The sequence below is a fragment of the Porites lutea genome, chromosome 3 (genome assembly GCF_958299795.1).
Source record: "Porites lutea chromosome 3, jaPorLute2.1, whole genome shotgun sequence".
Taxonomy (NCBI): domain Eukaryota; kingdom Metazoa; phylum Cnidaria; class Anthozoa; order Scleractinia; family Poritidae; genus Porites; species Porites lutea.
In genome coordinates this window covers 39,563,936-39,633,984 of record NC_133203.1, presented here as the reverse complement: position 1 = coordinate 39,633,984, position 70,049 = coordinate 39,563,936, and the positions used below count along the sequence as shown (strand labels likewise).

Below are 70,049 nucleotides of genomic sequence, written 5' to 3'. Positions count from 1 at the left end.
TTAGTCAAGAACACGACAAAATTGGCAAGTTATAGCCTTGTCACGTTCGTCACGCACAAGCGATTTGCCGTCCTCTTCTTTCTGCCGTCCTGTTGCGTAAACTCACTAATATTAAATTTGGGCCGCAGTTGTTTCAAAGGTGGATACTATCGCTGGATAGATCTCCATCCACTGGGTAGCGCAATTGGTTTCCTTAATACTTATCCACTGGATAGTGATTTATCCGGTGGATAACGCTATCCATCGTTTGAACAACTGGAGGCAGGACTTAAATAACGTCTACGGTCGTTTTTGCTGAAGCTAAAACTTTCACAATATTTTCTATTTTATTAGAACGCTTGCAATAATCCTGAAACCTGGAAACAGCTACAAAGAGTTAGAAATACAACTACATAATCGCAAACTACAAAACGTGTTGGTGATTTAATTACGAAAAACCTAAAACCAATTTTTTTAATCATCAACAGTTCTGTCTGCAAAAGGATAGCCTGTGTAGCAAGCGTTTCCAATCGAGTTATTGCGCAAAAGTTAGAGCGAGGTTCGTCATTCCTTTTTTTTTTGCTCTTGTCCCAGCTTTCTAGACAAACCTCGCGAGGAAACGCTTGCCACGCAGGCTAACAAAAGGATTCTTCTGTCCATCTACAAAAACGCACTAATTGACTCAATATGAGTAACTAATTCCTGTAATAGAAGCGCTACCCGAATTTTTCAATCGACTACCATAAATGACGTATTGAACGCCCTCTTCCAAATAAATGCCTCCTATCTTTGAAACGCCTCATCTAGGCTGTTGCCCCTCTCCAATTAACGCCTCCTGCAAAATTCTACCAATTTTTATCTTGTTCAATGTTAATTACTAAGTAAGGATAGACTAACAATGGCAACACAATATCCTCGAACTAGGCTTCTCAGGGGCGGATCTAGCGGGAGGGTACAGGGGGTGCGCACCCCCCCCCCCTAAGATGACCTGCGGTTTACTAATACAACTGGTATTCTGCCAAAAAAAAACCATGTGGTTTATTGGTGTTGAAGTAGAGCAAGAGACGAGTGCACCCCCTCCTGAAAAAAATCCTGGATCCGCCCCTGGCTTCTGACTTCCATCTTAAGATTTGACAGAGCAATATGGATCTCTAGACGGCCTAGACGATGAAGTGGATATTCGGCTTTTCTCAAACTCCATTAATATTTTTGCCTAAAGCATATTGAATTTGTTGAACTTGTTACAGTAATGAAAACAAACGCTTCTCACCTCCACTTCATCCCCCGGCCCCTCAAATTGAAAAGACGCCCAAAGCGTTTATACTGTCATTTGCGGTTCACCAGTAACAAAACGTACTGAAAATTAAGGTTCACAGAACCTTCCTTAGAGCTTTATCAAATACAGTAAGAACCGACGACTAAGAACCTGCGTTTTCCCAAGCTGGCCTAAACAGGTTCTTACTTAACTGATAATTAGCATAAGTGTAGGTTATTTAGGTTCTTAAACAGGTTCTTTTTTTCTGAAGGAAAAAACATTCATTTGTAGCAAAGAGTATTTGGTGGTATTCAGCTCCTTCCTAAGATAAAATCGGCATAATGAGATAATAATGCAACTGGAGTAATAAAACGCCTGACTTCAAAGAAGGATCCTGAATATTGACTTAACTTATTTGCCCAAGTGTACAGAATTTTTTTATAGAATTTAGAAAATAAAAACCTGTTTCAAATTTAAGGCTGAAGAAGGAGCCCAACTGGCAAATTTTAGTCCAACAGATTCTCTAAAACTAGGATCTTACTCACTGGTTTTGACTGTACGTCAAGGCGGTGATGGGGAGAGACGGAATGTGTTTCGTTGTCTTCCAGGCCTGTTGCGGTCTTACAGACACCTGTGTAAACACTGCTGTTTCCTGGTCTGTCAGGCCTGTTCTGGTTTTACAAGCACCCGTGTAAACATTGCTTTTACTTTGAAACTTACAACTTAGTGTTCAAAGGTTAATGAATTTAACAGAAAGGACCCAAATGTTCGAAAACTTACGAGTCATCTTCAGAAATATATCTCATATGGTTTTCATAGTGTTGAAGAAGAAGTGCCTCGCTAGTCATCTCCTCTTGACAAATCCAACAGCTATGTTCCTCAAAGATTGCTGATTGTAAGGCTTCCCTACTATCTTTTCCACTCACTTTCTGTACTAATGCTTTGTTTGCAGATTGTGTGACCTTTTCAACAATCCTACCCAAAGAATAAGTCAATCTTCCCTTTTTTTGGGAATATTTACCCGACCGTTTTGGAGTATGAGATCTTCCATGTTTTTTTAGCTTTCCACATTTGGTAAAACACTTGCCACACTGTTTACATTCATAAGGTTTTTGCTTAGTGTGAACCCTTTCATGAGTCCTTATGGTATGCAAATGTCTAAAACACTTGCCACACTGTTTACATTCATAAGGCTTTTCCCCAGTGTGAACTCTTTTATGAATCCTTAAGTTTCCTGCTACACTAAAACACTTGTCACACTGTTTACATTCATAAGGCTTTTCCCCAGTGTGAACTCTTTCATGAATCCTTAAGTTTCCTGCTTCAGTAAAACACTTACCACACTGTTTACATTCAAAAGGCTTTTCCCCAGTGTGAACTCTTTCATGACTCCTTAAGTTTCGTGCTTCACTAAAACACTTACCACACTGTTTACATTCAAAAGGCTTTTCCCCAGTGTGAACTCTTTCATGACTCCTTAGGGTTCTTACCACGCTAAAACACTTGCCACACTGTTTACATTCATAAGAACTTTCCCCAGTGTGAACTCTTTCATGTCTCCTTAAGTTTCCTGCTTCACTAAAACACTTACCACACTGTTTACATTTAAAAGGCTTTTCCCCAGTGTGAACTCTTTCATGACTCCTTAGGGTTCTTACCACACTAAAACACTTGCCACACTGTTTACATTCATAAGGCCTTTCCCCAGTGTGAACTCTTTCATGTCTCCTTAGGGTTCCTGCTTGGCTAAAACACTTGCCACACTGTTTACATTCATAAGGCTTTTCCCCAGTGTGAACTGTTACATGCCTCTTTAGGTTTGCTGCTTGGCTAAAACACTTGCCACACTGTTTACATTCATAAGGGCTTTCCCCAGTGTGAACTGTTACATGACTCTTTAGGTTTGCTGCTTGGCTAAAACACTTGCCACACTGTTTACATTCATAGGGCTTTTTCCCAGTGTGAACTGTTACATGACTCTTTAGGTTTCCTGCTAGGCTAAAACACTTGCCACACTGTTTACATTCATAAGGCTTTTCCCCAGTGTGAACTCTTTCATGAATCCTTAAGTTTCCTGCTAGACTAAAACACTTTCCACACTGTTTACAGTCATAAGGCTTTTCCCCAGTGTGAACTCTTTCATGAATCCTTAAGTTTCCTGCTTTACTAAAACACTTACCACACTGTTTACATTGGAAAGGCTTTTCCCCAGTGTGAACTCTTTCATGACTCCTTAGGGTTCTTACCATGCTAAAACACTTGCCACACTGTTTACATTCATAAGGCTTTTCCCCAGTGTGAACTCTTTCATGTCTCCTTAGGTCTTCTGATCGGCTAAAAGACTTGCCACACTGTTTACATTCATAACACTTTTCCTCAGTGTGAACACTTTTACAATTAAAGGACATTGATCAAGTGCTTCTAGTATCGTCTTTTGGTTATAGTTCCTATTGACACAAAAATGAATCGATATTACTTAAAAACACAATTACTGCATGTACCTTACTTTGTGGCCACCAATAACATTAGTTTGAGCAGCTGATGCAAGATCAAGCAAGCTCTTTGACAGCTAGGAAAAACTCATTAGAGGAAATAAAGTTACTAGATGTCACTTCAGCAGAAAATATCCCAACTCTTTAACACCCTTCTGCAAACAGACCAAGCATCAATGAAGGAACACTGATCATTTATTGTTTTTGTACTTGGACCTAAGAATTAAAAGTGCTAAATGGCATAAATCTACCTTAGATCAAGACAGCAATATTGTCTGCCTATAAACCAGACAATATTAATAAATGACACATCAAATACATAAATGACAACAGCTGGGAAGTAATCAATAGGTGATTGATGGGTACTTAAGTTGATTAGTCCTTGATTACTGATGATGATCAATGAGTACCCAATATGATGAAGTTCCTCATGTACTTCATGAACAATGAGTAATCAAAGACTAATCAAATATATGCACCAAACTTTAAGTCACTGGATAACCTCACAGCTACAAAAGTATGCCAGTTTAAATTAAAACATAACAAAAGTAAATTGCGCGCTCTGATTGGTCAGTTAGCCACTACCACTTGCCCATGAGTGCACGCCAAGAAACTGAGCTAGCGCAGTAAATTTAGGCAAATTCAACAAATCTCCTCTCCTGACGGTAAAATACACCGATGAAATGCACAGATGAAAAGTGGAAGTTGAAGAAAATACTAAGCTGTCGTTTTGAAGGAAAAAAGACAAAAGATCAAGCGACAAATTTGCCCTGGATGAATTTATCATTTTCCTCGCGGCTAGAATCAGCTGAAGAAAAATCGAGCGAGCAAAGATTCAAGGTACATTTTGTGTGCTTTTTATAGAAGAGAAAGTCTGTTTGAAATGTAAATGTATTAATTAGCAAATTGTGTTATTGACTTTTTGGTCAAGCTGATGCTAAATTCAAGCAAATATTTTAGGAAACACATTCAAATTAGAGGCAGCTTTGTTGTGAAGTTTTCATCGCATCGATTAAAAATTTTAGGTGAGTTTAAACGGGCACATTATGCTGGAATAAGCGAATTTCATTTGAGTATAGAAACATTTGGGTTTTCAAAAAAATTTAAAAAAAAAACTTCTGTGTGTATTATTTTGTTCCTCAGTGTTCATTCATAACAGTCATTCAGAGAATGGCCAAAAAACAACAGCTTCAGCATCGGCTGTGTGTCGGCCAATTTCAGTTGCAACTTTGACTTTCATAGCTGGATTTCCCCAGACAGATTTCGATACAAAGCTAGTTAATTTCTTTTTAAAATTAGTGTTACCTGTTATTCGAAAGGAATTACAGTCAAATTTTCTCATTTCTACTTTACGTTTATTTCAAAAATTGTCACATAAATAAGCTTGATAATTATTTCATTTATTAGTTTTAGCTTATTTTTTAGTGTCTTTTTAGTTGGTGTTTATAGTTGGAGCTATAGTTTTCCCTCAAAGTTTTTACCCTAATATTAAGACCAAGTAGACAGATGCCATTCAGAATAGCAGGAAAAAACATTTTGCAATTTACCCGAAGAAGGAGAACGGTTGATTCAGCGAAAGAAAAACTCAAAGGGGCGGGCGGATGGCAGCATACATGAACTCGGACCGATGACTCAACCGAAGGCAAATGGAAAATAATGTTTTTCTCTTTTGATTACGTTATAAAAGAAGTGGTAAACGTTGCAGCTGTGCAACCGCAGAGTTATGGATGCACTTGGGAGGTTTGCTAAGCACTCAAGAAGCTAGAGTCGCACTGGGCGACTCTTACGCTTCTTTCATTTTGTAATGACGTAAATCTACCAAGATAACAATACTGTCTGCCTATAAACCAGACATAGTATTAATAAATGACACATCAAAAACATAAATGACAATAGCTAGGAAGTAATCAATAGGTGATTGATGGGTACTTGAGTTGATTAGTCATTGATTATTGATGATGATCAATTAGTACCCAATATGATGAATTTCCTCATGCACTTCATGAACAATGAGTAATACGACTAATCAAATATATGCACCAAATTTTAAGTCACTGGATAATCTCACAGCTACAAATGTATGTCAGTTAAAAATACACAAACCAATATTTTCAAGGTACATGTGATATCACATACCAAATGCAAACTGATCCAGGCAATCAGATAGTAGGCTCCCTACCACCCTCCCCAGTCTCCCTCTATTACTTCTAGTTTTTGGTACTTTGCACTGTGCCCTATTATCTGAATACTTGGAACAGGTTATACCATCATTTATCCCATGCCACAGAGAATAAAACAAATAGAATAGAAACCTAAGGTAGTGTTCTGTGAAAATTTGCTTGCAGCCTCCATATTTTTTCACCAGAAATAGAGCAGAAGCCAAATCACTTAACTCAGAGTTATTCGGCATTATGCAATTGGTGCGCTGCAAAATACCCCTGCCAGGTTTCACTTCATCAGGTTGTTTGTGTGCGAGTTATTTTGCCACAAGTCGATTTGCCTACAGTGAGGTCCATTCACCTACGTGATCTATTAAGGTTTTTTGCTGACAGTGAAGTTCAAACATAAACACAAATGTAGGAGTAAGGCTTATCAGTGACGCTAGCAATGATTTTAAACTTTATAATATTAACCCGTTGATGACTGCAAAACTTCTGGAAGTTCTTCTTTCAAAAAATGATAATTCATTGACCCTGTGTGTAGTAACTTAGAGAGCAAGTAGGCCTTATTCTCTTAATTTAAATCTAGAACAATGAGTAAAACACAAGAAACAGGGATGTTATTTCTTGAAATATTTCATTCAAAGACCCAAAATTTAATCCTTAAAAGCAATTTGTGTAACACTATAAACTTAACAAGATGCCCTTACAGCATTCAATCAACCTTGCTTGGAGATTAGATCAGAAATCAGGAGACGATAAATTCTTAAGTAGCCTGTGTGTGGGCATGGAAGTCATTTGGGAAAGGAGGAAAGAAAGGCACCAGCTAACCAGGTTACAGTATATATATAAAAAAACATTTCTCAAACTAACAAGAAAAGAATTACATTAATTTAATTTGTAAACAAGTAGGAAATAAAGTGCTGCAAGTAGAGGGCATTATGGTCAAGTACAAAGCTTAACACATCCGTAACACATATACGTGACAAGTAGTTGAAAAAATTAATAATTGATATCTCACGTATATAAAAAATGGTTTTGGAAGAGGTTTCACAAGATCCATGAATTGACCAGTAAAGTGAGCATGAATCGGGAAAGTCATGAAATATAGAGAAGTGACTTGTGAGAAATATATTTACTGTGATGCATGATCCACTAACATTTCAGTCCCTGTATTAAGATTTCTACTGCTAAAAAACAGATGTAAGTGTCATAACGAGGGTTCGAACTTAAACCATGTAAAAGTGAAGAATTGTAGAGCTTCATTTTTATGGCAATAAAATATTCTTTGCCAGACAACTTTGTAGTCATCAAAAAACATGCGGCAAATCGCCAGTTTGATCAACATACTTTTTGTTTCCTTCCCATCATGGGGTTGTTAAGACTAACTCTTGCCTATGGTAGTCCAGCAACCTCTAAGAATCATTCATGGGCTTGATTAGTTCATTCATCACCTCTTCACATCATTCATGAAATGACTGCAGAAAGGTCACATGATTCATAAATGTACGGAAATTTAACCCGTGGTATGAGATCCAGACACCTCCTTCAAGACCCCGTATAAAGTGTAATACTATTTCAGATTTTTCCCCTAAAACTCTTCACAACTGCAAAAATTTTATGAATTCAAGACGTACAATTCCAAGAATTATTCAAATATTCGGAAAAACATGATGCCTCAATTCACTTGCTTTCAAATTTTTCACCTTTGCAACATCATGGCTTTCTACATGAAACAGGATTTCCTTGCTATAAGTTTTCATCTCCTATTTTATTGATGATTGAGTATTCTGCAGGGTATTTATTTACTTTTTATATCATGTTCAATCATTTGTTTCTGAATCAACGTATATATAAATACACAAAAATCAAGGGACTCCATTCAAGAGAAGTTACATCATTGCCAAAGAGCCAAAATTATGTGACAAAAATGGTGCATCATTTCAATCATCGCCGAACATAAACTGCACGCTCACCACAAGACTTTTTTCAATTGTGGACAGATCTGTTCTGGAAAAGCTGGACATCTTTCGCATTTAAAAATCTTTTCAATGCTTTCCTCACAAAAGATGTATGGTAGGCCTAGATACAAATATCCAGAAATTTTTAAGATATTTAGAGGATTTTGAGATATTTCGACAATAGCGTGATATTTAGGAAAAAATTGTGATATTTAGAATTTTGTTACGAAAAAAGTACTCAAATCATGTTTTTTCTAGGAAGCTACTTCAATGCTAATAGGCCATTTGCACTAAGAGGTCATGTGACGTAGTTTTCATGAAAATGAAAGCTATATGATTTTGCCTTTGAAAAATGATTAGTGGGTCATATCTCAAACGGAATAATAGTGATTTGGTTTTTCAAACCTGCACCATTTTCTTAAAATGAGTAAGTTCCTCCCTGGTCACGTGACCAAAATGTGATTTTTAAAATTATGAATTACTTGTTTCTGAACACAAGCTTTGCACTTAAACTTCAAGGAGGATGTTGAAAAAATGATGTGGTAACCTTTTCAGCACATCTGAGCGTAACTATCAAACATTTAACAAGATATAAGCAAAAAGTAGTTTTGGATGCCATATTGGAGGGCAAGAGTATGCCCTCCAACATGGCGGCCAATACAAATCATACTACTTTGTTGAAAAATCAAAGTGCCATAAAATATCTCCCTTAAATGCGTTTCCTCTCAAATTTTCGGTGTAAGCTAATTTTTATGTGCTCTGCCAATTTTTGGCATCAGCAATATTCCAACTCATTGTTTAACGGAAGCATTGGTCACGTGACCTCTTAGTGCAAGTGGCCTATTTGTGGCATTAGCATTTCAGTGACAGAAATTCAAACAATTCTCCACATATGGGCCTGTTGTAATCAGATTCAGCAATATTTACCATTTATAATATTATGTAATGTGGCTAACATTCAACAATATGGCTGATGACATACCCTCTGAGCCATGCACAAACCAAACAGTAGTGTCCCTTTTACACCACTTTAGACCTCCAGCACCTAATGGTCTTTCACGAACTCTGCCTATATTAAAGTGCAGTACCCCAGTCTTCTTGGAGGTTGAAGGAAACTGTAAATAAGGCTAACTTTACGTGGAATTGTTTAGAGTTTTGCTGTATGCTGTACAAGAATATAATTTCCTGAAATTTGTGTTGCCATTATAGATGACAGGCTTTTTTGTGTTTTTACTGTAATATTTATTTAATGAAGCCAGATGTTTTTGAGATATTTAGAACTTTTTCAAAATATTTAGAAATATATTTCGAGATATTTAAAAAAAAAATCAGGAATTTCCAGAAACAAATTTAGGTAATTTTTCGTGATATTTGTATCTTAGCCTAACGCATGGCATTTATACAGTAAAAACTCGCAACTAAGAACCTAAAAATTAAGAACCTGTTAGCCTAAAATTGGTCATTTATACCCCCTATAAACAAGAACCTATTTAGCCTAAGAAATTTAAAACAGGTTCTTATTTTCTAAAATCATACTAGTACATTACAGCTGCATTGCAAGAATCATATTTGAAGCAAAAAACGCACATTGCCATTGTTGTAAAAATGTTTTTTAACCCATTCGCTCCTGGAGATTTTGCCGAAAAACGCATTTTGAAGCTAGTCGAGTGGTTTTCTGGTCACTGTCGTGCTATAAAGAGCTAAAACTTACCACAAACTGCTTTACAGGTCGAACACTTCGCGGCCTTGTGATCCAGATGCAAAATATCAGCCTGCGAAGTTTGGGCATGTGCAGAAAGCAAAATTTCGAGATAGTTTTTGGGTTTAAAAGTGACACAGCAGTCTTGACTTTTACTTTTCACTTTCTCTCCTCCCTTCTTTTTTCGCTTTTCTTGCCTCATTTTTTTTTTCTTTCTGGGCATTTAGTGGGCTTCATTTTGGTGGGAAGAGTTTTTAGGAAAGCTTTTAGGATCTTAGGATTAGGTGAAAGGAAAGGTAGGTGGGTAATGGAACAAGATTTTCATGGAGATTTTCAGGTCAATGTCACGTGGTTTTTGGCTTGTTTCTCCGGTGTCCTTGACTGAATTGTGCTCATTCTGGTATGGTTTGAAAGATCTCTTCACTCTGCACAAGTTAGCAAAGAAAGTTGTCCTTGACCGTTAAAACTGATGACGTCACAATGGGTAGAAAGGACCTGGATCCGCACGGGCGGTTACGGGCGGTTCAGGGGCGAATGGGTTAAAGAAAAATGAGTGCGAGGTGTGTTATTGGGGGGGGGGGGGGGTGGAGGGTGGGGTGGGGCTGAAGAAAATAAAAGTATTTATAAGCTAATGACCAACTTGTTTGCAGCTGTGTTTTAATTGTTTTTTCTCCAGGATTAAGAACCCATTTTAAGAACCTAAATAGCCTAAAATTCTGTTAACTACGATTTATACAAGAACCTGTTTAGGCTAACTCCTAAAAATGTAGGTTCTTAGTTGCGGGTTTTTACTGTATGTCGTAGGTAAAATCGAGATCCTATCCCCAGATTCCATGGTCTCCACTGGGAATGCCTAGGACCATGACCCCGTTTGGTGGACTAAATACAAAGGAAAAAAAGGCTTCTCCCTTCAATGGGGCCCATTTTTACAGCGAGGGGACAGGTCATTTCATGTCATCCGGTGAACCGACTTTGGAGTCGATTTGACACAAACACAAAATCATTGCGCTGAGTTATTGGTCTTGAAAATTCTCAGGAATGTTAGGAAAAATTAATGCGAAAGAATTGTTCAGGAATTACCGTCAATTATTTTCGGGAATTCTCGAAAAATCCCAGGACTTCCGTGAGAAATTTCGCACGTACGGGTTTGGGATTGATCGTAGATCCGCAAGTAAAATCGGCTGAGCACTTAACACAATCCATCTCAAATTGGGCCGCATTTTGTAGTTTTTCTTAAGCGCAGAGTACAACATGTATAAAACGTCTATAAAGCAGATTAATAGATCATGGCGTATCCGCTATCGACTTCAGTGTAGGCGAGAAGACTTGTAGGCGAAGCGACCGACATTTTCCTCAGAAGGCTAGCTGACCTCTACAACTAAATTTTAAAAACTGGACGTAACAATAACATATTCAAAGCTTTCATAACTTACCTGACAAGATATTGCCTTGTAAATAATGTTGATTAACTCACACGGGTAAGAGAAGATGAAGGTTTACTGCTTACAATGGCCGTCATCTTGATTTTACACCGATTGAGGACTGGTGAGAGTGCAATAAAAATATACTGTCGGGGACCCAGTGGGTCCGTGGTTTCGTCTCTCCTCTATGGCCTCCATTGTACCAAACGTTTCCGTTGTCAGGGGCACCCAACGAGAATATAGTTCAAAACCTCTTAGACATAGCATTGTTAAACGTATTTTAGTGTTTTAAAAACGGTAGATATAGACATATTTTCATCCCCTAAAAATTTTTCATCTGTTCGGATTTCCTAGCTGAAAGTCTAGTGATCCGAAAATTATAGGGATCAAAACTTATCTTTTCGAAACTTTCAGCCAGAAGAAAGGCTCCCGAAAATTCTAGGTGACCTTTTAAGGGTAAAAATCGGTTAAAAATTGGCAATTATACCATTTTTTAGATGTTCGAAAATCCTAGGAGAGGCAGGCAAGCAAGAAATTTTACAACAAATGTTCCGAAAATTCTAGATCTCAAATCGTCTTCCGAACAGATATTTTCCGAATATTGTCGTTGAGTGCCCCTAAGTTGTTTCCGTGCGGTTCTGAAGCAAACCAAAACGGGGAACGAGACTCAAAGACCGCGCAAAAGATAGGAACCTTACGATCCGACGACCGCGACGGCAGCGTAAACGTCAAAAAAGCAATACCGTAAAGTTCCCATAATAGCGACGCCCCGAAAGTAACGTCAAAAGTTTGTCGTCTAATAAATCCCGAAAGAGCGAGCCCCGAAAAGTATCGAGACTAGATTTTTCTGATTACGTTATAAACATACCGAATGCCTTTATTATTTTTTAATTGCAATCCATGGTCAAATTTTTAATGTACAATACTAATATCCTCGTGCATTTTCAAATTTATCACGATAAGGCACTTTACAACAAGGGAAATACGCTTTTCTCGCGTGGGGTGATTTTCACGCGCGCTCTCGTCTCGCTCACTCTACAATGGAGACTACTTGTAGCCTAAGTCGGCGAGCATCGGCATTATTTCGTAACATTCGAAATATAAGGATTTGTATGGGAAAAAACCCTCTCGTTACTGTAACCGACGAAAACGAAAGGATTTTAATAAGAAACAGCTTACCTTACTCAGGGCCTGTTTACATAAAAGTGGGGGACCCCAGGGAGGTGAGGTAACATGTGGCGGGTTACCCCACCTAACATGTAAACGTGATCTCATTAAAAGGAGAGATTGTATGGACAGGCAGGTTACCCTACCTAAGCGGGTTACCTTACCTACCTGGAGTCCCCCACCTCCATGTAAACAGGCCCTTAAAATGTGTGTTACGTCTCTCCTGTGTAGTCCACGGGCCGATTTATGGCCGTTTTATGGGTTTTTGTGTAAATATGAGCTCGCCCATGCTCATATCACATACTATGACAAATTTTCCCTTCCCTATTTGAACATGGATAAAGCCCTTAAGAATTCAACTCCATATTGTAGTTTTTAACAAGTGAAGAGCCACCAGGTCAATACACTGTTAATAATCAGGAGCCGATTATTTATTATTGTTATTATCATCATTACCTCCAGGAAAAGACGCCTACATTGGACGAATTGAGCGGTTCCAAATAAACGCAAAAAAGTTTCAAAGGGAACAAATCCCCTTTTTTGGTGATATTTTCGCTGCCGTCGTCGTTCATTAGACCTGCACCGTTCTAAACCTCCAATTTTTATGACGTCACACTTTAGCACTCGAGTGCAGAACGCCGTACGCCGAACGACAGAGTCTAATTGTTAGGGTCAGGAAACTGAGTGAATCAGAAACTGGGAAAAAGGACCTGAAACTTGATTCACTCAGTTTTCTATGAACCCCATAAAAACGCTAAACTTAAGAGTCATTCGGCGTTCTGCGAAATACCCTGGCCTGCCAATGAAAACGTTCAATAGGGAAGGGAAGGGGGATCTCGGGCGCGCAAGAAGTGCGAGTAGAACAGCTTCATGACCTCTTAAAACTGACTCCATGCACTGCATAAAACCTACGCGCTAGAAGGAAATGAAAAAAACCTCTGTCGTTTAAACAAAATCTAAGGTTACGTTTCCACTATCACTAACCAATGAGCGATGTCTGGTACATACATAAATACATACATACATTTATTTGATGGTGACGTTAATAAAGTAGGCAATTATAAAGCTGATGTGGACCTGCTAACTTACTAAGACAATTCATAATACAACAATTAAATAAGAAATAAAGATAGTAGAAACAAATGTATGTATAATAAAATAGATTAAAAATGCCTAATTAAAACGATATTATCTGCAAATTACACTGTAGGACTGACATTTAAAAATACTTAAAATTTAGGTCTTTATATATATTTTACATAACAGAGCACTCTTTACCAAAATTGATGTCCCCTATTAGACTTTTAATCGATTCAATTTTCCTTTTAAAGGGTTCCAGGTTGTCATGTTGTTTGATGACATCAGGTAGTGTGTTCCAAGCAACTGCTGCTCTATGTGTAGATGATATACGCCCCAGTTCGGTCCTTGTATGATAGAAACATCAAGAGATTTCCCAAGACTATAATTGGAAGGGGTCTTAACAACTAATCAAGTACTAATCTATTTATTTCATTCACATCCAGATTATAAAAAGCTTAATGAGCGTTCGTTAGAATACGGAAACAATAAAAATACTTTAACGGCATCCATTGAGCATTTAAGAGTACACTCAGTTTCATCTTCCATGTCTTTTGGCAGCTTATATATAAAGCTCTTTAATGGAGCCGAAACCAATTGTGGAATTGCACACATTTTAGACATCCTACTAATGAACAGTTACGACACGTAGATATACTTTTTAGCAACTACTATAATTTGCAGTCTGTCCACTTTGAATATGCATCTGGTTTAGGTTTTTCAATAAATGATCCGAGCATATAGCACACTTGGAATAACTGTTTTATAATAAATTGTTTCTAGTGAGGCTCTAGAAAGAAAGCTTGCACGTCTTAACATTTTAACTTTAGAGAACTAAAAGATGTGGAGACAGACTGCATATGCTTGGCCAAAGACAGCTTATCATCGATGGTGACATCAAGGTATAAAGAGGAAGAACTATAGTAATTTTATCTCCCCATAATAGGGGCTTCATAGGACTTATAAAAGTAAGTGTATCTAAAATTAAATCATCTGATTTTCCCTCATGTAAATTTAGCTTATTCTTTAGACACCAAGACTGACTGTATAGGTGGTCCCCACTGAGGGGTACTCTGCATTTCAAGTGACAGGGATAATCGAATGGGGACAAAAAACCCCTTAAAACCCCCCCAAAATCCCTAAGGCTTCAAACAAAACCCCAAAAAGTCCCTGGACCAAAATTTAACCCCCCAAAAATCCTATGCCAAATTTGCGAGCCGTTAAAATTTCCAACAAGCATTAAATGATATAACACGAAAAATACCCCCAAAAATCCCTACTTAAATCAAACTAGGAACATTTTGGCAAGTATTTTTTCGGGTACCCCCCAAAAATCCCGAAATCGAAAAATTTCAAACCCAAAAAAACCCTTCGATCATCCCTGTCAGTTGAAATCCAGAGTACCCCCGTGGGAGCTGGTCCAAAATTTCCTGAAGGGATATGACAACCTCATCGGTTGAGCTGCCAACTCAGCTGGTCCGTCAACACTTTTTCAAAATTAAATACGATTTCAGTTTTCCTGCCTAAAAATTATAAGACTGTGGTGGCTGACTCGTTCCCAGTGGCCTCTTACAGGAGCCCATCCTACCTCTTATCATTTGTAAGGGTCGCGGGGACGATGGGAGGGATAGCGAGAAATACGAAGAGACCCTTTTTCCCTCCTTCCCATCTCCCCCCGCGCGCATTTTCCACGCAGCAAATCTGTACCACAAAGAAGGACCTGGAACGCTTACCATTTGCGCGGAAATTTCGGTGAAAAATTTCCGTCAAATGGTACTGGTATTTTTTGGCACCGAAAACAGGAACGGGATTGAGTTGTATCATTAACAAAATACCGGTAAAATTTTCGCTTTCTGTCGACTTGAAGCCTGGCACTAGTAATCCACACAAATGGTACAGGAAATTTTGGTCGTTTCGAGAAAATCGGGAAAAAGGTAATGTTTTTTTTCCGGAAAATTTCCATCGGGATGAAACATTCCATTTGAATTATCCCCGGAATTTCCGGGTTTTCCATACAAATGGTAACTGTTCCTGGTCTACCGACAGGAATGTTTGCTCGTGAACTTGAACACGTCCTAGGAAAATGGAATGCTTCTGTAGGGTGCTGTCCTCCGCCAAGAATCCCACGAAGTCTCCAACGCTGATCTCTAGTTCGCTGGTGGTGGGTCGGTGGCTGGTCCCGGCCGCCTCGAGGTCTGCTGGTTCCTCTTCGGCCTTTCTCTTGGCCAACTCTAGTGCCATGGTCTTCCTTTCGTTTGCCGTGCGTCGTTCGTCGGTCATCTGGGCTTGTTGTCGGTCGAAAAGAGGGAAAGAAAAGGGGGTTTTGGGCTTGAGAGAAACGCGAGGGGGGCGCAAGGAGGGAGGCTTATTTGCAGAAATTAGGGATGACGACAAAACATTTAAAACCTAACGTTATCACTCTAAAGAGTTTATTACATTTAGAGAAAAAAGTTTATGCATTAGGTCCCTGTTGTTCTAAAGGTGGATAATACTATCATTGGATAAATCTCTATCCAGTGGATAGCACAATTGGTTTCCCTAATACTTATCCACTGGATAGTGATTTATCCGGTGGATAGGACTTTTAAAATTGTATTTAAGGTTGTTTTTGTAGAAGCTAAAACTTGCATAATATTTTCTTTTTTATTAGGAACGCTTGCAATAATCCTGAAACCTGGAAACAGCTACAAAGAGTTAAAAATACAACTACATAATCGCAAGCTACAAAACGTGTTGGTGATTTAATTGCAAAAAACCGAAAACCAATTTTTTTAATCATCAACAGTTCTGTCTACAAAAGTATTCTTCTGCCCATCTAGAAAAACGCACTAATATAATTGACTCAATATGAGTTACTAGTTCCCGTAATAGAAGCGCTATCCGAATTTTTCAATCGACTACCATAAATGACGTAATAAACACCCTCTTCCAAATAAATGCCTCCTATCTTTGAAACGCCTCATCTAGGCTGTTGCCCCTCTCCAATTAACGCCTCCTCCAAAATTCTACCAATTTTCATCTTGTTCAACGTTAATTGCAAAGTAAGGATAGACTAACAATGGCTACACAATATCCTTGAGCGAGGCTTCTGACTTCTATCTTGGGATTTGACGAGCAATATGGATCTCTAGACGGCCTAGACGATGAAGTGGATATTCGGCTTTTCTCAAACTCCATTGATATTTTTGCCTAAAGCATATTAGTTTTGTTGAACTTGTTACAGTAATGAAAACAAACGCTTCTCACCTCCGCTTGACCCCACGGACCCTCAAATTGAAGAGACGCCAAAAGTGTTTATACTGTCATTTACAGTTCACCAGTGACGAAACTTACTGAAAATTACGCTTCACAGAACCTTCCTTAGAGCTTTATCAAATACAGTAAAAACCGACGACTAAGAACCTGCATTTTCCCAAGCTAGCCTAAACAGGCTCTTACTTAACTGGTAATTGACATAAGTGTTGGTTATTTAGGTTCTTAAATAGCTTCCTCGTTTCTGAAGGAAAAACATCGTAGCTAAGAGTATTTGGTGGTATTCAGCTTCTTCGTAAGATAAAATCGGCATAATGACCTAATATTGCAATTGGAGTGATAAAACGCCTGTCTTCAAAGAGGATCCTGAATATTGACTTAACTTATTTGCCCAAGCGTACAGAATTTTTTTATAGAATTTAGAAAATAAAAACTTGTTTCAAATTTAAGGCTAAACAAGTTCTTCTGTAGAGGGAGCTTAATTGGCAAATTTCAGCCTAACAGATTCTACTAAAACTAGGTTCTTACTCCCTGGTTTTTACTGTACATCAAGGCGGTGATGGGGGGAGTGGGAATGTGTTTCATTGTCCTCCAGGCCTGTTGTAGTTTTACAGACACCCGTGTAAACATTGCTGTTTCGTTGTCTTTCAGGCCTGTTCTGGTTTTACAAACACCCGTGTAAACACTGCTTTTACTTTGAAACTGACAACTTAGATTTCGAAGCTTTATGAATTTAACAGAAAGGACCCAAATGTTTGAAAACTTACAAGTCATCTTCAGGAATGTATCTCATATGGTTTTCATAGTGTTGAAGAAGAAGTGCCTCACTAGTCATCTCCTCTTGACAAATCCAACAGCTGTGTTTCTCAAAGATTGCTGATTGTAAGCCTTCCATACTATTGTTTCCACTCTCTTTCTGTATTAGCGCCTTGTTTTCAGATTGTGTGACCTTTTCAACTATCGTAGCCAAAGAATAAGTCAATCTTTCCTTTCTTTGGGAATATTTACCCGACCTTTTTGGAGTACAAGATCTTCCATGTGTTTTTAGCTTTCCACTTTTGGTAAAACACTTGCCACATTGTTTACATTCATAAGGCTTTTCTCCAGTATGGACTCCTTTATGAATCCTTAAGGTCTTTGAATTTCCAAAACACTTGTCACACCGCTTACATTTATATGGCATTTCCCCAGTGTGAACTCTTTCATGGCTCCTTAGATTTCCTACTTGACTAAAACACTTGCCACACTGTTTACATTCGAATGGCTTTTCCCCAGTGTGAATTCTTTTATGACTTCTTAGGTTTCCTACTAGACTGAAACACTTACCACACTGTTTACATTTAAATGGCTTTTCCCCAGTGTGAACTCTTTCATGACGTGTTAGGTCTCCTTTTTGGCTAAAGCACTTTCCACAAATTTTACATTCATACGGCTTTTTTACAGAGTGAACTCTTATATGTTTCCTTAGGTTTTCTGTGTGGATGAAACACTTGCCACACTGTTTACATTCATAAGGCTTTTCCTCAGTATGAACTCTTTCATGTCTCCTTAGGTCTTCTGGTCGGCTAAAAGACTTACCACACTGTTTACATTCATAACACTTTTCCTTAGTGTGAACCCTTTCATGAATCCTTATGGCATTCAAATGTGTAAAACACTTGCCACACTGTTTACATTTGTAATGTACTTTCTCAGTGTGAACTATTTCATGGACCCTTAGGGCATTTAGATGTCTAAAACACTTGCCACACTGTTGACATTCATAAGGTTTTTCCCCAGTGTGAACTCTTTCATGAATCCTTAGGTTTCCTCTTTGACCAAAACACTTGCCACACTGTTTACATTCATAAGGCTTTTCCCCAGTGTGAACTCTTACATGACTGTTTAGGTTTCCTGCTCGGCTAAAACACTTGCCACACTGTTTACATTCATAAGGCTTTTCCCCAGTGTGAACTCTTTCATGTCTCCTTAGGGTTCCTGCTACACTAAAACACTTGCCACACTGTTTACATTCATAAGGCTTTAGCCCAGTGTGAACTCTTTCATGTCTCCTTAGGTCCTCTGATCGGCTAAAAAACTTGCCACACTGTTTACATTCATAACACTTTTCCTCAGTGTAAACACTTTCACACTTAAAGGACATTGATCAAGTGCATCTGGTATCGTCTTTTGGTTATATTCCTATTGGCACAAAAATGAATCAATAGTAGTTAACAACACCCTAAGGCACACAAAAAGAGACAATTCCAAACCCCTAAGCTCCTGATCAACCTCAAATACATTTAGCCGGATCAAGAGCAAAACACGCCAACACACACAAACTCACACATACATAAACTGCAGTCAAAGAGGACAATAGCTAGATAAGATGTTGTATGCAATTATTAACTCTGACAGTGGATTTGCATTTCTTTGTTGACATATAATCCACTGAAGTTTTCATTTAAATTTCTTCTAAGGTTGCCATAAGTGCTGATGTCTACACAGGAAAAAATGTTTTGCCAATAATGGCAGAGCTATGAAAGACATGTCATGCACCCATGACTGATGCCGTAAACTCACGCAAAATGGCCAAAAAAATTTGGCCATATTAACAGGTGACCGTATTAACGAGGGGTTTTTTACAAGAAAATGTATGGCCGTTTTGCCAGGTGGCCAAAGAGAAGTGACCGCATTACCGAGGTGCCCGTAAGGCAGGGTTTCACTGTATATATATTTTTATATGAAATCCTTGTATGGGTTTTTATATACAGTCTTTAAAAGTTGTGTTATTATTACCCTAGGCTGAAAAAAAAAACCCATTCGAGTAAGCATCTGTTTACGAACATTCATTTGAAATTTTAAGACATGACTTCAATGAAAGTCTATAATTTCACAGGTTATTCCTCTCCAATCACTCTTCGACAAACTCCTGCATTTGCCCTTGAAAACACATAGTCTTTAGGTCTGTAGCTATCATACAAACCACATAAGAAATGACACATAGTAGTGTGCAAAATCAAAGAGAAGTTATTTTGTTATTTGCCTCACCCCCTACCCCTGCAGACACGACCGTTTCAAACAAAAAACTGATCTGTTTGTAAATGACCAGAAAACATTAATTTTAAGTGCAGATTACAACAAAATGTGAAAGTAATGGCCCTGTCACGTTTGTCACATTTGCTGTCTTCTTTTTCCTGCCGTACTGTTGTGTAAAATCACTAATTCCTCACCCCTGGGAGCAAAGGACTGGACTTGTCGAAGGGGTTGCTGAGCTGGGAGGAATGGTAACAGGTCAAATTGAACAGCCGACGTTTCACGATGCCACCACTGGTTCCTCTGCAAAATGACGTCTGAGAAATGAGCGCAGAAACTCGATACTGATAATGCGTCAATACCCTGAGCTAGGTAGTGATACATCATCAGTATGGAATTTCTGCGCTCATTTCTCAGATGCCATTTGTCAGGGGAACCAGTGGTGGTGTCCTGAAATGTCAGCTGTTTTTTCAGGCTATAACAAGACGGTGCACGATGTTGAATCTTTCTGTACATCGCATCAACGTCCTTCTCTCTGTCCATAGTCACTGATTGTGTGTGATGCTCGACGTTATTGTTATTTTGTCCCATGCCAAAAGTATTAAGTGAAGAACATTGGGACTTGTTCCTTTGCAAAGACGAACGTTTAACACTACGTTCTACAATCCTAGTCACAAATCTTGAAACACTTGTGTGATTTTCCCCTTCCCAATGTTGATTTGGGTTTGCAGTCATTTCAGTGCTCCAAAATACGCTCGGATCAACAATGGGGAAGGAGAGGGGCACATTTGAGTGAGAACAAAGATGTGAAGAGTGAATGTAAGAAGTTTGGAAAAAATTCAAGACAAATGGCTCCTGTTTCAACGATTTGCAACGAGTATTGTAGCTTGATAAGATTTTATGTATGCAAGACTAGTTTTCATCATCTGGATAACAGGTTTCCGTTTTCTAGGTGGTCGTTTCTTAGACACCACTATTAAGCAGCACAAGCCACTGGAAGGTTCTTGTCTTTTAAATTATGCCTAAATGTGTTCAAATTAGATTCTGAGCGGCTGAAAACTCCTACACCATGCACGTGACACACTTCATCGCTGAGATAAACTTATCAGCAACAGGTATGAACAAAATATTTTAAAAAAACTTACCTTCCTTAAGTAAGAAGACGTTAACGTGTTGATTGTATCACAAGCGTAAGAAAAGATAAAACAACAAGTGAGGTTTCACGCAGAAATGGACGAAGGCCGACATCTTGATTTTGCCGAGAGTGCAAACAAACTGTCCGGGCTCCCGTGGGGACAGAAGTTGGTGTAGGGAGATGTGGGGCAGGTCCCATGTATGTTTTGTTTTCGCACATGCTGTTCTCCAGGGAATTTGCCTTTTGTCTTTTCATTAATTATGCATTCATATGCAGGTGGATGCACGTGCATAAGACGATAAATGAAAGAAACAGTTCTCTGGGGTACCATCACTTGGTCTGAAATGGGAATACAAGCTAAAAAGGTCTATTCCTTTCTTTTCCTTTTTTTTGTGGAACTAACCCCAAAATCACAATTGAATCCATTCAAAACCAACAAGTGGTCATAGGTGTTCGCTTCTGAGAGGTGGTCGCGAATGAAAGTTTGAATGTCCAGGGGGGAGGGGGTACTCCGAATTCCAAGTGACGGGGATTAACAAATGGGAAGGAAAATCAAAACCCAACCATCCCTAGTAGGGCTTTCAACAAGACCCAAAAATCCCTCGACCAAAAATGAACCCCCAAAAATCCCGTGCCGAAATTCCCGAACCTTGGAAATTTTCCAAAAGCATTTTAAACTTTCCGTGTTGTATGATTTGACTAACAACAGGAACCGTTGGTTAGGAAGTGCAGGTGCTGATCGTAATCCGTAACCGGATTAGCACTGCATTTACATTTATAACCGGAAGGTCTTCATGGAGTAATATAATTTAGGTAATTTTTTTTTCAAGAAACAAATAAGAATTTTCTTCCCTTTTCTGCAGCTATAACGGTTACTTTCAATACTTTGCAGTTAAAAGAGATCTGAAAAAAAAACTATATTTATTTGAAAAAGTTATTAACTTTTGTCAATTTCGGCCTCTAATAGCAAGGAGCCCAAAAGTGTGACCGTTTTTTATTTATTCACTAGCTTGTGAACGACGGACGTTTCTCCTCGCTCATCGCCGCTGAGGGACGTTTCGCGAGGCTATTAATTTATTCACATTCTTTCGCGCAGATTTAGGGCCTGTTTACATAGAGGTGGGGTACCCCAGGTGGGTGAGGTAACCCGCTTCGGTGGGGTAACCCGCCTGTACATATAATCTCTCATTTTAATTTGATCTCGTTTACATGATAGGTGGGGTGACTCGCCAAATATTACCTCAGCTACCTGGGGTCCCCCAACTCCATGTAAACAGGCCCTTAATCCGGTCAGAAGGCAGCTGGAAACTGTCCTCGACTTCTGATTGGTTAATTTCTACATGAAAGAATGTGAATCGAGGTGAAGGAAGGTCACACTTTTAAGCTCCTTGCTGTAAACCCTCTTCAAGATGGAAGAAAGGTTGTAAGGGAGCCTTCTGCCATGGGACAAATCACGTGAAGGCCCAACAAGCTTCTCTGTATGACCAGTTACACTAGAAAATTTTTAGCGCTTTATGACCAATGTTAGAAATTCCTGTCTTTAAACATATGGACTGCGAGAATGTCGTTGTTTACAATCGCGCTGGCTGGGATGAGAACCAATCACGTTTGCAAGGGTCCTCCCTGTCTTCTACTTCCGCTCCTGGGGACGAGTAGGAGAGGACCCTGGGGACAGGGTTAGGAATGAGAACAAGACAGTCTATTAAACATTCAAGTGTATAACACATACTTGTTGTTTTAAAATTAAAATACAGTTTTGTATGTTTAAACCAGTAACTTTGTCTTGCTATATCATCACTAATATTACCCTATGATAATCATTAAAATCCTCAATAGAACGAGAGTGTGTGTTAGGGGCGAGCGGCAAGCTTTCGTTCAAAACGTTAAAATTGTACACATGCCGTGGTTAATTAGCTATAAATTGTATTTTATCACAGGAGTGAAACGTTTTCAACACAAGTCATAAATAGATCAATCACTGAAATGTAACCATCACTAAACAAAACCCGGATCTAGTTCCGATGATGGGATGAATCCCACCCTGTATTTCACTTAATAACAAAATATTAGGGATACAATGAGCGCTTACCATTTGTACGGAAAATTTCGGGAAGAATTCAAATGGAACGGTACATTCCGGTGGAAATTTTCCGAAAAAAGTGATACCTTTCGAGGTATTACCTTTTTCCGGTTTTTACCAAAACAGTGGAAATTATTTGTACCACTTGCCTGGTTAACGAGTGGTATGCTTCCTCTTGAGGCAGGAGGTGATTTCTTTTAAACCAGACCCACTTGTTATCTGGTGTTTTTGCAAATGGTACAAATCTAACCCATTCCTCTTTTCGGAAAGGTTTCCAAGTCCAGTGCCATTTGTCAGAATATTTGCCGAAATTTGCTTACAAATGTTAAGTGCTCAGTTTTTTGCCCAGTATCCGCCCACTTAAATTTTAAATTGGTTTAACTTCAATTTCTTAATCGAAAGAGTTTAAAAACTTGGCACAGCGACATTCTATTTAGTCCTTAATATGACAAACAACAGTTTATTTTTTTGCCTTTGACCAAATTTAAATGCTGTTCAATTACTTTATGTTTCCTTCATCAATTTTTAATTCCACAGTAAGTCGCACCAGACCTGCAAGCAAAAATGTCCCTAAATATTGCCAGCTAATATTGCCTCAGCTAAGCGTTAGTAAGATGTAAAGCCATCTTTACAAATTTGTTAAGAGAAGGGCCCTCCAAAAGTCATTTAAATCTGAACAAATCCTATCATGGAACACAAAATAAAATTGGATCAATCTAGGTTTCTGGGAAACTGCCCAACTACCCCTCCCCTAAGCCATCATTTTGCCCTAAGTGAGAAGTAAGTGTTAATGTTAGCTTAGGGAAGAAGTAGGTGGGCAGTTTCGCTGAAACCTAAATTGATCCAGAAAATCAATAAGGAAAAAGGCAACAGAACCGAAACGTTTCTTACAGTGTAACTTAAGAAATATCTTCACATACGAATTTCATATGGTTTTCATAATGTTGAAGAAGAGAAGCCTTACTACTCATCTCCTCTTGACATATCCAACAGCTGTAATTCTCCATGATAGCTGATCGCAGGCCTTTTACTTTACTATTTCTAAACTTTCCTTTTGCTCGCTGGTTGTTTGTAACTCTTGTGGCCCTAACATCAACCTTTTTACCTCCTGCTCTCTTTATCTTACATCGCAAATAAAAAGACGCACTGTCCTTTTCGGTAGAATTTTTACACGACCTACTTGGAATGTGTTTTTTTTCGTGTGCTCTTAAGTTTCCTGGTTGACTAAAACACTTGCCACACTGTCTACATTCATAAGGCTTTTCCCCAGTGTGAACTCTTTCATGAGTCCTGAGGGATCCTACTTCACTAAAACATTTGCCACACTGTTTACATTCATAAGGCTTTTCCCCAGTGTGAACTCTTTCATGACGTGTTAGGTATCCTACTCGGCTAAAAAACTTGCCACACTGTTTACATTCATAATGCTTTTCACCAGTGTGACCTCTTTTGTGACGTGTTAGGTCTCCTGCTTGCCTGAAACACTTGCCACATTGTTTACATTCATGAGGCTTTTCCCCAGTGTGAATTAGTTTGTGATCCTTCAGGTTTCCTGATATTGTAAAACACTTTCCACATTGTGTACATTCATAAGGCTTTTCCCCAGTATGAACTCTTTTATGAGTCCTTAAGGCAGATGCGCAGTTGAAAGACTTCCCACACTGTTTACATTCATAAGGCTTTTCCCCAGTGTGAATTCTTTCATGTATCCTTAAAGAGCTCGTAAGACTAAAACACTTGCCACAGTGTACACATTCATAAGGCTTTTCCCCAGTGTGGGCTCTTTCATGAGCCCTTAGGTTTCCTGCAACTCTAAAACACTTGCCACACTGTTTACATTCATAATGCTTTTCTCCAGTGTGAATTCTTCCATGAATCCTTAGATGTCCAACCTGTCTAAAACACTTGCCACACTGTTTACATTCAAAAGGCTTTTCCCCAGTGTGACATAGTTTGTGATCCTTCAGTCTTGTTGATACTGTAAAACACTTTCCACATTGTGTACATTCATAAGGCTTTTCCCCAGTGTGAACTCTTTCATGACTCCTTAAGACAGATGCGCATTTGAAAGACTTCCCACACTGTTTACATTCATAAGGCTTTTCCCCAGTGTGAATTCTTTCATGTATCCTTAAAGAGCTTGTACGACTGAAACACTTGCCACAGTGTTCACATTCATAAGGCTTTTCCCCAGTGTGAATTCTTTCATGAAACCTTAGCTGTCCTGCAATACTAAAACACTTGCCACACTGTTTACATTCATAAGGCTTTTCTCCAGTGTGAATTCTTCCATGAATCCTTAGATTTCCCACCTGACTAAAACACTTGCCACACTGTTTACATTGATAAGGCTTTTCCCCAGTGTGAATTCTTTCATGAATCTTTAGTTGTGCTTTTCGACTAAAACACTTGTCACATTGTTTACATTCAAATGGCCTTTCACTAGTGTGAACTCTTTCATGAGTCCTTAGGTTTCTTGCTATGCTAAAACACTTGCCACACTCTTTACATTCATGAGGTTTTTCCCCAGTGTGGACTCTGCCATGAATCCTTAAGTTTACTGCACTGCTGAAAATCTTATGAGACTGCTTGTATTGAAAGGACATTGATCTAGTACTCCTGGAAACGTGCTGTGCTGGGGTTCCTTGTATCAGTCCTTTACAACACAAATTATATAAAGCATTAGTTAAAGACCTGGTTTTGTGTTAAATCATTCTGAATTTAAAAAACTTGACTAGCTAGCGTGACAGATAGAAAAATAATAGTTTATGCAAAAAATAAGCCATTGTAATTAAACAAATAAAACACACCAATAACCAGAAGTTTAGCTGTAGCCATATGCAATTCACGTGTTCAACCACTACCCAATAAGCTTAATCATTGTTTCCTCTATTCGATAAATTATGCCTTGAAGGGTTCTCAATTTTGACTGAGGGAACATTGAGCGGTCGTGAAGGTGGCCTGTTACATGGAAACTGATTTTTTTGTGGTTTTTGACCGCTGATGTAGTTTAGCATTTTCTTTGACTTTTCTTTTTTTATGGCTAAACTAGGGTATCTAAAAGATAGTAATGCTGCGGCACATTCTGTTGATACTGGCATTAGTTAGGCAGTGGGACTTAAAAGAATTGAAAATGACATTGAATGTCCTATTTACATTTTGGAAAGTACTAGAAAAATAATTACTATCAGTCTATATAAAGAACTCGTGGGAACGTCGTTTAAAAAATGATCAAGTGGTTATCAACTCTAGTTTTCCCACTTGAAATGGTAGGAAAGGATAGAAATTCAGATTGTTTATCCATATATTTAATATAGGGTGTACTATCTTTTCTCTGGAAACATGATACTTTTCTTGCTGTTTATTGCACTTTATTAAGTAACAGTTATTTAGCTATATATTTATAGAAAACAACAACACAAAAAACAGAAAAAAAAGAAAGGAAAAAAAGAGTTCGGCAGGATTTGAACCTGGCACCATCGGTTTGATGCGACTACACCTCACCACTACACCACAGAGACTGATTACGTAATTTTGGGAAAAGTCTTTAATTTAATTCCTTTTCCGTGAAACTTCCGCCGGCAAGATGATTGCCAGCCGCATTAATCGAGCTATTAACAGTAAAAAACAATGTAAACGCATAGTCCATGGCAATGAATGAATGAATGAAAGAACATAATTATGTTTTTCAAAATGCCGATACACATCCTTGTCTGCAATGTAGGACACAAAACATATGTTTTGTTATCTCGATTTCCGCTGTTATTTTGAAGCGAATGGTCAAAATCACATCCATTTTCGGCTCATACAGGTTCTTAAGAATAGCATGGCATGACATTTTCTCACTTTCAAATCACCTTCTAGCAAGCTGGAATTTGTATATCCCCCGTGTTGCGGAGTCAAAGAGCAAATACTCATCTTCTTCAGGTTTAACACCTGGACGAGTCAAAGGCTCTTGAATTGAAATCCAATCCCCAAGTTAACCATCGTATTCATCTGAAAGACTCCTGCGTGTCTTAAATTTGGTAAGACCTCTAACCGTGCTGTAGAAAAAACTCTGAGTCTGGGCAGCGAACGATGCGAACTTCCCCGTGTTTTTATTTGACTTGTTCGTGGCACAGTGCACTCTGGTTAAATGCAATGCATTGTGGTAAAAAGTGTGGTTAAATGCAACGCATTGTGGTAAAAAGTGATGAATTCGAGAATTCGCCGCCCCTTATATATTTCCCTTAAATCCTGATTATGTTGCTGCTCGCTCCCTATGGTCGCTCCCCAGCAATAACATTATAACAAAGGTTTAAGGCACTTTAATTTTCTTCAAAATGCCTTTTTGTCCTTGAATTGGTGATTTCCTGAACTATACATTTCGTCACACTGGGCCAAGATCTCTTGTGTTATTTGCATTTAAATCAATGAAATGTAAAATGTAAAAATAAAAATGTTCTACAAGTTTTAAAATCCTCGAAATATATTTTGCTCTCCGAGCCTCGTCAGTCAACGAGGCTTGAGGCTCAAAGAGCAAAATATATTTCGAAAATTTTAAAACTTGTAGAACATTTTTATTTTTAAGCTAAGGTATTAGAAGTGCTATAAAGTCAAAAATGATAAAGCTTACAAAATCGCTTATTGGAAATGTACTCTTAACCTAAACTCAAATACCAAAAATGAAGCATTTTCGTTAAATATAAGCCGAGAAAGTGAAGGCCAAAGTGGGAAACTAAGAGCGCTTTTTTGGAAATATTTATAATCACAGGGCTGAAATCTGACATGATACTTTCCATTGTTGACAGAAATGTTGCAATTTTAACAACCCGACACGCAATAACGTGTTATGAGTTTTGTAATAAAACAATTTAGTAAAATCCAACTAGTGGTCTATTATCAATGGTGCATTCTGATTGGCTGAGCTACTACTAGGCTATAGTTATAGCCCCACTAGTAGTGAAAAGCACCGGATTTTGGGCGGCAAAAAAAGGATTAAAGTCTAGCTTTAACTAGCTAACGTTGTTTTGTCTCCATATTTTTGACCAACTTGTTGGATTTTACTAAAACGATAATTCCGCTCGCACTCATGGCATATAATTATTTGACTCTGAGTCCATTCGGGCTCAAGGAATATTGTTAAAGAGTAAAAAATAAACAAACAATTCTATATCTATCGAGTTCACAAAAGCATAGTTTCTTATCGCTCTGGCTATATCTTCGGGTCACCTTCGCGATCGCATTCATAGCATTGCTTTAATACGTTGATCGCATGGCGTCTCTGTTGAATGCGTAAATATTTGCTAAACATTACACTGTTCTTCGACAAAAGAAACAATTTGAACTATGGGTTCCCCTTTTCTCTACGATAATAACCCGAGTAATTATAGTAAAACAATTATTCGCCTCAGGCTCAGTTAATACTGTTGAATTCTTGATAATCTCCTCGACTTCGTCCAGGGGATCTGACATCACACTGCTGAGCATTAGTTGCGAATAATTACAGATTGTTAAATAATCGCTATTATTCGATTTCTACAACTGACTTTACCAGAACGTTTTGCATTAAGAAGCTTTTCTTACCTATAATAACGAAGTCTTCTTGCTTTGTTAACCCACTGCCGCACAAAACGATGAAAACCAGGCGGATAAAGGTTGGGCGGTGAAACGAGCGCGTCCGAGCAAAAAGGTGTGATGCAGTGGACTGGGACTCTGCTTAGGAATGTCGCTTGTTTTCGCCTCCGGTCAGGGCTTGCGATATGATGTGATTTGTACATTAGACACTGCCGCTGTCACTGAATTATATATGGCGGCTTGACTTGTTTTCTTGCACTTCTTCCTCGTTCCTTTGTGCTGGTATGCGGTCTCCGAGAGGCAAATGTTGCTATTTTTGCGGGAGTTTTAGTTGGAGTAGACAAACATCTCTTTCAAAGGGTTTCTTTTATTACTTCCATGACTCTACCACTGAATTATATTTTCGTTCTGCTACTCGCCAATGTCGATGTTATTCCAAAACAAAATCAACTAAGTACTGTCTAAAACACGAAGGAAAATCTCATCCATGTCATCCATGGCAAACTAAAAGGCAGCAGATCGTGTTTCACAACTAGATGACGACGTGTATTTTATAAATGCGTGCAGCTCGTGCAAGGTGAAATTATGCTAATTTCAATCACCATCATCCTTTTTAATTTTGAAAAAAACATCTCAGATGTATTTCTGTTTCTTCGAAACTTCAAACTTAGTTTCCCCTCAGTTTTTTCTGTTTACCTTGTTTTGTTTCAGAGAGAAAAACGGAGAAAAAACCTTACAACTAACCTCAATAAATTTTGTTTACATGCGGTTGCCGGATTTGCAACGCATTGCGCGAATCGCCATGGCGCGTTTGACCCGAGAAGCAAAGTTTGAAGAAGTACAACGCCACTATATCAATATATATCAATCTAATTTTTTGTTATGTTATATAAAATTTATCCTCTTTTAACATATGTAAAAATTGAGGTTAAGAAGTGTTAAGCTTTTGCAAACGAAACGGCGAAAGACGATTAGGTGATACTTAGTGGAAGGAGGAGGTATTCAACACTTTCAAATTAAACTCAAATTTTGGCATTATACGACCAACAAGTTTGACTTATAGACGTACAGACACAAACATATGAAACTGTTTATTGATATTGTTATGAAACGAATTTATCTATTTAACATAGTAGCCTGAAATTACAGAAAGAAAATAGGATTTCCGGTTTGCAAAAAGGAAAATTTCGCCGGCCTTGAAGCGCACCGGAAGCGCGGAAAGAGCGCTCGTGCCAGTCCTACTCCGCATCACACATTAAATGAAGAGCGGAGCGCTCGTTTCACCGCCCAACCTTTATCCGCCCTGATGAAAACCATCAACAAACACCGCCTGCGGAGCCGACTTCAGGGCGCAAAAACGTTCTGCGCAAGCTTCTGCGCATCCCTTATCGCAGGCTCACGGCGGGCTTTTCTGTGTTGACCGGCTGTGTCGACTGTGGACTCGACTGTGTTTGTTTGTGAAATGCACAAGGTAGACGTTTACCAATGCACTTGTGCGAAACGTTTGCTCCTTGTAGAGGTCTGTAAAGCCTTTTTATTCGTTTTTTTGTTGTTGTTCTTGTTGTTTTTTCGTCACTTGAAAATTACTTTGGATTCAGAACAACCAATGTTAAAGAAAAAACGGATCATTCCGTCAGTCTGAGGTCGAATAAACGTTTTGAACATTTTCAAAGAGGCGAGTATTTTTCTGATAATTGTGCCTTCGAGTTGTGAGTTGATTTTGTGTCCAGTGCTTTGCCTTCCATCTTGGGGTTTTCAAAACACTAAATGACCGGCAGTCCGGTATTTTTGAAATTTAGGAAGATTTTACTAGATAAAGATTGACCTTTTTTCTGCCCACATATCAACGCAATAACTTCTACTTTGAGGATTTTGTTTATATTTAATTTTTAGTGATCCGCGAAGCTACGAGTGTCCGACTGGCCAGAGTGGGTTTTAAAATATCAGCTCGAGTGCGGCGAAGTGCAGTGACTTCAAACACATGGTGGTCATTGTGGGCAAGCGTTAATTTTTTGGGGCAAATCATAGTCCAAAGATATGTTGTTTTTGAAGAGCCGGGCGGCACACCCCCACCAAGAATTCCCAGGAGTACCCCCCGGATTTTTTTCTTTTTTGCCTCTGATCACCTGTGTCAGGTGTTTAACAAATTGACCACAATTTCCCATGGTCTACACTCTTAGACTATAGAAATGACGTCATAAACACAGGAAAAAATAACGGATTCCCATTTTTGGATATTTTTGGGTATTTAAAGAATACCCATAAAAATCCCAAATTTGGCAAAGTGAGACAAGTCCCAACCAGGGAATTCCCAAACAAGTTCCCAGATTGGGACTCGTCTCACTCTTCCAAATTTGGGATTTTTGTGGGTATTCTTTAAATATCCAAAAATATCCAAAAATGGGAATCCGTTATTTTTTCCTGTGAAAATGTTCAAAACTTAAGTGGAACCACGAACCGCGAGCGTGTGGTTTCACTGCAAAGTTAAGAGTGTACTACCATGGAAAATTGTGGTCGATTTGTTTTTTTTACAATATTTATTTTTTTAAGAAAAACCAAAAACAAAACAACCGGCACTGCGTGACATGTTACGTCATTTCCATGGTCTATACTCTCATAGACCATAGCTTTCGACCAATCAGCGCGCGCAAGGATTCAATTAGCCTGTGTACAGACGTCCCTCCTCCCTCAGAAACTGGGATTCAATCAGTTATTGTAAAATCGGTTATCGTTCGTTTACTTACCGTAAATCCTCTATTAAGCCCCCTGGGGGGCTTATTTTTTTTATAAGCCCATTTGAGGAGAGGCTTAATAGAGACGATAGGCTTATTGAATTTAGAAACAACGATGGTATCAGTTCTTCATAAAGAACTAGAATGCAAAGTGGAAAAGCTCAAGTACAAGAAGTTTTAGGTCATGCAGCCGAGGATCAGAACCAAATCCGATTTTCAAGTTGGTAAGTAACCCATCCCGGATCAGTCTTCAGCTGCTGTAGCATGCACGCGCAGTCTTTTAAATAAGAATAACTATCTTGGTCAGGAGGTTTTCTTGTGTTTCTCACAACCATAAATTCGCCTGTTAGCCCTTTAAAGTCTCATCACTGACCACGATGACACTACCCCTTTACAGACTTCAGCTAGTAAAACCCTAGCCACGCAGTAAAACTCCTACACTTTCATATTCCAGAACGTATAAAAAAGTACCCCTTTCGGGAGGAGCCCCGTATGGGCTATTATGGGGAGTACCCCCGGAGTTTAAGATCCCCGCTGCTTTCTGTTTTTTAATTACTCTATTTGTTGCAGCGAAGCGACGGTCATGTTCTTTACTATCAAATCAAACGTGTCGCTAACTGATCGCAGGGGCGGATCCAGGATTTTTCTTAGGAGGGGGTGCACTCGTCTCTTGCTCTACTTCAACACCAATAAACCACATAGTTTTTTTTTTTTGCAGAATATCAGTTGTATTAGAAAACCGCAGGTCATCTCAGGGGGGGGGGGGGTGCGCACCACCTGCACCCTCCCCCTAGATCCGCCCCTGGATCGGGGATATTTAAATACGGAGAACAAAAACTTGCAGGCGATGAAATGATGTAATGTAATCAACTTGATTTATTTCTTGCCAGCGATCAATGATTCTCGTAAACTAAAAAACAAATACAACTAAATGAACTAACTTATAGGGGAAATCAAAATATAAAAGAGTAGCGATCGAAACAAAAGACCAAAAAACATAACTGTGTACGAAAGGCTTAATGACAAAGTACAAGCTTGTGCATTTTGGGGGCGGAACCCCGCGCATGAAGAATCTTATTGTTACATGGAAAACACTTAACAACTAAACAACACTTAACCTAAATAAAACGCTTTATATATTGACTTTCGATGACGATAAAATTAGTAGAAAGGTAACTGAAATATCCATACTGTAGTTAATTACGAAATATGCGAAATTGTTACGAAATGTACACATGTATGCCCACGAGGGGACAAATAAAGTACTAAATCAATAACCTGAAGACTAAATCAACAAAAATATCTACGAAAGGAAACGAAAATGATTACTTACATATCTGGCCCACACAGTAAACGTCCAAATAACGAAACGAAACTAAATGACACAAAACTTATTCTTCTACTGTATTATGCGAGAAACGTGCAATCGACTGAAATAAGAGCTATCCAGGGGGAGTATTAGAAACAAAGCAATGACGTAAATGAAACACTGGAAATGAAATGAAACTAAAAATGATGAAAACTAAATGAGAAACTTAACACTATTATCGCAAAATCTGTGAAGAAACAAAATCGAAAACTCGAAAAGCGGGCCAAATCGTTCATGTTTCATAACAAAAATGAATCAATTTTATTACACTTACGACAAGTACAATACAAAAAAAAGGCCAAAAAGCCTCACATCAGAAATAGAAAGAAAGAAAGGTTAAAAAAATTAGCTTCGCCAAATGAAAATGGTAAGGATTATTTAACAATTATTCCTCGAGCTTCGGGCTCTAAGTCTAGGCCATGAGGCCGAAGGCCAAATGGGCTATTGACTCAGAGGCTATAAGTAAAATCCAACTAGTTGGTCAATTATATCAAGACAAAACAACTTTAGCTAACAATACGCGATTCAGCCGTCATTGTTTTGGTTTTCAAAGCAGGCGCTTTTCGCTACTAGTGGGCTATAACATATAGCTTAGTAGTAGCTCAACCAATCAGAACGCAGCATTAATAATAGACCACTAATTGGATTTTACTAATAATCATAACTTTAACAAAATTGTCAAATCTGATTGGCTATCAACTGCCCTGATTTCAGCCTTAATTGGACAGTTTAATAGGACAGTACGCGTCATGCCTAAGTAATTGGACAGTACGCGCCATCACGTGCGCGCTTAAATGGCTTTTTTTTTCACTGCTAGCAAAACAAAGTTTCGAATGTCTTGTGTTTTGATTTAAAAAATACCCTATTATATCACAAATTTTGTTAAAGTTATGATTAATTGGTAACAGAGCTTCGTGTCGTCCAATGCGGTCGGTAATCATACTCGTGATTAAACAAATCGGACTCCCGCTACGCGGTCGTCCGATTTTGTTAATCACTCGTATGATTACAGACCGAATTGGACTCCACTCAGTCCTGTTACCATTATATATCATTGGACAATATTTTGGGTCTTTGTTGTTTTGACCGCATCCTGCCAACTGAGTCTCTCTTTCGCTTGCTCGATTTTGGCTTACTCGAGACCTCTGCAAAAATCGAGTAACTTCTTTGTTGAGCATGCGCTGTGTGTTGCTAGGATACGATTTCGAACCCAGGCCAAATAGCCGTGCGCTTGATACAGCGGACTCAGTTAAGACATTGGTTTATCAATAAACGGATGCTTACACAAGAAAAACGAGTTTGCTGGTCCAGAAGTTCGGGCTGCGGTCATTTCAAAGACTTCAGGCAGCAGAGCCTTCTTTTCTCCTTATCGACCATGAACCGCCTCGTTCCTAGGTGTCTCAAGTGTGGAAAACAGAAAACGCGACTGCATGAGCCATCAAGGAGTATCGCGTAATGGACTATGGGAACGTTTAGCGTGGGTGTAATTGACGCTGGGAAGGGTGAACGAGAAAATGAGCGTTTTTCTCTTCGCATTTCCCATGATACCTAGCGCGGAGCCAAAATCTTAGTCGCTCTCGAACTCCGCCAGAACGCGCCTGGGTACGAGGCAGGATGATTAGAAGACAAAGGCAGGCTCCACTCGCAGAGTGTATTTATCGTATCGTCAAATGCCCATCCAAGAACGTTCAATTTTGCTTTTACTTTTGTTTTAAAATACATTATTACTGTACCCGCAAATAATATTCGCCTGTCTTTAGCAGATGGAAGAAAACACGGGCAAGTTTTTTTTTTTAAGTAGAACGGTTTAAAAATTAGCAGAAAAGGAGCATTTTGCGTTATCCCTTTGAGAAAAACACGAAATAAATTTTCTTTAGACTTCCGAGGATACAACTCGCCATAGAGCTCCATGACATGGTCATGTTTAAGTCAGAAATGTTTTCTCCACTATGTCCTTCACAATGTTTTCATTCATAAGGCTTTTCCGGTGTGATTTCCTAACTGTGTCATTTGTGTCCCGAATAACTGAAGCTTCTTGCTACACTGTTTTCCGGTGCTATTACTTCGTTACTACTACATTAACAAGGCATCTTCTTGAAAGAAGCCACAGAAAAGAACACAAAATGTAAAAATATAATGGCTAACTTTAAATATACTACAAACACACAAAATAATGTCAAGCTCTTTTGGGGGCTCTGGAGTAGGCGGGGGGGGGGGGGGGGGACAGGGTTTTCTCTTGCCCGGGCCCCTAAAGGCTTCCCCGCAGAGAGCGTATTCGCATGCTATGCTGCGTCACGCGATCGTTGTTCAAGTCCGATTGGATTCTAGTCAAATGGCGCCGACACTGACTGCTTGGGTAGAAACTATTGCCAACCGAAGTTCTGGGAGGGCGAAGAATTTCCGAACTAGAAACAAAGCGCTATAAACCGATCTCGGCATCTGCCCAGCTCTCAATTCTGCCTTACGGGTGCGGTATATGATATATATTGAGTAACAAACTATAACTCGAGGACACGTTGACAATGTTTTTCATCCTGTTTTACACTGTGCGTGTTGGTACGACAAATTGGCCTCCTCTGAACCCTCGGTTACCGAAGTGATTACATCTTTCGTGCTATACAATTATACCAGAAGCAGTTAGTCTAACGTCCAAACGTACCTGATTCGATCACATGACACGTAAGAAACAGTCGTTTCGGTACAAGTCGTTTTGATACAATCTCAAACCTGCACAAAAATTTTGATCACTTCAAGTATAGTTTGCGCGTGAACAAGAAAACCAATTGGGACGAATATCGTTCGTTATTTACGCCACGTACCTGAAATTACTTACAACTCGACTGAAAGACTGGTATCGAAAGGACCGATAACCCTGGCATTTAATTCTGAATCAAACGGTTGCTATTCCATACTAATGCAACATAAATATAAGCGAAGGAAAGAAAAAAGTTAAGATGTCTCAACAGAGAAATAACTATTTTTAAACGATAAAGAAACGAAGAAACGTTCTCCAAATGTTCATATTTACACAAGTCTTTCATACGGCTTTCATAATGTTAAAGAAGTGCCTCGCTACCCATCTTCTCTTGACAAATCCAACAGCTGTGTTTCTGAACGATGACTGGTTGTAGGCCTTTTGGAACATTATCTCCAGCTCTCGTTTTCGAAACAAATGACGTGTTTAGAATTCTTGTGGTCCTGACACCAACATCTCTTTAGCTCCTATCCAGCGTTTTAATCTCAAACGTTAAGACTGACATTCGTTTCTATGCCAATATTAACGCAATTCAAAAATTGCGCACTGTCATGTGTCCCTAGCTGTCCGGCCACAGCCGTACATAAAGGTTTAAATTCTTGCCCCACTGCTTCCATTAAGAAAGGCTTCTCTTTACCAAAGACTACATGTATTTCACGATGTCCTAGCCTTTCCGCTTCACTTAAACATTCCCCAGACAGTTCATGTTCATAAGGCGTTTCCCTACTGTGAACTCTTGCATGTGTCTTTAAGTTTCCTGCTTGGCTAAAACACTTGCCACAATGTTTGCATTTATAAGGTTTTTCCCCCGTGTGAACTCGTTTATGAGTCGATAGGTTTGCTGCTTTGCTAAACCACCTACCGCACTGTTTACATTCAAACGGCTTTTCCCCAGTGTGAACTCGGATATGAGACGTAAGGTTTTCTGCCTTGCTAAAACACTTTCCACAGTGTTTACAGTTGTAAGGTTTTTCACCAGTGTGGATTCTTTCATGAGCTTTTAAGTGTCCTGAACGCTTAAAACCTTTGCCACAATGTTTACATTCAAAAGGCTTTTCACCAGTGTGAACTCTTTCGTGCTTCTTAAGGCTTCCTGTTTCGGTGAAACGCTTTCCACAGTGTTTACATTCGTAAGGTTTTTCACCAGTGTGAACTCTTTCATGAGTCGTTAGGTTCCCTGGTTGGCTAAAACACTTGCCACACTCTTTACATTTGTAAGGTTTTTCTCCAGTATGAACTCTTTTATGTTTTTTCAGCCTCTCTCCGTCAGTGAATGACTTGCCACACTGTTCGCATTCATAAGGCTTTCGTCCAGTGTGAACTCTTTCATGTACTCTTAGGTGCCCCCTTTGCCTAAAACTCATGTCACAGTGCTTACATTTAAATGGCTTCACCCCGCTGTGGACTCGCTCATGAGCCTTTAGAATTTCTGGTCGGCTAAAACACTTCCCACACTGTTTGCATTCAAACGGCTTTTCTCCAGTATGCGTTCGCTCATGAGCCTTCAGGTTTTCTGGTCGGGTTACACACTTGCCACACTTCTCACACTTATACGGCTTTTCCCCAGAGTGAACTCCTTCATGTGTTTTTAGGTGTCCTGCTCGGCTGAAACGCTTGCCACACACTTTGCATTCAAAGGGTTTTTCTCCAGTGTGAATTCTGAAGTGCTTCGTTAGGTTTCCTGCTAAGCTAAAACACTTGCCACACTGAGTACACTGATAAGGTTTCTCTCCGGTGTGGACTCTCTCATGTTTTTTAAGGTTTCTCTTATCTCCAAAGCACTTGCCACATTCATTGCACTTAAAGGGCATGGGTTGCATTTCTCTTTCATCAGTCCTTTTAAACATCAAATGAAAACACTATTAGTTAAAGGCTTATTAGGTTAAATGATAAAATCAAGCATTTCTGAATTGGATGCGTCAATATTTAATAATAATAGTACATAATCCTAGAGTTTGAAAGGTGATGAGCACTAACGTTTACTGAATACCATGCTAGTTCATCTTGGTTCAAACGAGTACTTGTCCATCACACTTACCCCAGTTCCTTTATCCTATTCGGACTTACTCGCTCCACCCCGTGCATGTATAAACAAAATATTCATGTAACTGTAAGGACTTAATGTGCCGGAGAAGAGAAGAGCAATATTTTTCTTACAAAAACATTTAAGGCGAAAAAAAAGAATCAATGAAATAGGGAAATCTCTACACAGGGTGCCTTAAAAAGGTGTCTTCAAAACAAAATCTAAAAATTAAAAGAATTTCTTTATGAGGCTAGCCAAGGAAAAGTAATAACAAATGAGTATCTCGATAAAATGATCAGTAAAACACAAAATCTCAAAAAGTAAAAATTGCTAATGAACAGACCCTCACAAGTTCTTGGGGAAGGTAAAACATTCATGTAAATGTATGGGTGGAATTTGAAACCTACAGCCTACAGTTATTTACCAGGCCAGGTTCAGTAGCATTTGGTAGCCCTATTAATAGTCAATTTTAGAGCTTCTCCTTTGAGCAAGCGGTAGCTAGCATGTACTGGTTCAAGGGTAATTTTAACTAACCCGACGAGCAGAATATATGGCACTCCCCTAAAAAATTTCACTTGCCTGTCGGGCAAGTTGCAGGTGTAGGAAGAGAATTCAGTAGCCTACACCGTACATGTAATAGCAATTCCTTTAACCCAGGGCTATTGGACATAACTTTCTCTATGCAAAACTGTTTCTCTTAGGTAGGGCATCAAAGTCCTACTCTATCACAGAGCACATTATGTCTATGAACCTGCAGCTAACTGCATAAAATCTCTAAACATTGGATGTATGTACATACATGTGCTAACATCTGGCATTAAAATAAAGAGTTTGACAGGGCTTTATGTCATACATAATTTCAGTGCTACATTCAGTTTCAATATTTTTTTAGCTTGCCTTAAAAAACACTGATCAGGCCATCTCTAGAATACATTTTGAATGAAAGTTAATACAGAATTCCCAAGGATCAGTTGTTCAAAAGCCTGTTGGCACCAACCCCTGGTTAAATTTTAATGCGGGTTTCTTTTTCTTTTTAGCAAAAGCACTTTCTTGGATAATTTTCTCTATTCTTTTTAGACTAACCAATCACCAAATTGTAGGCAAAGAGAATTAAACTGAATTTGCTTTTGAAGTTCTCATATCTGAGTTCAAATGTCGCACAAACCCTGGGTTACGTTAACCCAGCTTCAAACAACCCAGCCCTGGAGGTCACATTATGCAACACAAAGCCTTGGTGATCAGAGTACATGAAGTAACACAAGCAAGCAAACATGCACTTGGATTTTAAATATTGATTCATGAATGCTTTCAACTCGTTTTAACACTCATTTTGCAGTCGTCAGTTTTAATATAGTTTCTGTTTGGAAATTGCCATTCACAAAGCTGACACTTTCAGACAGACTCACGGGACTGCTGAGGCTAATTTCAATAGTCCACTTAACTACCAAACATCTATTTTCACTGGCCCAAGATTAAAATTTACTTGCCAGGGGCAATGGAACCTGGGTTTTTTCCTGCCTCAAAAAGTCTACCTGATCTACTAATTACATTTACTGAGAAAATACATGTATTACTAAACAATGTTTAGAAAGCAAAAGAACCATTAATTACTGCACCATTTTTTGAGGGTATTGATTTTGATTCTGCATTTTGATGTGATAATAGGCCAGTTTACAGTTGTGTGCTTAGTGTCCTAGCCTTTGAGTGAGCGTGAGGCTGAGGTTGACCTTGTTTTGATAAAAACCTAGATCCTTTTCTAATGTAAATTTTGCTTAAAAAATACTAGTTAGCATAAGAAAGACATGATTTACATAATAAAGCAGGAAGGGCTGTATCAAAACAAGGTCAACTCCAGACTCGTTTTCACCTGCAACTGTAAAATGGGCTATTGGTGAGATCAGTATATTACAAAATCATGCCATTGTAAAATACTATCAGTTCTAAGCCTTCTCTAAAAAGAGTGATTGAAGGGCTACAATTGTATGTGCAAGAACATCCGTGTAATTCAGGTATATGATAATTTTCCAATGGGCACGAAATTTAAGGAAATTTTGCCTGTGACTTTTTTTGGTAAGGAAACAAAGGAACTTGAAATGAATTCTACTAAAAAAGCCCTCCACTTTCAAGTGGTTTCTTTTGCGAGACACAAAATGGGTTTCAAAACAAAATATTTTTTTTTCATTTCACCAAACAATGAAACCTTTAAACCAACAATAGAGTGATTTTCATATGACCTTGAAATGAAAACACACAAACAAAACAAAAACTACAAACAAATGGAAATAGAGCGATTTGATTGGTTTATTAAATGGATTCTATTGTGCATGGCTTTTGATTGGTTATTAAAGAGAACATTGGATCAAAAAACTTCATGCCCGAGAAATTTCTTGAAATCAGCTGATACTATTTTGACGCCATACTGCAACACGGATGGCCAATCGAACAAGGCCTTCTCCTCATTAAGGGTTTTTTTGGCTGGAAAAAAAAGAGTCCATGTTTTGATCTTTTCATCCGTTGGCTGATCAAACAAATAACAAACACTTGCTGAAACCATTTTCCAAGGTCATTCAAAAATCCCTCCATCCGGCAATACAGTCGAACCTCCTGTAAGCGACCACCCAAAATGAAAGGCTTGGAGATTGCTCATGGAAGGCATTTGCTTACAATAGCCCGACCACAAGGGCAAAATTTTGAAGTCAACCTAGAATGGAGTGGTATATTTATTATAAAAAAATAATGAAAGTTTACTTTCCCCTGCCAAATACTGGTAGTTCTATTGACAAAATCATTAGCTATTCTACGTGACAGTTCTTTTACAGAAGTGCACTTAAGGATGCGGATTGTGGTTAAAAAATTTTACTTGTGTATGTGACTTCTTGCACAGAAATGTCCCTAAAACGTCTGATGAACAAAAACTTAACTTCTTACACTGAAACCAGGAAATCTCAGTCTTTTTTCTCAAGGGCAATGGTTAATATCGTAGTTATAGATCGAACTAATTATACAGGGTAACAGCTGTGTAGACAATAATGACAGCCATATAATAAATTCCTTTTTTGTCCACTTTTACTATGTACTTCACTGTTTAGTAAGACCATGCGCCAAGTGGTCAAATATTGGAGGTGAAAACAATAGAAAATTCTAAAACTGTCAGCCGAAAAAGTGGTCACAGACGCTTACTGGAGGTTCCAGTATAAGGCTTTGACTGAGAACATTTTTGGTGTTTTGGAAAGGTGGTTGCCAACACGAGGTGGTCACAGCTGGAGGTTCAACCGTATCTGTGGCTAGCATGCAGTTCAGTCCTTGACAATGGCCTCAAAATTGCTTCATTTCTATTCTCAACTGAAACGCATTCTTTTCCCAGCTTTGTATATGTATGTGGTAGGTTTAATTTACTCAGACTTTGTGCTTGCTTATTTTGCACATAATCATAACAATAACAAAATTCTCAAATTGGATTGCCTATCAACTATCCTGATTTCAGCATTTATATGACAGAGTAATAGGACATTATGCACCCCATGCGCCATTGCACGCCCGTTCTTAAATGACTGTTTCCACTTCTACCAAGACTTTCTAACAGGAAATTCTTGTGTTTTAAATTTCAAAAAAAGCTTCAAGTATCACAATTACTTTTGTTATACAACTTTACATGTAAGTGTAGTTATGATTAATTAACATTTGTAACAGAACTCTGTGTCATCCAATTCACTCTATAATCATACTCGTGATTGAACATCGGACTACTCCTACTCGGTCATCTGACTTTGTTAATCACACATATGATTAAAGAACAAATTGGACTCCACTCACTCCTATTACCATGATTATTTATGTTACCTAATACCTCATTCAAAGCAAGGTTACTGGCTTCCAGATCACCACTTCATTATTATTATTATTATTATCCCTTTTTTACAATATTCTGGTTCATGGATAGTCACAGTCCCCCTCCCCTCCCCCTCATATAATGTTGTAAAATATACAAATGTACATGTAATTATGAAGCTTTACAGTGAAGCTTTACTCAAGCTCAAGACCTTGTTCAATTAGGCACATCATGCCAGATTATACAGTAGAACCCTGGTAACTCGAACTCGGAAGGGAACTGAAAAACGTTGAGTTAGCATGGAATTCGAGTTTTTAGAGTAGAAAATGTAAATTTCAGTGGAACTTTCATCAAGGAAAAAGAACTTTAGTTGAAGTTAGCAGAGAATTCAAGTTATCCGAGTTCAAGTTATCAAGGTTCTACTGTATTTCCAAAATCAACAAAGAACAAGATTGTCCAGGTGGCAAGAGAGGCTGTTTTTTCCGTTGGGGAGGGTGGGTTTCAGTGTTACTAATTGTAAAATGGTTGGGTTTTTGCCTACATCATTTCTGGGAAATGACACACAAACCCAGGTGGGAATGTTTACAAAGTTTTTTCTGTAGTAAAGGAGAAATAAAATTGCAGGATTGTGTGACGTTAAAGCATTTTCCAAAATTACCAGATTTTCATAAGGATGTTCTTGAATGGAGGCCTTTGACTAAAGTATGTATATAAATCTCCACATCAGTGCTCTTTAAAGAGTATTGCCCTATTCTGTGCCAAAACCATCTGAGTTCTACAATGACTACCATTTTCCAAATTTCCACACCAGTAAACTACGCAAAGAACATGGAATCTTAACCCCTTGCCTACCAAGGATGCGTATATACATCCTGTGTGAGGTCACTCAGACAAATGAAATCCCCAAGAACCCGGTCATTCAAGTTGTCTTAAATAAATAAACTCCAGTCATTCAGAAACCGCTGCCGGTTACTTGGTGTATTTGACTCTGGTAGTCAAGCGCTTAAGAAGGAGAAATCTCTAAAGTTGAGAAACTTACAGTTTACTAGAGCTCTCAAAGAGGCATGTTTTGTCTTCTATGTCTTGACTTCCAGCCATTGGCCTTGACTTTCTATTGGAGATATGCCTGTTTTCAATAAAAGGAGAAGTTCAAATTTGAGTGTTTATTCTTGGCAATTTAAATTGGTACAAGAAATTATGGGTAACTAAGCTACTAAAAATCGTTGACTACCAGCCCTACTGAAACCCACAAATCTAGCATGGAACAAATTGTAAAAAAGCATTATAAACTAGTAAGAAAACTTGACAAAGATTATTCAGTTTATTGCCAGGGCTTAAACGGATAAAAAAACCACCGCCAATAGAAAAGCTAGTGCACTGTTACGGCTTCATTGCATTTCATTTTGGTTATGACTTCGGCCAAAACGGACGTGAATACCTGTAATTCCACAGAGAAAGACAGATACGATGTACAATTCAAGGCAGGCTAAAATATTGTTGTCACTTGTTATAAAGACACTGTTGGTGATAGCCTGTATATTCACATCTTGTGCCTTTTGACAAACATACAAAATCATGGAGCGAGAAACAAAGAAATGAGGAGGTGGAAATTATTGTGCCTATCAATAAAGAGTTCTCCTAAAGGGGTTCGCAATAGAACAAGTTTTAATTTGGTTTAGTTTGAGGGATTTCTGCAGTTACAAAAATAATCAACATAATTTTTCAACTTGATACTGAGTACATTACAGTGAAACCTGTATTAAGCGGAAACCCTCTATTACGCAGACAGTAGCCGAAGTTCCCAAATTTATTTCCGTTATTTACTTTAAATGAAACCTTTATTAAGCAGACGTGGACACCTAAAAAGTACCTGAAATGGCCGTTTCTATTGTTGCCAACCTGTATTAAACGGACACTTGTAACTAAATTCCACCACCCAACACGCCAGACACCGGAAATACGAAAGATTGCCTTGAATTGCCACCCACAAATTTTTCGATTTTTACATCAAAAAACGTGACTTGACAAACTTATTTGATTAGTTCCATAGTACAGGATTGTTTTCTATTTCATTTTGTTTGTATAGCGCTTGTTTCACTCATCTGATTTCTTCAAATTTGAGTTGCAATCCATGTTTATGGTACTATGATCAATGGGTTCACTTTGATAAAGAAATTAATGCAAAGTCTATCGTCATAGTCTCTGGGAGTATTATAAACGCTTCCACTGTTCATTTGAATGGCATTTTACACCTCATATGACATTATATATCGAAACCTGTATTAGGCGGACATCCTGTATTAAGCGGACACTACAGCATTCCCCCAGGCTGTCCGCTTAATACAGGTTTCACTGTAGTTTGTATTCAATAGATCAATAAAATTTGGTGTTAAAAGTATTTTGTCTACATTGTAATTTAATTACAGCATTAGTGATTGTGTAAAGGTTTATCAGATCTTAGTTAAAAGGGGGCCTGTCATTTCTCCTCTTCAAAGTATAATTAGCGATCAAACCATGGACACCAGTGAAGGTTCATTTATTGCGAATAACTGCATGTAGATCTCAATGAATATCAGACTGTTTGTTTGTTTGTTGGAAAAGACTGTCTGCTGGAAATATCAATGTAAAATACAAGAGAACATAATTATGTATTTAACAGGAAGCCAGGGACAAGCAATTTGTCAACTCTTTAAAATAAAAAGATTTTTTGTTCATTGCAAATTTAGCAGCATGTATCGTAGAGAATTTTAAACACAGGCCAAATAGCAGCCAGTTCTGCAAACCTAATAGAAGGACAATGACATGCTGTACAACAAGAAATTCTGCAGCAATCGCTCAGGGTTTCAGCCTTCTTGTATCATTAAGCTACTTTATCATAGTTTTCTGCAATCATGTGGCCAGTGGGGCATTTTAACAAGTGAATTAGCGGTCAATTCTACAAATGTGGTATTCTGTTCTGTAGGTTATTCACACCTCTGGGGCAAGAGCAAAGGGATAAAAATTCATAAATTATTAACAAAAGATCATAGAACCTTGTTCCATTTGCCATTTATGATAACAAGTAACTGCAAGACCCATTACACACTGTAAAAATCAGTCTTTTATAGTCTTTACTCTTCCCCAACTCCCCAACCACTCTGAAGGCCAATGCATAGTTTAAACAGAACTTAGGCACATGTTAATTAGACAAAGCTTTGTAACAAATTTATCAAATGCATACAGGTGAGTAAGGACAGAGGGCTAAACCTGAGAAAAAAAAAACTTTAACCTTTTCACACCCAAAAGTGGCCAAAGTTGATATTCAACAAAAATTTATAAATTTCAGTCTGTTAAATGCTGATAAACAAATATGCATGTAACCACCATGTGAAAGTACAGCCTGAGAGGATTTGGATGTATTTGAATGAACATAGTAATTGCTTTGTCTTGAGTTCTGTCCAAGTCAACTTCTATTATATATAATTACAGCATTATTATTATTTTTTCTGTCAGCTTATTCGCAATGCTCAGGAATGTTTCAAAGTTGCATTCAGATGTCCCAAAGTTGCTTCGGAATTAGTTTGAGATATCTTCGAGTTCCTTGATTTATTCTTATTCTGATTTATTATACTGGCTAGAAATATTGACTGCAAAAGCATTTTACAGAAAACATTGAAGCAATTTGGGCTAGTAGCTTCAAAATGCGAGCAAAATTGAGATACAAGAGCAATTTTCAGTGCACCTCACTTCCCAGATGAGTTTGCTGGTCCTGTTATGTCACGCAAAAAAGTCTCTAAAGTGCGTTTCAGTTAGGCTTTTTACCGTCAAAACCTTGTCTTTTCCCCCTCAAATCTAGCTAAGAAATCGTTTGATACCGTGGAAAACCAAATTTATTAGTTTGCCGGTCAAATTCCCTGCCGATAAATCAAAATTTCAGTTTTGTGCCATGGCTAGCCTGCGTGGAAGGCATTTGAAAGGGAAGGGAAAGGGAGTTGTTTAGGCACCAGAGAAACGCGAGGTGGGTGCGAGGAGGGAGGGAAGGAAATGCCTGCCAGAAGACCATTGTATTTCTCGTTTTTAACATCCACCAGGCAAATGTTAAAATCCTGATTGGTCAGTCTTCAAAACATGTTAATCAGAGTCTCAATACCTGAGTAACTTAACTGATGTAATTTCAGTAATCATTTAAATAATATGTTGTTAGTGAAGCATGATGAGATTTCTGAATGGAATTCATGGTTAGAATTAAAAAATGGAGGCATCAATTTCAGCTTTAAAGGAGAATAGAAGAACACAGTTAAAAAAACGCATGAAGAAAAGACCTGTCAGCTAGATGAGGTTTACTGACTGGTTTTGAGAAGTCTCAGCTCCCAACGGCTTGTTTTACTCACTAGAAGAAAGAAAGGAAATATCATACTGCCTGTGTACTTGATATCTGCTGTTTGACCTAAAACGCATACCATGCAGGCTACGCTTTAACAACGTCACACATTGTTGCAACTTTCTTCTTTTAATGGACGACTGCATTTGAACTTTTTTTTTATAGTACGTACTTTCCACAGATTTCTTGTTTTAGGAAAACAAAAGCTAAAAATAAGTGCATCACAGCCAGACTTATTTGACAACTAGTCATTCACAGATGCGTTATTTTTACATACATAATTAGTGGGTGGGATGGCAAAAACAATGGTTTCCTGGCAGGCATTTCCTTCCCTCCCTCCTTGAGTACCCCTGGCCCACGCATTTCTCCCTCGCCTAAAACTTCCTTTCCTTCCCCTTTCAAATGCCTGCCACGCAGGCTATCCTACGGCCTGAAGTAAGATTCCAATAATTTTCATGCGAACTGTACCACTGTGTTTGCGTTTTAATCCTAAATATGCTTTTCAATACACAAAAAATGAAAAAAAAGAAGAAGACAAGAGAGAACAAAGAGGGGACCTTCATGACGATATTTGCAGTGGGTTACCCATCCAGTTCCTAACCCCACCCAACAGGGCTAAACTTAAGTGGTGCTACTATAAAACCCAGTTTCTCAAGGGTCATTGCGAGATACGTACTCTAGTTTACGTTGTAATCTTGTACAGTACCAATCAAAAGTAAGTTACAACATTCTTGCGAGACACGAATCGCGTCGCGTGCTACGTGATTCCTGTAGCGCAGGACACGATTGTCGGAGCACGCGATGGCCTAAAAACTGTAAGTACCATGGCCAAAATCCTTGAGCGATTTAATGAATCAATAGTGAAGCTTTACTGTGAGTAAGAGGTGAACAGGTTTTTACCTCTGTGACCTGTAGACCCGCCTGTAGACTGTGGTGTATAATTTGCTTTGTGAAGAATCGGTATTTTCGCATTTCGCAAAACATGCTTTCAATAAAGTTGCTTTATATCCACTGCACAACATTGAAAACTACTTGTTTCTAAAAAACTCTGTGATGATAGCTTTGCTTGTAACTGCCTGCAGGTTTTCTTAAATGTTACAAGCTGAAATGAATTGTAGACTGATCAGCAACACTTCCAAAAGCGCTGTCATAGCTTTTGGCCTTTTTTGGACAAACGGATGTGCTGGCAAACTCTACTGGCAAAAATCTACATTGGATATTCAAAAACCTATCAGTTCATGGAGCTGCTTTAAAGTTTAAGCCAGTGAGTTTATCCAAGCGCAGAAAAGTGTATCTTTTCATAGTACACAAATACAGTACCTGAGAAGTAGGTTTCAAATTACACACGTCAGTCAAAGGGTCCCTTTATTCTTACTGCTGGCCCTTTTCCTGGGCTAATTTACTCTGGATTGGCGTGAACAAAAACCATTTTCAAATGACAATTATAAAAGAAGGCTACATTTTTTCCTGGTGGACACGTGTCAGAGTTCATATTATGACCCAAAAGGGAGAAAAACAAAAGGAAACAAATGAAGGGAGATAGCACATGAGAAGAGTTTTGTCTAATACACCTTGTCACAGATTTGGAAGCCATCTTGATGGGTAGGCAACCACGTGAGAATTAACAGTGGTTGTATGAGAATTTCATGTCAAAGCTTTACTTGCACTTGTACGGATTCTATTGCAAAAATTTGAGGGCATTACATGCAGCTGCATGCACAAGAACCACTTTTTTAAATTTTCTATACATTTGTCCCTGAAATTTTTCATCCTGCCAACTAAAAATATTTCTCCAGATGCTTGCTTTAGATTTTCCATATATTTACCGGCAATTTTCCTGGGAATTAATCCTTGGAAAATTGTAGGCAAATATGTGGAAAATCTAAAGCAAGCACAGCATGCAAAGAGATGCAATGGCAAGCTGTAAAACTGACTTTCTTTGCAACCTGAAACATCTGTGGAAATGTAAAGCATGGGTACCACCCCACAATTTGTTATTAGAATCCGTTGCTGGGTAGCTTTAGCTGACAACATATATTTTTGTCAGAAAAGCCGTTTTACTGAACTTATTCGACATTACATTCTCATACAAATGCTGTAATTTCTCACGCGCTTACCCACTTGTCAAGATGGCTTTTAAAACCGTGACAAGGTCTATTCACGCGTTATTACATTGCTCCTTGACAACTTAATTCAATTTTCGTTATAAAGCCTGGCTTTTATGTATGAAACGTTTTTGTTATGTAAAGTAATAAATCATCCCATACGGCAATATAAGCTAATTGCACAGCGTGCAAATATCAGCTGAAAGATCAAGCTACCGAGATTCGGTTACGTAATAACTCCAGTTTAAACATACTGCAACCGTAATATCAAAAACGAACTACAAAACGCGGAAATTCAAAAATACGTCGCATTTTTAAGACCTCTTTCACCGTTAAATGTTTACCCATACTTTATCTTCTTCGTTAATTAAGCATGCTTAATAACAATCACAGTAGCAATGCAACAAATCGCTTGGTAAGCGTAGGCTCAAGCTGTTATTCACGCAGACTAAAAGCGGGCATTTTCGACTCTGTCGATTAATTCAATCCCGCAAACTATTCTAAGATGTATGCTTAATGTGTTGAAAAGCTTTTCTTACCTTTATCAAAAAGATTTCGGCGCTGCTGATCAATACACAAGCCAACTCTACGATGCCACTGTCTGCATATTGTGTGTGTTCATTGTGTTGTATCACGCGGTATATTTGTCCCCGTACATGAAGTATCTATCCATGAGGTAGTACCCAGACTGCTTACCTGCGTATATATCATGGCCTTCCCTAGGGGGAGAGGGAGAGAAATGTCTCTCCTTTCGCTTCTCTTTCCCCTTTTACGCCTGATACAACCGTACATAAGCAAAGGCGCTTTATTTAGCAATTATTAAATGAGGCTGACTGAATAAATGACGAGAAGAATTATACAGATAGAGGAGAATGTTGGGGACCCACTCAAATCCTCAGTGACTGTTGTAATCACAGTTTGAATTTAGCACAAAAATTTACGGTGATATCGAAAAAGGTTCTAATTTATTGTCCTTATACAGACATCTTTAATAGAATAAGGGAGCCTTTTTCCTCATAGGGTAGTGGTATCAACACTTTCTTTTCAATGGTGTGCTCTCTCTGGACAGTAATGGAAATGGCGCTATAAAAGTAAATGTTACAATAATAATAATAAATGTTCCGAAAATTCTAGATCTCAAATCGTCTTCCGAACACATATTTTCCGAAAATTCACGTTGGGTGCCCCTGTGCGTAACCCGTCCCTTGAAGCAAGGCGCGAATATGCTTCGTCTGTCAAAGTAACAAAGCCCCTTGTTGAACAAATTGTATCTCAGGCCAAGTTCATACGTCGTGCTTCTGCCGTGCCGAACCTAATTAATATTGGGTTCGACAGAAGCACGGCACAAGCACGACTTGAATTCAGACGTCGTGCCAGAGTCGAACTTAATTCAGGGTTCGCACAGTAGTCAGTACAGCGGTAAGCGGTGACGAAAATGGCGCCGCACCGTAACCTCCAGCGTAAATTGCTACTTGTAAAACTCTTACAAAACTCGAGGAGGAGAAGAACAGAAATGCAGCAGAAAATCCTTTTCCTTTTGACCGTCAGGCGAATGTTATTATTAGAAGTTTTTTTTCTTTCTGCTCTTCTTATTTCTTCCGAGAAAACCACTGCTGATCGATCTTGTCGACGGCTTCCCCGTAACAAGGGATGATTCGAAGAAGTATGGAACACATACACTGATCAGAGGTTCAAGAAAACGTTTCGTGTATCAAAAGCCACCTTTAATATTATCCTTGGTCGTATACAACACGATTGCGATGACACTGACTCAACATCGCCGATCGCTTCCTCGTCTTCCTCTTCATCTTGTTCTTTATAGCCAGCTAGTGGAATATTTTCGTCAAGAAGTAGTTCGTCTTCTGATGAATTATCGGACTCTGCAGCACTACAAACCAAGGAGGAAGGAGCATGCAAACTTGCACAACTACCACTGGAAATAACACATCACTTGTATTCGAAGTTAAATTATACTGAAGCAGGGGTTATAGGATCCTGACTAAAGGTCATCTAAACCTCGGGCTGATTGTTCTTTGCCTTTTTTTCTTTTACTGCTTGACTTTACAAGTGTAACATGCTCTCCTTGGTGAGTATATCGGATCTGAAATACCTCAGCAATGTAAAAATAACGGTCACCTAAACAGCCTGGTTAAATCCCATCATGTCCTTTGGAAGAAATAAAAATCCCCTTACATACAAGTGATGTGTTATTTCCAGTGGCCTAAGTCTTGTCCTATCAAGCGAAAATCAAAACGCGAGAAAATCAACTAAAGTTTCCCGCGGCTATTTCATTTATGCCAAGTTGCGCATTCGACCAATGAGCGTCCGGTGTATTCTCGTTCCCAGAGCCCGTCTTTCTTGGTCACGTGCTCTTTTGTTACAACTTAGAGTGACTCTGGGGACGAGAACGCGTCCGGTGCAATTCCTGCATTTAGTATGAACAGCGGTATCTGCAGGAATCGCACCGAGGTTCAGTCGGGTGTACGTGGACATTGAAGCTCTGTTTATGGCTTTTCTTCAGTATGTAAGTGGTAAAATCTAAGATCAATGTGGATGCAGACAAAAGGTTTCATCTCAGAATCACTCAGTGAAGTTATCCGATTTGCGACAGTTGAACTTCAACTTCGATAAGACATTGACTCTTAGCGAGTCAGCCGACTTCAAAAGAATACTGCACTATTTGTCTTTGAGAAATATTTAATATTATATTGTATTTTCCTGTGGACTGTCTTTTTCGTGTAAAAACCATTACTCTTGAAACGGCTAACGTAACGAATTGTCACGTCATCGCCACTGACATACTATTTTTATCTTCCAATCACAGGTCGGTGCAATTCCTGTATTTAGCTGCTAGTCTTGCACAGAAAGCCGCCATGTTCGTTTTAAATCATTCTCGAACCCGGCCCAGTGCTTACGCTTCTGATTCCTGGCCGTCATGCGCAGAGGAGCTCTGGGGTAATAAACAGAATCAATGCGCATGCTCGTTGAAGGACATTTTTCCTCGAAGCTACTCGTGGGACTCGCAAGATAACAATTCCCGCGAAAAATACATTTCTGAAATTTATGCATTTAGTTCGACACGGCATAAGCACGACGTCTGAATCGCTGCCGTGCCAGAGTCTTGTAGCACGGCAGACCTTGTTGAACTTAATTGTTCTGCCGCACTAAATTAAAAACTTTGATTCAGACGTCGTGCTTCTGCCGTGCTTATGTCGAACTTAATTCAAGAATTAAGTTCGGCACGGCATAAGCACGACGTATGAACTGGGCCTCAGTCACATCAGTTACCTGAAGATTCCCTCACAAAACTAGCACAACAGGAAGTAAAAAATGAAAGATTAAAGGAACTCGAACACAGGGCCGAGCGTATTAAGGAGATGGCACTAAGAAAGACTCAGCGAGCATTAGATCTGGCGACAGAAAAGGGATCATCAGCTTGGCTTACAGAAGATCTAACAAAGCTCAGGATGCAAGGTTTAATATCCACGCGCGTGGTTTCTGGGAACTACATCGATCAGCCTACTTGGATGTGAGGGTCTGTCACCCTAATGCTGCATCGTATAGGGACCTAGAGCCACAACAAATTTATCGTATCCATGAGAACGAGAAAAAGGGTCTCTACTCAAGGAGAGTTCTGGACATCAAGCATGGAACATTTACTATTGGTCTTCACCACAATATAAGCAATATAAGCCCCCCAGGGGCTTGTACTTGGAAAATAGCCCTCAAATACAAAGTAAAACAAAGAAAAAACGGTAAATTTACTTCCAACTATAAGGCTAGCCCAATCAATTTTGAAACGCAAATTTTCCTCCGTAGATAAGCCCCTCCGAATATAAGCCCCTCCAAAAATAAGCCCCTCAAAAAGGGCCTTTGAAAAATATAAGCCCCGGGGCTTATTTTCGGAATTTTACGGTATAGCATGAGGATCGACGCAGCTAAGCGTTTCGCGTTTTCATTTATGTACGGCAATACCCAATTTCGCACAAAAACCCAGTCTACATTTTGGACGAAAAAGGTAGATTCATCACCCTAGGTAAGGTTACACTGAAGCATTAAAGTTACACTGAAGCATTCAAAATAGCTCATGCACCTTTAACGTGATTATGTTTAAAATCGGAATTGTTCAGTTTTATTTCGGAAATTGCAGAATTAAGGGAGCTTGTACCTACCCTGGCTGCCTCGATTATGACAAAGCTTGAACAATTTCTGTTAGAGCCTATTGGAAATATTTTCAAACGAAGTTTTAAGTGTCGTTAAAAGAGTGAATAGGAAACTTAAGCAAAGGCGTTTTTGAGCAACGCTCCTCTACCGAAAGTGAACGTTTTACATTTCTGAGCAGTGATTTTGCCCAAATTTTTAGCTAAATCGTCTCTACAAGTGTAAAGAAACTAAGCAATACAAATTTTATTGCGTCAAGTCATATTAAATGGGAAAACTCTTCACTTCCGGTTGACGTGAGAGAAGGCAACAGGAAGGTGGAAAGAAGAGGACGGCAAAACCCTTGTGTGTGACAAACGTGGCATGGCTATAACTTGCGTGTTTTGTTGAAGATCTGTTTAAAGGAGGGTGAAGTTTGGCGTATTAATAAAAGTTTTTTCACGCTTGTAGCACAAGGTTTGTCGACTTCTTTCTTCTCTTCCCTCTTGCGTAAGTTCACTACTGCTCTGTTTCCAGTGTCACGCCATCAAAAATATAAAATGCAAACCAAGCACAGAAAGTCCTGAATATTACAAATGAAAAAAGATAATTATATAAAAAGCTTCACCAAAAATTAGGTCTGTGCGATGTCGTGTGCAAGATACTGGGAAAATGTTTTATCCCGATTTATTTAGCTTTGTATGGAGACGCAATGTTGGTGTCTCTTTGAAGGGCAAAAATTATGGCGCGTTATTAGGGTCAAAATTAACAATGTCAATGTTTTTTTAAGATCACTTTCGAATTGCAACTCTTGTGGCATGATTAATTGCTAATGTAGTTTCTTTTGACATTTTTTGCGAAAATTTGCTTCTTTCTGCACGTTCCATGGCGTACAAGTGTTTTTCTTTACCATTACTTTCCAATTGCAACTCTTGTTACATGGTTAATTGCCAATTAAGTTTTTCTTCACATTTTCTGCGAAAACATACTTCTTTCTGCACGGTTCTTGGCTTGAGACATAAACATACGCAGGCTATTTTCCGAACATAAGAATGAGTTTACACGCAAGATTATTTCCGAAATATCAAAACTCTTACCATAAACATTCTTTATAAAGCTCTGTTTCTAATACATCAACGTAAGACACCCGCAAGCGATAAAAAATACCAGCATCGAATCAGTATTGAAATACATGTCTTACCGCAAATTTTCTGCGAATTAACTTACCACGCAAATTTTCTGCAAAAAATCAAGAAAGCGATCTCATTCCTATTTATATTCACGACTAAGAGACGGGAATGGGTGTGCAGCTCGAACTATGGAGCCTGAGTGTTTAATGCCGTCCAAACAACATACAAAGTTCAACATCGTAACTAAAGAATGGTATACAAATATTCCTAGATAAAGTCATTCAGGCTAAACTATTCACGTGCGAAAATATTGGGAACGTGTTCCCCAACCGATGCGGTCTCACAACCTCTAAGGGTTAAAGGTAAAAAATCAATAGATAGATGAATAAAGTAACATATAAAAATAAAAGTTGATAGTTCGAGAGCTGAGATGAATACATTACAACTGTCAAAACCTTATATACCTAATAACAATAGCGTCAATTAACGCCATAGCGGCTCACGTGCGTTCATACCAATAGGAAAGTACTTACATTCTCTGTCACTGCCACTACGTTTAGCTCCGCCGAATGTAAATACATTTATTCACTGGCATTGTTTTCAGTTTCATATGTGTGAACAACTTAAGCAAAAAATAATCTACATTCAAATAACATTAAAGCTATGTTCACAATATATCGGATAGCTTTTGTGACAGACAGGAGAACAGACGGGGACCTAGACAAGATCAAATGCTACGACTGCCAGGCCAATTACATTAGGGACCTTACGAAACTACGACGGCGAGGGCAACGGCAAAGTCAAAAAACAATAGGTTTAGTTAGCAAAACAACACCTCTGCACGTGCATCACCCTTTTTTGTACATTTCTTTGCCGTCCCTGCAAACTACGACGTGAAATGACCAAATTTTAAGTTTTTTTTGAGGACTGGAACGGCAAGGCGATAAACTCTACCATCTCTATCTGAACTCAAACGCGCCTCCCTCTCTTCAGCTCCAACATAAATTCCCTTCTTTTAAGTAACTGGGCGACTTGAAATAACCGCGAAATGGTTTGAAAGTATGAGGAGTCAATTTTTCAGCGAGGTTTTCATGGAAGTCGCCGTTGTCGGATCGTAAGGTCCCTATTGTAGCCAGAGCGAAACCTCGCCCATGGGAACGAGCTTGGCCTGAGCCCATTGGTGAGAATGACAGCCCAGTAAGAGGAACTCTTCAACGCGACTGACTGAAAAAGAACGGGCAACAGGAAATCGTGATGTTAAAAACATCACATCAATATCCCTGAATATAGCTGTACACCATTTAGAGACGAAACATCAAATTGACTGGGATTCTCACTCTGAGACATACATTACGTATGTCAGTTATTCTCTTTAGAAAGCTGGTTTACCAACTTGACACGAGGTTCTCTATAGTTTACAACAAAGGTCGCTAAATAGTACTCAGCAGTTAGAGGCACCTTACAAAACTCTTACTGGCGGACTCAGGCAAAACTAACAGCAATAATATACCGTAAAATTCCTAAAATAAGCTCCGGGGCTTATATTTTTCAAAGGCCCTTTTTGAGGGGCTTATATTCGGAGGGACTTATCTACGGAGGGAAATTTGCCTTTCAAAGTCGACTGGGCTTGCCTCATAGTTGGAATGAAATTTACCGTTTTTTCTTTGTTTTGCTTTGTATTTGAGGGTAATTTCCAAGTACAAGCCCCCGGCGGGGCTTTTATTCGGAGGGGCGATTTAACGGAGGGTTTTTTGCGTTACGAGTTTGGGGGGCTTATATTTGGAGGGGCTTATACATGGAGGGGCTTATTTTCGGAATTTTACGGTAACTGGAAAACCAACAGTTAATTGACTAACATGCATAGCACAACTGTTAAAATTGTGAGTCTTTTTAGCCAATAACATCACTGGCAGCTTAATTGACGCACGGCCAATAACAAGTAAATTGACCAAACAGGTCAATAACGAGAGTTAAATACTTAACTCAGTGATGTGATACAACTCACTTTGACTCTAAGAACGACTACACTACAGGTTGATGCAACGTTTGTCTAAGTCATCAACAGTCCTATACAGGACTACGCTCACCCGGACGAGCATATTCCACATACTTACGAAACAAAAAAGCGTTAATTGACAATAGACTGGTACCAACTACAACAAAACAAAAAATTATAAACATCTCTAAACTCTGAACAAAACAATTTCATTCCATTCATAAACATTACGAGTCTTCTTCAGCTACATGCCTCATATGATTTTCATAGTGTTGAACAAGAAGAGCCTGACTACTGATCTCCTCTTGACAAATCCAACAGCTTTGTTTTTCAATGATGGCTGACTGCACCCCTTCCTTACACTTGTCCCTAGTCTTTCTTTGTGATAGTGACTTGTTTGTGATCCTTGACCTGTTTGACCTGGTTTTACTTCCTGTTTGCTTACACAAACGTTTGCTACTGTCACGTTTATGCGACATATTTGTACTGTGGATTTTTTGATGGACTCTAAGGTCTCTTGAGAGATTAAAACACTTGCCACGCTGTTTACAATCATAAGTCTTTCTGGCATGTCTCCTCAGGTCGTCTGATCGGCTAAAACACTTGCCACACTGTTTACATTCATAAGGCTTTTCCCCATTGTGAACCCTTTCATGTCTCCTAAGGTGTCTTGCTCGGCTAAAAAAAGTTCCACACTTTTGACATTCAAATGGCTTTTCTCCAGTGTGAACGTTGTTATGGCTCCGCAAGCCTGCACCTTGACGAAAACACTTACCACACTGTTTACATTCATAAGGTTTTTCTTCACTGTGAACTCTTTCATGACTCCTTAGGCTGTGTGCTAGGTTGAAACACTTACCACATTGTTTACATTCAAAAGGCTTTCCCTCAGTGTGAACTCTTTTATGAGTCTTTAGGTATCGTACTTGGCTAAAGCACTTACCACAGTGTTTACATTCATAAGGCTTTTCCCCAGTGTGAACTCTTTCATGACTCCTTAGGCTTCCTGCTTGGCTAAAACACTTACCACACTGTTTGCATTCATAAGGCTTTTCCCCAGTGTGAACTCTTTCATGAATCCTTAGGCTTCCTGCTCGGCTAAAACACTTACCACAGTGTTTGCATTCATAAGGCTTTTCCTCAGTGTGAACTCTTTTATGAATCTTTAGGTATCCTGCTTGGCTAAAGTACTTACCACAGTGTTTGCATTCATAAGGCTTTTCCCCAGTGTGAACTATTTCATGATTCCTTAGGCTTCCTGCCTGACTAAAACACTTGCCACACTGTTTGCATTCATAAGGCTTTTCCCCTGTGTGAACTCTTTCATGTTTCCTTAGGTTTCCTGCATGGCTAAAACACTTGCCACACTGTTTACATTTATATGGCTTTTCCCCAGTGTGAACTTTTACATGACTCCATAATCCCCCTGGTTGGCTAAAACACTTTCCACACTGTTTACATTCATAAGGCCTTTCCTCTGTGTGAACTGTTTCATGATTCCTTAAGTTTCCTGCTACACTAAAACACATGCCACACTTCTTGCACTGTAGAGACATGCAGAACAGCTTCCTGTTGATACCTTTCCAACAAAACATAAAAAGACATTATAATTACCTGATAAATAACTCACTAAATGATAACTTACTCATCAAAACGTTATCAGTAATTCTGTCAGTAAATAAAAATTACAGCGTCAATGCCAAGAAAGACAAAAAAATAATAATAGAAGTGGTCTCTAAATGGAGACTTTACTTACAATTCTAGTCTACAATTATTTTTGAACTTTGATTACTGGCCACTTAATAAGTAGCCTCGCGTGCGAGCACGCTCTCGCAGGGCACTTTGGCAGCCATGCGAAAAAGTAAGGAGAGCTTGCAGACACGTTTCAGGAATTTGAAGTCCGCCCACAGTACGTACCCCCTGTGGCTCCACATCAACACAGCTGCCAGTTTTGGCCAATCGGCACACAGCGGAAGTGAGCGTCAAATGTAAATAAACATGGAAACAGTGCCCAAGCGAAAAAAGCCCTAAAAGTATGGCCACAGCAAAAATATGAAACACAAGAAATTTGTAGAGTTCGCGTTTTCATATACAGGTTGTTGAGGGTACCAGATGAACAGAAGAATGGTTAAGTGGTCGCGAAACACTGCTAATGCATGCTTATGCCCTCGGGATTGAGGAAACCAGATATTTTACTAGCTTTGTGTCATTCCTTGAACACAGAGTATCATTCCTCAGAAAGTTTTTGAACTGAAGGTGTCCAGGACAACTAAATAAATTGTTTCTCTCTCCTGCTATTAAAACGGATTACAAAAATGAATTTGGAACTGAATTTGTCTGTTGTATAAGATGCTAAAATCATACATGTTTTGCCCCCGCCACAATATAAACTCTACTGTGAGTCGCTTTTTGTCCATTGCAAAGACAATAAAGCAACTAGCAAATAACCCGCCTATAGAGTAATTTCAAAAGCGTTAAACCACTCTTCAGAGCAATATGTGAAATGTTTTTCAAAGGTTTCACGCCAGTAAAGGTGTCTGGCCAGCTAGCCTGCAAGCAAGCTCTCCCGAGGGAACACAACGTCATCGCCCGATTAAAAATCAGCCAATCAGCATTTCGCATCCCATTCTGGGATTCAGATATTCAAACATATTAGTGCAAGCTCTCCTTCAAGTCTTCCCTTGTCCGCCCCGCGTACCCCGGGGAGCCTCAGGAGAGCTTGCTCACAGACTCTAAGTTGCCATGTAATGGATGATAAACTGTATTTGACGCCTCTCTGATGCCTGACTGGGGGAAAAAGAAAACGTATTGAATATAATACGAATGTGTCAACCTACGGCACTGTAACAATACAGTACCTGATCTGTAGAGTTGCAAAAATAGTTTTATACATAGGTCACATCCTTTCTGCTTTGGACACCTTGCATGACATAAAAAACTAAGAAAACGATATATAGAGCAAACTCATTTAGTTTATCAAGTCTCTAGCTTGATCAAGAGTTTGCACGTTACATCTTGCCAAATTCTGACATAGAAGTAAAGCTTGAAACAAATAGTACATGAGTATTCAACTGTAAACGACCTTGATGATGCAGGTATCATTGTTCATAGCCTGGGCAAAGGAAAGGAACTTTGCAAATGACCCTGTGAAAGCGCTTAATTTCCCCCTCCAAGATGCGGGCATAGAACAATGAAAGTTAAGAAATCCCCCATCCTTAAACCACAGTAAACTTGAGATGCCATTATAACGACCCAGCTCACGTCATTAGAAAATAGCACTTTACCATTAAGGAAACATGCAACTGTTCATAGGCATTACAATTTAAAGGGTGAATTTACTCAGAATTGCTGTAAAATCTTACTGCTTATGAACAGCTCCACTTTCATGCTGTCTTAAGACTTTTACAAAAGGTGAATCAAAATGTATACAACATGCTTCCACTGGACCTGAGGAGCGAGCATGATATAAATAAGTTTGTGTTTGGCCTAAAAAGGTACTATAGATCCAAGCCTAATAGAGTCTCCCTTACTTTTAGTCAAACCTCTTTAATACGGACACCAAAGGGACAGAACCAAGCATCCGTTTTACGGAGGTGTCCTTATTATAGAGGTAGGGAATGTATGATTTTTCGCAATTCTGGGACCAAACAAACTGTCCGTAATAGAGAGGTGTCTGTGTTATAGAAGTGTCCGTAAGGAGAGGTTAGACTGTACTTTAATTAGTTGTACCATCAAGTTTTCTATTCTTTATTTGTCTTGTGTGTTGTTTTTTTCTCTTTCTTTTTTTACATCAGGGTCCCATTCAAACCAGCCTTGCTGAACCGGGCACCTCTAACTAAATGTTGTTTGAAATAAAATAAAATATGATATAATGACAACAATTTAACTGAGATTAAATGAGATTACACAATCTGTCGAGACCACCACGTTTTTCCACCACAAGGAGAGAGCTAAGCCCACGATCTTCTGGACAAGTGGCCTATATACCTAATCAACCTCATATCTTTAAACAAAGCCCCCCGGTTTTCCCTGTGGTGCAAGGTTGTTGTAAACCAAACCTCCTTCATGTTGTAAGTAATTTGTATTTAAGCAGGGTCTTCCCAAGGGGATGGCCAATGATAGGTGCACATCAAACCCTTCGCATTTCCCCGACCTCCAGGCTAAAATCATCTTTCAAATCCCGTAATGGTCCCCATACAAATTTGTATATGCTCAGGGCCTTTTCAAGAGATTGCCAGTGAGAGGTCCATATAAATGGATGAGCTGCATAGTATGCTATGAAAAACGGTGGTGATGTACAGGGCTGTCATTAAGAGCCGAGGGCTGGGGATTCCCCCCAGCTACTATGAACGTGGCTCCTGGCTACTTTCATAAGAAAAAAGAAGAAAAATAGAACCAAAGAAAACCCCTAGCTGTTTGATTCCCCGCCTACTTGTTTTACTTACCCACCAAATTAAACTCTTGGTGACATACCTGGGTATATTCTCCAGAAGCACATTAGTTTTATGAAATAAAATAATACAATGAAACACTTCTCTCTTAAAATTAAATGCCTACTATTGTATCTGAGCCCAACTAGGGTGCCTCAATTTAATACAGAGAGATGTCCTGGGCATAATATAATAGATCGTTTGTTTTACAGCAGCTAAACTATTGCCCAAAATTATAGCACGTCACATACCAAAAGTAAGACTTCATGGGTAATACATACTATTTGAACAATCTGCCCTGGTTGGTTACTTCTAATATGGCTTATAGAGGAGAACCCCTGAAACCTATCTTGTGAGCATAGTTTTCTTTCTTACATGGCTTTTAGTGTTTTTGAAGTCATTTGCGTGCATATCAGCTGTATAGTTGGTTTGTTAACACCCATTTTTTTTTCAAGGGTGTAAACAAACCAACAACACTACCTACGGCAATGCGAACAACTTCATAAATGCTAAAAGTAGTACCGTAAAAAAATCCTCTGCTTCCAAGGTACTAAACCTTTCACAGCCTTTCACAGTTGGACTTGAAATAATGCAATCCTAATCTGCATTCAAGAGCAGGAAGGGCAAAGAAGCCCTTCCTGCTCTTGAATGCAGATAAGGATTGCTTTAGAATTTTTTTCCTGAGTATAATACAGTGGTGTTGCAAAAACCTTCACAAAACTCAAACTGTGAAAGGCTGATTAATTATTAAGCTGGGCCTCTAGAACTGACAAATTTATCTTAAGATAAGTCAAAACACACAATGAAAAATCCAGTGGGAAACACGTGTCAATTCATTGGGCAAAAGTAAGCTTCTTCTTATGGATCAATAAATCCTACACCTTTTTTCAAAAATACAAATACGTAAATACAGGCTCGTAGCCAGGTTTTTTTGCAGGGGGATGCAATCCATTGAGGAGACGGAACAAATGAGGCTGGACATGCAAGTCTCTAATGGAAACTAGGTTGTCAGAGACTACATTTTGAGCACTTTGAACATTGTATGATAAGAAAACAGGCAGCCAAAAATGAACGTCATATTTGATACTTCTGGAAAAGAGAGTCCAGTAAGTATGTATTTTTTTGAGAATGACAATAGCAAAGTCACTATTTAAAAAGAAAAAAAAATCTGGTTATTCAAAAAAGTTTGCTGCTGATCATCATGACCTTTCATTTGTGTGCCAAGTTGCATATGCTACTTGGCAAACAGATTACAGTCGAGGCAGGTCAAGCGTACCCCCTAAGATTCTATTAATGAATTGATTATTTGAAAAATGAATCCGTTAGTCGTTCCGGTAACTGGTGTTTAATTCAAATCAGCATTCCTGCACGCGTATTGAGCAGTGAATATTTTACGAGAACTTCTCTGTATTTGGTCAGATTGAAAATCTTTAAATGGGTTAAATTTCGTAGAAGACATTCACGTCAAATTCAGGGAAACTTAGCTGGTAGAAATTTTGTAAGTGAATCGCGTGTGAATTCACGGCTCATTACGCATGCAAGAATGCAGACATGAATCTGAAATCTACAACTATCAATGGATTCAACTTTTGAATAATAAATTCATTGATGTAATCTTGGGGGCATGCTTGACTTGCGTTGACTGTAATGACTTTTTCCACATTAATGTCTGTTAGACAATTCACACAAGTCAGTATAGCACACTGATGAACCACTCTCATCAGGGTGTCTGTGTCCCAATGCCCAGTAATCTCTAATTTTCAATTTACTCTGTTCTGATAAATGTCTGCAGCTGGAAAATCTCTAAGGGAACTTTCAGTGTCTTTATGAGTTCCATAGCTTGGGATCTCAAACCTACACAGCATTGTTGATTCACCTTATTTTGAATTGTTGGTCATCCAAAAAGGGAACCCCCAAAACCTGTGGGGGGAGCCCACCCATCACAAACCCCTCCCTACAGGCCTGGAAACAACAAGTATAGGAAGGAAGCAGCTAGGGATTTCTTTTACTTCCATTTTTTTAACGCTTGCCTGGATGTGACAACATGACCACTACTCCACCTTCCACTGGAGTCTGTTGCTGTATCTGATGAAGTAGTCAGCCCTTCAAGTTAAGCTAGGAATATTAGAGTGCTCTTTGACTCTAATATGAGTATGGAGTAACATGCTACCGTGGTGGCTAAATCGGCATTTTATCACTTAACAAACATAAGTTGCGTTACGAAATACATTAGATTGCACAAATTAGACTTTAACAATTCCCTTTTAATATGGAATACCTAAGAAAGTGGTAAAAAGATTTCAGTCAGTCAGTAAAAGGGAGCATATCACCCCTATTTTAGAAGGGCTCCACTGGCTACCAGTTGAAAAAATGTGTTATTTTTAAGATATTATTAATAACTTATAAGGTGCTGAATAATCTGGCTCCAACCTATCTCTCTGAGTAAGTTAAGCAGTATATACCTAGAAGCATAAGAATTGAGGTAGCCAGCAAGTTTTAATAGGGTAACCGACTGAATCAAAAGAGCTGTCAGTCCCCCTCTTCTTCTGAGGGAAGTGTAGGGGCATACTCACCTGGGATATTTTAAAATCTTTGGATGCCATAAAATACAATTTTCAGTGTTCTTGGCACTAAATTCAGTAAAAGAAAGATAATGTTAATCAACAGTAGTAGTTTTTTATTTTCAATGCTAATCAGTAAAGAGTTTAAATAACGGCACTATGATATTATGCCCGAGTAACATGTGGGCAATCAGGATCAAAGCCATTTGTCTCATTCCTATAAAAATCTCTGCAATGTTTTTTGAAGCAAGACAGGCTTAGGTCTTTTGCTCTTAGGTTCTTGGATAAGTTTATTACTTGAGAATGACCTGAGTCTCTGATCAGAGCAGAACTGATAATAGGAGTTGAACAAGCAATTATATTGACCACACTTGAGTACGTAAAATGTTACAACGTCGCTGATTTTCGTAGTTACTAAAACAAGGAATGACCTACAATGACCTACAATGACCAACAATGATCTACAATGACCTACAATGACCTACAATGATCTACAATGACCTACAATGAGCTACTGTGACCGAACGTGTAATCCTTAGAAAAAGACAAAAAAAAAATCAGGGGACATGTGTGCGTAAACGTAACGCATTTAGTCTACTGCATGAGCCCATTTAACGATGACAGCATCTCTAATTATTACGCTTGGAGATAAATTTACAGTGTAATAATACATGTATGATGATACTGTGACTTTTGTCCAAACCATCCCTTGCAACCTTTCGCATTAGTTTTATTTTGTCTTGTCTCTTTTTCAAACAAATTGAACAAACACAGTCACCCCAACAGTCGATCCAAGGGGATCTTCAAGGGACGTAAGGGAAAAGATGAACAAAGGAAGCCTTCAAATTCTGACCCTGTTTAAAAGAAAAATTGTCATTTTTTTTTTTTCAAATACCCTGGCCTGTATAAGACATCATAAGACCCTTTAAATGGCTTTCGGTCCAACAGGATGCTCTGTTTGTAACGCTAAGTAGTAAAATCCATATCCTGCTCAGCGGCCCATACTAAGGGAGTGACTGCATGACTTCCGTCAATACAGGGTATAATAGTGCTATACCGCTAAAAACGCGATTGCAATAATCTATTTTCAACTTTCTCAAGTTACCTGAGATCAGGTACAATTTTTGTTTTGCCTTTTCAAAATGTGCTTGGCAATTTAATTACTATAAGCCTAGTGTCACGTCCAAGCGTGACACAAGACAAACATCATTGTCTGTCATTTTGTAGCTCATTGTAGGGCTTATTTTAACTCATTTTAGCTCGTAGTAGCTCATTGTAGCTCGTAGTAGCTCATCGTAGATCAATGAAGATCATTGTACATCATTGTAGGTCATTGTAGGTCACTGTAGGTTATTCCTTGTTTTAGTAATTACGACACACGTCCCCTGATCTTTTTTTTTTATCTTTTTTAAAATCTTCATTTTAGCTCATTACAGGGATTACACGTTCGGTCATAGTAGCTCATTGTAGGTCATTGTAGATCATTGTAGATCATTGTAGGTCATTGTAGGTCATTGTAGATCATTGTAGGTCATTGTAGGTCATTCCTTGTTTTAGTAACTACGCCCTGATTTTTCTTCAGTACACTGGTGGAAAAAGATTCAATTGTTAAAGCCGCTTGTTGTAGCTTAGCTGGTTAGGAAAACCTCAACACTTGTTGTTAGACCCCCCTCCACTATTTAAAAACCTTATATGCTGTTTATATTTTTCTGAAAAATTGCTTTTTTCAAAACTGCCAGTGACCTGGGCACTTTATCTTCCGAATAGTCAGTGATGAAAGGATTAAGTTAGGTGAACCATAATATTTAGTAACACAAGCAAGAGTAATACCTTATAATATACTACTTATAGCTATTGCTAAGTGTCAATGAGCAAAGATTTTACCTATATGCACATGCTGTTCAATTTGTTTACAAATGTCATGAATTACAGTAATTTATGACAAATGCATAAGAGAAAATTACCTTGAAAACAGTGCAGGCAAGGGCACACATACACCAACCCACGCATGTGCACAGCCATACCATGCAGGAAGTAGCAGCCACAGACAGCTGTTTGGCGTTTATTGGGGTCCATCAGCATGAACGGGAAAAACCCGTGTCTCAAAGACCCTCCTCTACTGCTGAGGCAAGTGCAAAGCACTCCTTTAAATGCCAGCTCCACACAACTCATGTGAGAGCTGTCGGCTGGGAATCACATGGCAGTTCTACCACGACATGTGCAGGGAAGGCAGATCATGGGTTGGTGTCTTTTGAAAATAGTGAATTAAACTACATTACTGCCTAAAGAATTTGAAGTCTTGACTTTACATAGCAAATGTTTCAAGATATTGAAGTTTGTGTTTTTGTCTGAAGTTATGCACATGTCATTTTGCGTTAAATTTAGTGGTCTTATAAACCAATTTAGAATCCTTGAAAAATCGTATTTAAGTCCACAAATATTCAACATACAGATTTATATTTGGTCTCTTCATAAAGCTTTTTAAAGATTTATGGTGCGCCAATGAAGCCTTCCGAATTATTTTGCTTCAAAGATGCAATCAATCTTATGGCTTTTCTTTTTTCTTAGTGGTAGGCAATAAAAAATTCCAGGGGGCAAATGCGACAGCTATTGCGTATGATACAAATGAATATCAACCTGATGACTCGTTAAAGACAGGATGAGCATGGGACTCACAAACAAGTACACGGCTCGTGGATTCTCTGATCTGTATCACATGTTCGCTCAAAAACAATGCATTCTCTGTTCTGCATCACGTCATAAATGTTGCCTTACATTACTATGTTACATAGATTCGTGATTTTTTCTGTCCCTGGAACAATCACGCTCGGCTCTATTAGGCTGCTGCCTCGCAGCCTCGCGTCTTCGAGAGGCTGCTCGTTGGCAATTAAGCTACACTTAAATTGGATTGAACTGCTTTGACAACTACAATCAATAAAGCCTACATACATGTACATGTATATGTTACAGGTCAAATTTGATTTCAGGTTAATTTTAATTTAACCTACAATCCTGGACAAAAGTCTTGGGACACTTTTGCATTTCTGGGGCGTTTTCCAGTTCACTCAGGTCCGACCCCTCCCCTCACCCCACAAACAATGTTGGACACATGTATCCAGAATTTTTCTTAGTTTCAACTTTGTATAGGGTGGGGGGAGGGAGAACTACGAGAAAATTTCGAAAAGAATGCACTGTTTTATGAGGGAACCGAGAAATGACAGAAAAATATGAATATCGCATTACTGTCCCAAGGACTTTTGTCCATGATTGCAGGTTGATTCTCAACTTCCTTTGTTTCTTTAAGAATCAACCTAGGTTAAAAAATTTAACCTGAAATAAAATTTGACTGGTAACATATATAAATATAGTTTGTTATACAAAATAATGACATAATCATGCGGTAATGTATGACGAGTGTGCAAAAAAATATCTTCAATTTTCAGTGACCTGTAAACCACAAGTAATGGTCGGGGGGTAAGAGCTAATTCAGCTGAATTTTACTACCCTATACTAGACTAAACTCCCCAAATCCCCCCTACCTTTGAGTAGCTCTTAGGCTGAGTTGCGTTAATTTACTTTAAACTTACTGATTTCATTTTTTGATATTTTTGAGTTCCAGTTCCCAGTCTCCCTAGGGTAGACTAAACTCTTCAACCAGTTGTTCAGTTTCCTTGAAATGATACCCTATTCTAGACCCAAACTCCCTGATTTATATACCCTATCCCAGAGTAAACTAATTGAAAACCATACCTTCCACGGCAGCACATACCTATATATCCCATATATGGTGGTAACCCCTCCCCGCCGGGTTTCATATCAAAACTTGAAATTCCAAATTATTAAAAGGACAAAAAATCGGCAATGCGCTACATTTTTAAAATCCCTAGAAATGTAAAGTGTAAACTTTCTCAATACATACATCGATGGTGTTCTCTGGTGATTTGTAGCTACTGTACTACTACGAACGGTAAGCTGCAGTCCGTGACTGCAACAAATCGCCAGGGAAGATTGCTTTCCCATATTCCCGGCATAGTCAATTGAACGTTCTGTAATCAAACTCAATCGAACTCCAATCATTCGATTGTTTGATTGGGTTTGGTAATCGAACTTAATCACCACAAAATTTTGCCAATCAAACTCAATCGAACGTTCGGAAATTGAACACTTAAACAATTGAACATAGTCAAATGTTCGAAATTCGAACACTGCATGCAATAATCGAACATAAAACCAGCTTCATCTGGTTTCTAAAAAAGGTGTTGCGTCCAAATAAGTTATGTATTGCGTTCAATTTCAAACAAAAGTACGGAAAGATGTCACAGGGGGCGGAAAACATGAACAATTCTGGAAATGGTGGTTAAAGGATACCACGAGTGCCCACTTTCGCTGTCAGTGTTGGTAAAAAGTTTCTTATTAAGGAAAGGGAAGATGCAGGTCTGAAGGTAACTGACGATGGCCACGGCCAACTTGGCACTTTTACAACGTGAACTGGTGCCTGTGCTTGCATATTTCCCAGTATTATTGTGAATTTATCGATTTTGAGACATCACTTAAATAATTAAGATCTTTCCGATTCAATTGAAACTGGATAGGTTTTGTCTTTCTGTCCAACAAAATCTTCCCTGCTAGCAGAGGTCTCTTACGACGATGCATCGTCGTGAGAGACCTGTGCTAGCAGGGAAAACAAAATCGAACTAATCGCGTCGATTGAGTTTGATTGGTTCGATTGAGTTCGGTTATCAAACTCTCGAGTCTCACTTGGCTCGGTTTCGTTCGATTGACTATGCCGGTTATATTGCGTTGATTAATCCTACACTTGAATCATTGCAGCGCCAGTACCGGTCAGCGGTACTATGAGTTAGCATGCGTTATCTGTTGTTGGCAGCCTCGCGTCCGCCATATTGTTACTGTTACTCGGTTGTTTGTTGTATCCCAGTTTGATTAAAGCCTTACACGAATTGGACGTGCCTTGGTTCTTGCCTTATCTTCCTAACTGGCGTGGTGGCAGCGGTCGGTTCAACCCAAGCCTCACCTTTTCACCGTACAAAGTCACTTTTAAGCCTCGACCGCTGGAACCAAAACAGTGTATCCTTCGCTGTGAAAACACGTCCCGGAGTTTTACCTCGTGTGTAATGGCGTCTTCTCACCGCGCACCGAAGCAGTGGTGCCTTTCCAAGGTGGAAACTATTAATAGCTTCGAGAATTGGAAGCAAAATCTGCTTTACACATTATCATTGGACAGCAACTTCGCTCCCTTCCTAGCCGATGGCGTTCAATGGTTAAAAAAACCAAAGCCCAACCACTTCGAGGACTCGAAGCCGATGGCGATTCCATACCTCTTGCTCGACGCCTCACCGCCCGACAAAAAGTCAACTTTCTCGAGCTGATGCTAGGTCAGATTGCGAATTACTGCCCTATCATCTCCCGAAGCACTTTGGTGAACGTCACTCGAATACATCTGGCAAACTATTCGCCAACACTTAGGTTCCAGGCCACCGGCGCTCAATTTATCGATTTTTCTGACATGCACCTCGCAGCGGATGAGCGCCCTGAGGATCTGTACCAACGCCTCATGGCCTTTGTGGAAGATTCCTTACTACGCGCTAATGGCTTAACTCACCATGGAGAACATGTTGCAGAGGATGAGGAACTAACCCCTACCCTAGAAAACTTTGTCGTTCTTACTTGGTTGCGACTCATTCACCCCAGTCTCCCTCGTTTAGTCAAGCAACGTTACGGCACGGAGTTGAGGTCTCGCACCCTTGCCTCAATTAAACCCGAGATCTCTCAGGCACTTAGCTCTCTCCTCGAGGAAATCCGCGCTTCAGATGATGCTAAGATTCTACGTGCCGCGGTAGCTGATGATTTTCGTCGCCCCCGTCCGGGTGGCAGGAGTGACCCTAAGACCCACACCAGACAGCCCCGTCAGGACAAGGTCTGTCCCTTATGCAAGCAAGCCGGTTGCTCTAACACAAACCACTTCCTCAGTCAGTGTACCTTCCTCCCTGACAATGACAGGCCCTTCATGGTAAAAGCGAGACAGATCGTCGGCATACTGGACGACGAACAAGACACCACCTACGACCTTGTTCCTGATCCACCCTGTCCTGAAACCACTTTGCCTACCCCTGACGTTGTTGCCTACCGTGTCCAGTCCCGCCAATCTCCTTATATGGATGTCTTTCATGGTCACCGTGTTGTACGTATCACCATCGATAGCGGAGCAACTGGAAATATGATCCGCCACTCCACCGCGAAACATCTTGGATGTCCAATTATATCCAGTGCTCAGTCCGTCCAGCAGGCAGATGGCTCTTCTCAGCTTCAGGTGGTCGGAGAGATACGGACATCCTTCACCCGCGACAACATTGACTTTACATTCGAGGGACTTGTCGTCGAAGATCTTGACGTCGAAGTGCTTGCCGGGACCCCTTTCATGGAGGCAAACGACGTTGCCGTCCGGCCCGCCAAGAGAGAGGTACTACTTGGCAATGGCTCAACCTACACATACGGTTCCCAGGCCCCGCCCAGCCCTTCCACAACCGTCCGCAGAGCCATCGTTCTCCGTGCTCCTACTCCCTCCAAGACTGTTTGGCCTGGAGAATTCTTGGAAGTTCAGCTCCCAGATGATGCTCCCCCTGATTCAGAGTATGCACTTGAACCCCGCACTGATGCTCCTAGTTTACGTAATCTCAAGCCCTCTCAGCTGTGGCCGCAACCCGGTGTCGTTTCCAGCGTTGTGCGTGCAATCCGCATACCAAACCTGTCAACCGAACCTCGAACGCTTAAGCGTCACGAACACTTCTGCCAGGTCACCCCTGTCTTCGAACCAAAAGAGGAGTCACCGACAAGTGAGCCTCCTACTCAGCATCCGTTACCTCCCTTTCCTGCTAGCCACTCTGCATCCGTCCAGGTAGACCCAGACCGCATTCTCCCTGAGGCTGTCAGAGCCACCTTCCAATCTCTGCTCAGTGAGTACGACTCCGTATTTGACCCTCAGTTCCCAGGTTATAATGGATCCGCAGGTCCTTACCAAGCAAAGGTCAACATGGGCCCTGTCGAGCCCCCACAGCGGAAAGGCCGCCTTCCCCAATATGCCTGCGATAAGCTCGTAGAACTCCAAGAGAAGTTCGACCACCTCGAGCAGCTTGGTGTCTTCCAGCGCCCTGAAGATGTTGGTATCACTGTAGAATACCTGAACCCTTCTTTCCTTGTGAAAAAGCCGAATGGCGGGTCTCGTCTTGTCACTGCCTTCGCTGACGTAGGCCGGTACAGTAAACCCCAACCATCCTTGCTGCCTGACGTGGACTCCACCCTGCGCCGCATCGCCCAGTGGTCTCATATCATCGTCACAGACCTGACAAGTGCCTTTTACCAAATACCTTTGGCTAAAGAGTCCATGAAGTACTGCGGCGTTTCTACTCCGTTTAAAGGAGTACGCGTCTACGTTCGTTCCGCTATGGGTATGCCGGGATCGGAAACTGCCCTTGAAGAGGTTATGTGCCGCGTTCTAGGCCCACTACTACAAGATGGATCCGTTGCCAAAATCGCTGATGATCTGTACTGCGGTGGCAACTCACCCCAAGAGCTACTCCACAACTGGAAGAGGGTCCTTCAAGCCCTACACAAGTGCAACCTGCGTTTGTCTGCCCACAAGACCATCATCAGTCCCAAGACTACCACTATTCTCGGCTGGATCTGGAATGCTGGCTCCCTTTCTGCCAGTCCTCACCGTCTTAACACCCTCGCCACGTACCCCGAGCCGAACACTGTTGCTCGCTTAAGATCCTTCATTGGCGCTTACAAAGTTCTTTCCCGTGTCATTCCAAGGTGCTCCAGTTACCTCGCTCCACTGGATGCTGTAGCAGCCGGTCGTCCTTCTCAGGAATCTATTAACTGGACCGATAATCTCAGGGCCGCATTACGTAGTGCTCAGAACGCCCTTTCCTCTGCACTCACCATCACATTACCCAGACCCGAGGACCAGTTATGGATTGTCACTGATGGAGCCGTCCGGGACCCTGGAATAGGTGCCACCCTCTACGTAACGCGCGGAGATAAGTTACGTGTCTCTGGCTTCTTCAGCGCCAAGTTACGGGGCTCCCAAACAACGTGGCTTCTGTGCGAGGTCGAAGCCCTCTCCATCGCGGCGGCAACTAAGCACTTCAGCCCGTATCTTATTCAGTCCGTCAAAAAGGCCTGCATTCTCACTGACAGTAAGCCTTGCGTTCAAGCCTATGAGAAGCTCTGCCGCGGGGAGTTCTCTGCCAGCCCCCGTGTCTCCACCTTCTTGTCTGTCGTGAGTCGTTACCAAGCATCAGTCAGGCACGTCTCCGACGCTGCTATCCTCCCGTCAGACTTCGCAAGCCGA

General features: G+C 39.5%; 2 protein-coding genes and 1 pseudogene across 2 annotated transcripts in view; 1 reads left to right on the top strand and 2 right to left on the bottom strand.

The window, feature by feature from the left end:
* The window catches only part of LOC140932278 (uncharacterized), a 17,425-nt gene extending 13,828 nt beyond the window's left edge, over window positions 1–3,597 (bottom strand). Inside the window, exon 1 of the mRNA XM_073381900.1 lies at window positions 2,015–3,597. Within this exon, the coding sequence (XP_073238001.1) occupies window positions 2,015–3,483 (1,469 nt within the window). The 5' untranslated portion in view covers window positions 3,484–3,597. The remainder of the gene's footprint in view (window positions 1–2,014) is intronic.
* Window positions 3,598–16,772: 13,175 nt separating this feature from the next.
* On the bottom strand, window positions 16,773–48,049 carry LOC140932277 (uncharacterized). The gene is made up of 7 exons (XM_073381899.1): window positions 47,961–48,049; window positions 41,996–42,082; window positions 35,596–36,940; window positions 35,169–35,221; window positions 35,009–35,076; window positions 23,613–25,348; window positions 16,773–18,593 (listed from the first exon to the last, which is right to left on the bottom strand). The coding sequence occupies exons 2-7, from the start codon at window positions 42,052–42,054 to the stop codon at window positions 17,226–17,228; spliced, it is 4,629 nt and encodes a 1,542-aa protein (XP_073238000.1). The 5' UTR covers window positions 42,055–42,082; window positions 47,961–48,049; the 3' UTR covers window positions 16,773–17,225.
* Window positions 48,050–66,810: 18,761 nt separating this feature from the next.
* Window positions 66,811–70,049, top strand: part of LOC140929990 (uncharacterized) — a 4,907-nt pseudogene continuing 1,668 nt past the window's right edge.

What these genes read in the sequence shown, in the direction of transcription:
- LOC140932277 (XM_073381899.1), bottom strand. Translation starts at nt 42,054, where the DNA reads ATGGCTGGAAGTCAAGACATAGAAGACAAAACATGCCTCTTTGAGAGC. An exon ending in AAACGAATGTCAGTCTTAAC is followed by an intron (nt 35,222 to 35,595) that starts GTTTGAGATTAA and finishes ATTAAATGCCAG; the next exon opens with GGTTATCGGTCCTTTCGATA. An exon ending in GTGTCATGTGATCGAATCAG is followed by an intron (nt 25,349 to 35,008) that starts GTACGTTTGGAC and finishes TGTGTTGTAAAG; the next exon opens with GACTGATACAAGGAACCCCA.